This window comes from Cyprinus carpio, chromosome B11, assembly GCF_018340385.1.
Source record: "Cyprinus carpio isolate SPL01 chromosome B11, ASM1834038v1, whole genome shotgun sequence".
Classification (NCBI taxonomy): Eukaryota; Metazoa; Chordata; class Actinopteri; order Cypriniformes; family Cyprinidae; genus Cyprinus; species Cyprinus carpio.
This window is the reverse complement of record NC_056607.1, coordinates 7,813,161-7,875,632: the sequence shown is the minus strand read 5'-3', so window position 1 is coordinate 7,875,632 and position 62,472 is coordinate 7,813,161. Positions and strand designations below refer to the sequence as shown.

General features: G+C 35.5%; 2 protein-coding genes and 1 long non-coding RNA gene across 7 annotated transcripts in view; 1 reads left to right on the top strand and 2 right to left on the bottom strand.

Moving 5' to 3' along the window:
* Window positions 1-1,755: 1,755 nt before the first annotated feature.
* LOC109063788 (E3 ubiquitin-protein ligase TRIM62-like) lies at window positions 1,756-47,788 on the bottom strand. 2 transcript variants are annotated; one of them, XM_042733725.1, is made up of 7 exons: window positions 47,620-47,788; window positions 45,971-46,490; window positions 18,073-18,168; window positions 12,015-12,271; window positions 11,847-11,891; window positions 9,860-9,975; window positions 1,756-2,722 (listed from the first exon to the last, which is right to left on the bottom strand). In XM_042733725.1, exons 2-7 carry the CDS (start codon window positions 46,376-46,378, stop codon window positions 2,172-2,174), a joined length of 1,473 nt encoding a protein of 490 aa, XP_042589659.1. In that variant the 5' UTR covers window positions 46,379-46,490; window positions 47,620-47,788; the 3' UTR covers window positions 1,756-2,171. The 2 variants fall into 2 exon arrangements, with proteins under 2 accessions (XP_042589659.1, XP_042589660.1); XM_042733726.1 differs by lacking the exon at window positions 11,847-11,891 and having other exon boundaries at window positions 47,620-47,786.
* Window positions 47,789-50,134: 2,346 nt separating this feature from the next.
* LOC122138873 lies at window positions 50,135-54,242 on the top strand. Its single transcript, XR_006155853.1, has 3 exons — window positions 50,135-50,148; window positions 51,525-51,529; window positions 54,109-54,242. It is a non-coding gene; the product is annotated as an uncharacterized LOC122138873 (long non-coding RNA).
* An 806-nt stretch (window positions 54,243-55,048) lies between these two features.
* Window positions 55,049-62,472, bottom strand: part of LOC109063790 (tumor necrosis factor receptor superfamily member 1B-like) — a 16,001-nt gene continuing 8,577 nt past the window's right edge. Inside the window, exons 4-9 of one of the 4 annotated variants that reach the window (XM_042733723.1) lie at window positions 59,732-59,890; window positions 59,349-59,439; window positions 58,962-59,266; window positions 57,536-57,616; window positions 57,327-57,361; window positions 55,049-55,530 (exon numbers count right to left, since the gene is read on the bottom strand). In XM_042733723.1, coding sequence (XP_042589657.1) covers window positions 55,129-55,530; window positions 57,327-57,361; window positions 57,536-57,616; window positions 58,962-59,266; window positions 59,349-59,439; window positions 59,732-59,890 — 1,073 coding nt within the window. In that variant the 3' untranslated portion in view covers window positions 55,049-55,128. Of the gene's footprint in view, window positions 55,534-57,326; window positions 57,365-57,535; window positions 57,617-58,961; window positions 59,267-59,348; window positions 59,440-59,731; window positions 59,891-62,472 lie in introns of all 4 variants that reach the window. The other 3 variants (XM_042733722.1, XM_042733721.1, XM_042733720.1) reach the window with 3 other exon arrangements.

The following is a 62,472-nucleotide window of genomic DNA, read 5'->3' as shown; positions in this document are numbered from 1 at the left end:
ATAACTCAATGTGCAAAAATTCATGGAGAACTATCAACGCACCACAACAATAATTACAAACACAACAAACACAACATACAAAACATACAACTAAAACACCAACGCAAGAACATCAACGCACCAAACTGAAACAACCCAGCCAAATCAAAGAAAATTTAAGAGGAAAATTAATCAGTGAATCAAGAGTAAAAAAAAACAAAAAAAAAAACAAATTATATATATAAAAATGAAGCGGCAAACAATATAGTTATATAAAATCTGAATATATAAATGTAAATTGTGAATATATAGAAGTAAATCAGAATATATATTTATAAACTTTGTGAATTGGAATACTATAGGGAATTAACATAAGGAATATATATTTATAAATCTGAATATATAAATGTTCTTCAGAATATATAGTCATAAGTCTGAATATATAGATACAAATCTGCATATAATGCAAATCAGAATGTAAAGTTATAAATCTGAATATATACACATGTAAATTGTGATCATGTAGTTACAATTCTGAATATATAAATATTAATTGTAATAGATGTAAATCAGAATATGAATGTACATTTTTTATATACGTAAATGTAAATCATGAATATATAGTTATAATTCTGAAAATCTAATTTTAAATCAAAATATATATTTATAAATCCTGAACATATACTGTAATTTGGAATATATATTGTCTACATCTCTATATGAAAATATCTTTATTATCAGGCATGTCAACTATATATTCAGATTATATTCAGATTCTATACATATATTCATGATTTGTATTTATATATTCAGTTTTTATCCATATATATATATATATATATATATATATATATATATATATATATATATTATATATATCTATATATATAGATATATATATATATATTATATATATTTAGACTTATCTATATATTGGCTACTTTATGTATTCATTTACTCATAATTCGAGTTCATAATATGCATTTTATTTTATAGTATATATAATTATGTAACTGCATAAAGGTTTATTTATTTATTAAATAATTAACTCATAATTCGCGCTTTATAATACACACACACACATACATATTATATATATATATATATATATTTTTTTTTTACGTCACTGAAATTGCATCGGGTCCTTATTTACAAGGGTAATTAATTTTGATTTATAACAACACCAAAAAACCCCCCTGCTATTTCAACACTTGTAAAGAGCAGTGGATGTAGTCTCTCTGAAATGGAAATGTCTTTCACCATCTTATGACCTGATTAGATGCGCTGAAGCAGAAAGATGACCCAGCGTCCTCTTTAACACTTGAACCCTCTTAACGAGACGTCCCAGGACCCTAAACACTGGAATGTTCTAGAAAGTAAGCACAAGATGAATAAATAAAAGCTATATCGATAAAAAAAAAAAAAAAATACACGGATACACACTTTTTTTTTTTACCAAAAAAACAACAACAACCATCCTTCAATAAATACAAACAAACAAGCAAAGTCATGGCCCCTTTTTCATAATAGCAGCAGATGCGTTAGCGGCGTTCGAGTCCTGAATCTCGACAAGAAGGGGATAAAACATGTACACAATCATTCACGCATACAGGGCGCCTGGGGGCCTGATTACTGCAGTCAGACTCTATCAGCATGACCTGAGGGACACAATATTCCACTCACCGATCATGCAGTTATTGAGAAAAAAGAAAGCAAAAAGTTCGTATAGCACTAGTTCAGTGTCTCCACAAACATACCCAAACCAATTGCACAAACTAAACAGACAACACATTTTTATTTCTGTCTGCACAACAGATAAGCTCTTTTTCCCAGGATTGAGCCATGAAAGGAGCATTTGGAGCCTGCAGGGGCTGAAGGGACAGAAAGTCGGGGTTTTGTGTACAAGCAGCTGGAAATCTTGGGCAAGCAGGCAGGCCACGGCAAGATTACAAATGACCGGCGACAATAAAATGTACAAAACGCCCAGAGGCAGCTCTCAGAAAAGTGCTAGGCTCTACATTTTATTTACCAACTCCAGGCGTCTACAGAGCCTTACGTCACAATCCATCAGTCAGATCGCTTCATTCAGTAACGTGTCGTGACCCACCGAGCACCCTACGGTAAGCTGAAAGAAACTTTATTATACAACCTAGATTTCAGTTTCTTTTTCAACTTCTCTGCTGACTCGGCTCCTATAAACGCACGGTGTTAATCCGCAAGGGCTGCACGTTTTTTCCATTGGCGTGACTTTGACCGGGGCTGAAGTATGGATAAAGTTTAGCTAGAAACTTTTCTCGGTAGGTGTAGAGCCAGGACATGTCGTCAGCGTTGTAGAAGACCAGCAAACCTTTGGGGTAGTCCAAGTAGACGCCCACTTTCTCGAGTTTGCTCTTTACGTTGAGGCGCGTCCAGGGCTCGGTGCAAGCGCTGTATTGGTTACCGTCGTGCATGACGATGCAGTAGAAGCCTCTGCTGGGCTGGATCTGAATGCTGCCCTTGCGGTTGACCGTCTCGTTGGCCACGCCGATCATCCACTGGGTTTTCTCGGACACCATCACCTCCCAGTAGTGGACGCCCGCAGAGAAGCCCTCAGCTCCCAGCACTGACACCTCAACGTCGAAGCGGCGCGGTGAATCCTGCAGGGGCTGTGGATGCAGGTTCCCGTACGCAACGATGGTGCAATCGTCTGACAATATGAGCCGCTGGTGAGCAGTGATGGGGTCCATGGTTAAAGCAGCAGGCACTATGAACATAAGGATAGAGGAAATGAAAATCAGTGCATTTAGAATCAGTCCAAAATAAGCTTGCTATCACCTGTTATATTACAGCAGGTAAACGTACATAAAAATAAACTAAAAATAATAATAATAACAAATAAAATATAAAATATGTATAAAAATATGAAAAAACATTAACATAACAAATACAAATATAACCATACATAAAAATAAACAAAATATCTAAAAAATAAAAAAGTATAAAAAAGAATTTTGCGCATATATATGAAAAACAAATCAGTAAATATGAAATTAAATTAAATTTTAAAAATAAGAATTAACAGAAAAAAACTACAAATATAAAGTAAAAAAAATATATAAATAAAAATGAATAAATAGAAACTAAAAATAAACATTTCTAAAAACTATTTTTATTTTTTAATATATTTAAAAATAAAATAATCAAATAATTATAAAAATGAAGATCAATAAATTAAAAATATTATATATATATATATATATATATATATATATATATATATATGTGTGTGTGTTTGATATATATAGTGTATATAAATTATGTGTGTGTGTGAGAGTGAAAAATACATTTAAAAATCAATAAATATAAAAATTAAATGAATAAATTTAAAAATAAGAATGAATAGAAAAACAATAATTAAAAATAAAAATAGAAATAAAATATCTAAAAAAAATACAAATAAATAAATACATTTCTAAAATACAACTATTTTGAAAATATATTTAATTAATTAAATCATTATAAAATTAAAAATGAATAACAAATAAGTAGACCTTTTATATTAATTGACAATTAAATGATAATATAATTTTCTATGACTTTAATACCTCCAGAAAGCGTTTACCCCACAATCATAGCCAGATTACCACCTTGGGTGTGAATAAAATTTACAATAATTCAACTATTGTCATCAAATCATTTACTGTTCCTTAACAAATCAAATTGCTCTTTTGTTACTGGTCTTATGTATTGATCTAATCAATTCCCTAAAGGGTAGTTTAGAAAGATATGGTTTGCCTTTGGGTGTCTATATGTGGACATCCATAGAAGACAAAAAGGTCACAGTGGTCTAGCGGTTTGTGCATGTGCTTTGTGGGTTTTTACCTAAATATCCCATTCCACCTCTTCACCACTTCCTTTTTACTCTCTCTTCTATACTTATCAAAGAGAAAAGCGGCACAAAGACTAAATGAGCAGCCAGAATGGGTGTTTGGGGAGGTCAATCTTGTCAATCAAAAGCGCTGACACAATTATTACCTGAGATGGTGAAATAACACACCTCTGAAACCCATCAACACACTCCCTCTAATTCATTATCGGTCAGGTCGCTTAAAGCTTACAATCCTTTGTGTTCAAACACTTTAAGATCCATCCAGCAATCAGAATACAAGAACAGGCCAGGAGCAAAAGTGTCTAAAGTTTGCAGCACTGGCCACAGTTTTAGCGCTGCTGCCAGGCATTGAGTACTTTGTTGAAGAAGGCAAAATAAACTCCACCCATCAGCAGCTGCCTGGCTGGTAATGCCTGCAGCCGATAGTCTGCAATGCCCATTATGGTGCCAGCCTGCTGTGGGTTCAGTGGTGGGCAAGTGTGCCAAAGAAATGGACTGAGAGAAGCGCAAACCCTGGACAGAGAACAAGTTTCCTGCATACAGACAAAAACAATAAACACAAGCCACTAGCTTGGACATGAAAAAGAGACGCGAGCCAAGCAGTTGCAACATTACGATATGCAGGACGCCAAGATATAATTCTGGAAAACTGAGCTATGATCTAAGATTAAGAAAGATGATGAGGAAATATGGGGAGAAAAAGAAGAACGCTTATCTAGAGCAATCACTTATCAGGCATGTTATGCATTCTTTTGCATTGCACATACCACTAGTGTTTTTTTTACAAGTGAATTTTTAGGGTTTGTATGAAATTAGGCTGGAACATTCACTGTGCAACAATGCTGGCTAGTTTGCCTGCGGTCCAAAGATGGGCATGTCTGCCAGAGACCAGAGACGAAGAGGGAAATTTGCAAAATATTTTTGTCTTGGCTATTTAAAACCTTCATAACAAATGGCAGCACCAGAAGCCGGTCCGGAGGATAGGATGTCAACATTTTCACTCTTTGACATTGGCAGTTTGCGCTTCAGGTAACCTATAAATAATTTAACCTCTGTCGCCTTGCTTTCGATCTATCTCTTCCTGTCCTCGCTCTTTCAGAGTCACACAAAACAAAACAAGCACCAGTAACCGGCTTTGGATTCAGAAAGTGCCGAAAAATATCAATGTTCAGGTTGGGAGGGGAAAATAAATAAATAAATAAATGATGGAAGGGAAAAAAGGATATAAATATATATATAGGGCTGGGTATCGATTCGAAAGCATTCGGAACAGTCTGCTCTCTATAGCTCTCGTGGTACTGTAATACACAGATCAGTCTGCACAGTCGGTCCGTATCAAGCCGAACACACCTACTAGTTTACACCGCTTACACTCAGAAATGTGGCGCACACGTGAGGCTGTAGTGTGAATGTGTCCCAGCCCCCTTAGAGTTAAAGGCTAAATTAACACTGGTGCGTTTTTGTTTCAAAATGAAAACGATTCTCGTCATACAGGCGTTTCCACTGCTTTTCAAGACGGCTTTCCACTATCTTCAACAAACGACAAGCGACAGACCAGAAGTCATTTATTTCCAAAGGAGAGTAGTGCGGGAGCTGCGTGGAGTTCTGATCATATGCAGATGTCCGTTCATACTACACGACCTAAAGAGCCTGTCATGTGACCATTCATGCACACTGTAGCATCATGCTACGTAGGACAATAAATAAGATTTATATTCCAATTTTACTCAAAACTCACTTTAAACCACCACTGAGTGTTTGTAGTAACTTCTGATTGCTCTTGTGTGAGTTTTGGCCATGTAATGTTCCTGAGATATGTTATTACCTCGGAGTCAGAGCAGCGATCATTGAAGAGAGAACACAGGCAGACGTCGCTGGAAGCTGCTAACGCTCATCAGTAAATCAGTGGAAAATGAATAGAATTGATTATTCTACCTGAGCTATGCATTTTAAAACGAACACTCACTCGTGTAAAGCCTAACAGATGTGTAAGCTTAAGACTATTTGAGCTTTATTAAAACTATCTGCATTGATTTATTGTGTTGGTTACATTGTGTGTGTGTGTGTGTGTGTGTGTGTTTGTGTGTGTGTGTGTGTGTGTATGTATGTATGTATGTGTGTATGTATGTATGTATGTATGTATGTGTATATATATATATATAAACTAAAAAGTAAATAAATATAAACGAATTATTAACAAATAATAATATCAATATTATTTACAATAAATAAATCTAAAAAATAAATACATAAATTATGTTTATTAAATATTTTTAAACACATTTTTACACTTTTTTTATAAATTACGATAATATAATTTTATAGGACTGTGTATAAAACTTTCAATATTTGTATGCTCAGTAACTGGCTTTGGATTCAGAAAGTGGCACACATATTTCTGTTTAGGTTGACAGGCAAAAAAAAAAAAAGATATTGGAAATGTCTATATGGAAATTCAAAAAACTCAATGCCAGTACAGAAAAAAAGCGGCGAGTGCAGCAGTATGGAAGGAAGGATTTGAACTGGATTTGTTTCATGTGACAGGCTGAGCGTCGCCCCTTGCCCATTTCTGTCGGTATAAAGGACGCTGATAAATTGGAGAAGTGATTGAGAGAGTGAGATATTCCCTGCTGTGTTATTTTAAATAATGCTCTGCCTCAGGTGGCTACCGAGGGAGAATACAGATGGAGGAGGCCTGCAGCGCTTCTCACCGCAGCTATTAAAACAGCCCACTTGTGTGGAGCTCAATCAGACAGGTATTATCTCATTCACAGAGCTGTAAACACACAGGTTGTGTTTGTGCTGATTAGATCATTTCTAATTGGATGCACTAATACATACACAATGATTAGTATTAGATATTTGGACATGATTAATAGATTATTAATGTGCAACAGATGAACAAATAACAACAGGCTATTCAATGAGAAGTCATTTCTTTGTGAACAAAATGTAGTAATGCTTAATACTCGCTGATATGATGCTAGGTTGATGCTGTTCAGTTGCTAAGGTCTCCTGAATAGTTGCTATGGTGTTCTGGGTAGGTGGTTATGATATTCTGGTCTCTAATTGTTTTTTTTTTTTTTTTGTCCTTTGTTTCTTTTGCCCTGTTTATGTGGCCACCAAGTAAAAACAGTCATCTGATCAAGGGTTATTACTGTTAACTAATACTATTTAAAAACAAATAATAAATAATAATAATAATAATAATAATAATAATAAAAGGTACATGGGGAAATAAAACTGAAATAGCTGAAATTAAATAAAATAAAAAATTAAACAAAGATTAGAAACTTTGCTTTGGCAAATAACTGAAATAGGTTACTTAATAACTAACTGGAAACAAATAAAACATAAAACTGAATTATAACAAAATAATTTAAACTTAAATATTTGTAAAAATATGTAAAAAAAAGAAAAAAAAAAAGAACAACTAATAAAAATGCCCAAAACACTAAATTATTTAAAAAAATAAAAATAAACAACATATATAAATATTTAAAAAAATTGAAAGCAATTTAAGATAATATTTTTATGTTAAAGGGTTAGTTCACCCAAATATTAAAATTATGTCATTAATCACTCACCCTCATGTCGTTCCAAACCCGTAAGACCTCCGTTCATCTTCGGAACACAGTTTAAGATATTTTAGATTTAGTCCGAGAGCTTTCTGTCCCTCCATTGAGAATGTATTGTATGGTATACTGTCCACGTCCAGAAAGGTAATAAAAACATCTTCAAAGTATAGTGAATCAGAGGTGACATCAGAGGGTCCCCCACGTTAGAATTTTTTGAAGCATCGATAAATACATTTTGGTCCAAAAAATATCAAAAACTACGACTTTATTCAGCAATTGACTTCTTCTCCCGGGTCTGTTATAGGATGAGCGCGTTCACACTCACATCCGGTTCGCGCAACGAAATCACTCGAGTAACCGGATCTTCTTGAACCAGTTCACCAAATCGAACTGAATCGTTTGAAACGGCTCGCGTCAACAATAAGCATTAATCCACAAATGACTTAAGCTGTTAACTTTTTTAACATGGCTGACACTCCCTCTGAGTTCAAATAAATCAAAATCCGGAGTAATTCATTTACTCAAACAGTACACTGACTGAACCGAGCCAGGATAACGAACGAAACATTGACTCGTTCTCGAGTCAAGAACCGTTTCCATCGGTTTTTTTGGATCACCCGGTAGTGATGGGAAGTTTGCTGTTCTTTCTCTCCGCGAACCGGTTTCTTTCGGACAGTTTGATTCAATAAAACCGGTTGCCGAAAACGGTTCACCAGTTCTTTGACGCGCTCGACAGTAACACGCTGACTTCATTGGCGATGATTGCCCTTGATTCAAGCCTTCGGTTTACCCGCGCCTCATAACATTAGCACAGAATCAGTTCAGAATCAATCACCAAAAGAACCAGTTTCAGTTCAGACGCGCTGTGTGTCAGTCTGGCTTCCACGCATGCGCAGTATCATCAGCTCCTCGGTTCTCTCGAACTCCGGACGCGCGTCCGACAGAAACTGGTTCTTGACTCGAGAACGAGTCAATGTTTCGTTCGTTATCTGGCTCTGTTCATTCTGTCAGTGTGCGGTTTGAGTAAATGAATTACTCCGGGATATTGGTTTATTTGAACTCAGAGGGAGTGTCAGCCATGTTAAAAACAAGTTTAACAGCTTAAGTCATTTGTGGATTAATGCTTTCTTGTTGACGCGTAACCGTTTTCAAAACGATTTGGTATCATTGTTCGATTTTGGACGATGAACTGGTTTCACGAAGATCCGGTTACATCGAGTGATTCGTTCACAAGAAACCGGGTAATCTTCGATCGCGAACGAATCGGATTTGAGACGTGATGAACGCGCTCCATAACGCCCTTGATTCCCGGGGAGAAGAAGTCAATGCTGAATAAAGGTAGTAGTTTTTGATATTCTTGGACCCAAAATGTATTTTCGAATGCTTCAAAAAATTCTAACGGACCCTCTGATGTCACATGGACTACTTGAAGATGTTTTTTATACCTTTCTGGACGTGGACAGTATACCATACATACATTCTCAATGGAGGGACAGAAAGCTCTCGGACATAAATCTAAAAATATCTTATACTGGTGTTCCGAAGAGGAACGGAGGTCTTAACGGGTTTGGAACGACATGAGGGTGAGTCATTAATGACATAATTTTAATATTTGGGTGAACTAACCCTTTAATATAAACAAAATACATTATAAACTATAATAATACTAATAATAATGATAATAATAATAATAATAATAATAATAATAATAATACTAAAACAACACTGGTCTGATTTCTGATTTCACACGTTCCCTCAATAAACCAAAAAACCAGAGGTATTATTCATATTTATTATCAAAAATTATAGCACAAAGTATTTAAAATTCTAAAACCCTCTCAATCCAACTGCTAACTACATGACAGAAGCTAATGGCTCTATGCAAATTAAAAGTTTCTTGTATGAAACCAAGCCACCATAATCTTGACCCACCTAGTCTATAATTAATAAAGTAAATGAGCTCCAACATGACAGCAAACAAGATTGAAATTAGTGTCTGCACCCAATAGAAAGGGCAACGGGCTTTAGTCCTGCAGTGTGCGCTTGGCTGAATACATTGCAAAATGGATTTTTCACTGTTCTGAATGATTATGCCTGGAATATAAGCACATGATAATGCTGAGAGGCTGGAAAGCATTTGCTCAAAACAAACAAACATACTAGTTCAAAGTTTTCCAAACAGGATTCACATGGGAATCTCACAAACCCCTCGCAGTTCCTTCATAAACCCTGTTTGGGAAGGCTAGATCTAGTATATTCGTGCAGATTACTGAATGCTAACATTATCATGAGCTTAATTTCCAGGCTTAAGCATTCAGAACATTGATCAACTCAATCTGTAGTGAATTTTTTTGCTTCCGGGAGGGATGTAGCTGTTTTCCCAATGACACATAGCTACTATTAAAAATGCAATTCTATTGTTCTGGCGCATTACCTGGCGATATATCCAGAAAAAGAGACTTCCAGATTGTATACTGTAGTGGCCCCATGTATTTGGATGTTGGGAAGTCTTCATAGGTGAGGTTGGTTTCGTGGATCTTTCCCTTTATTCTGCAGAGACAGAGGACAACAACTGCATTATTCAAATTCAACACTGGCAACCCACCAAACCCCAAGCCGATTCTTCCTCAAAGGCTTCCAAACACTCGTTTTTGAATCGTACTGTGTTTTCTACATAGCTGTGCTGCCCCTGCAAAGTCAAACAGCTCAGATTCGCCGTTGGGAGTGAGGTCAATGTGGGCAACACTGCAGACCACTTTCATTAATTGCAAGCAACATTATCATCTTATTCATTCCCATATGGCTAACCCATCCCCTCCATCATTCCCAAAATAAAAAGACTGTTTACACACCCCATTCAGAAATGCAGTTCTCAAAATACAGTCTTAAACTTTAAATATTTTTGCTGTATAATAGGGCTAGATATGTGGAATCATAGCAACACCTGTCATCTAATAAATCACAAAACCCTTTGTTCTTCTTGATATCAAGTCGTCTGCAGCTTTCAAATTTTTATTATGAAATTCAAACAAAACAAACACTGCTTTGATGCACTTTGTGAAGTGACCAGATCGCTGTAGACGTATTTCTCTTGGCTGCACCGATACTAGTAATAGCACAAAATAAACATGAATGAACATCAGATAGAATGTCGACTTAATGAAACCTAGTCGTGCGTACTCGTTTTTGAATCGTACTGTGTTTTCTACATAGCTGTGCTGCCCCTGCAAAGTCAAACAGCTCAGATTCGCCGTTGGGAGTGAGGTCAATGTGGGCAACACTGCAGACCACTTTCATTAATTCAAGCAACATTAATCATCTTATTCCATTCCCATATGGGTAACCCATTCCCCTCCCATCATTCCCAAATAAAAAGACTGTTACACACCCATTCAGAAATGCAGTTCTCAAAATACAGTCTTAAACTTTAAATATTTTTGCTGTATAATAGGGCTAAGATATGTGGAATCATAGCACACCTGTCATCTAATAAATCACAACCAGCTTTGTTCTTCTTGATATCAAAGTCTCAGCTTTCAAATTTTTATTATGAAATTCAAACAACAAACACTGCTTTGATGCACTTTGTGAAGTGACAGATCGCTGTAGACGTATTTCTCTTTACTACTAGTAATAGCACAAAATAAACATGAATGAACATCAGATAGAATGTTAAATGAAACCGTACAACTTATCAAAATATATCTTGTCTCATGTAATCGCTCAGTGTTTCAACCGCAGAAAGGCGTCAATAAAACAGTTTGTAAACAATGTTATGTAACGTTACATTTACATTAAAAAGCCATAATTACATTAATGACCATAGCTAGACCGTTATCTAGAAAAACAAACTCTAGAGAGGAGCAGTTTGCTAAAAATATGTACTGTCTTATCCATTCATGATTTTTTAACCTATATATTATTTCCCTAACCTGTTCTTCAATGTTTGTTTGAATAAATTTGTCATGAAAACAAGTTACGACAGCCACCGTTTGAATATTTATATAAAAAAAACCTGAAGAAGCATGAATTTATAATTAATACATTTTTATTATATCATTAAAACATTATCAATGATATTATTGTAAATAAAAAATGATGTTCAATTTAATTCAATAAAGTTCGAAAATTTTTGGAAAATTTTAACCCTCTGCAACCCTAGAAAGAATAGAATAGAGTAGAGTAGAATAGAATATCAAATTTGACAGAATTAAGCTCAAAATGGAATCAAATTGCAAGCTTGTGAATTTAAATCAAATCGAATTTTTTTTGTCAACATCCAGCCCTACTGATTAGGCTTCAATAATCTTTCTACTTCCTAACTAACCTTAACCTAGCCTGTTCCTCAGTGATCTCGCTTCTGTCTGTGACATACGGCAAAGGGCAATGGTCACATACATAAGTCAAATAACCTGACTTGCCTTGGTAGCTTCCACCAGCAATACCCTCCACGAATCACTTGCTCCCTGACCAGCGGTTACAAGAAAAAAGACAAAACGTTTTAGACCAGAGAATCTCAAACTACCATACAAAACACCCTCAACACACGCTCACCCACTCCTCTCTGATTCACACGCCCTCCTCAGTACCTGTCTGACGTCAGGGCTATCCCTTCCAAGAACTCGTGACGGCTGGTCTCACTGAGTCGCTCCTGAAGGATCTGGATCCCTTCCTTGACATCACGGAGCTGCTGGCTGTAGCGCTGGATCTTGTGTTCGATATCAGACAGCGTGCGCGCCGTATCCGCCTCCAGCTCCTCCAGCATGCTCTTCTGTCGTTCTCGCAGGAAGCGGTGAAGTCGCTCGAATGCTTCGCCGATTGTAGCACGAAGGCTCTTCGCTGATGACTATGAAGTAGAGAAGAGAAATTTAAGACTAGACTAAGAGCCTAGAATTAAAATAGTACACAGTCACAAATAACAACCCTTCACCACCCACTGTGCACACACTAACTGAGATGTCAATCAAGCATGTTTGTTTTAGACCAAGTCTTTACTCTAGGGCAAATGGGGAGCATATTATTATTATTATTATTTTTTTATGAAATTGATATTCTGCAAGGATGCATGATATTGACCAGAAGTAATATATATATATATATATATATATATATATATATATATATATATATATATATAATGTATGTATGTATATATATATATAATATATATATATATATGTATGTATGTATGTATGTATGTATATATATATATATATATATATATATGTGTGTATATATGTATATATATATATATATATATATATATATATATATATATATATATATATATATATATATATATATATATATATATATATATATATATATATATATATATATATATATATATATATATATATATTAATATATATTAAAGTTTCCACTAAAATATTAAGCAACACGTTTCCAACATGATGATTATGATAAATATTTCTTGAGCAGCAAATCATTGTATTAGAATGAGTGACACTTAAGACTGGAGTAATGATGCTGAAAATTCAGTTTTACATCACAGGAATAAACAGAAAACTGATTTTAAATCATAATAGTATTCCACAAAAAAAAAAAAAAAAAAAAAAAAAAAAAAAAAAAAAAAAAAAAAACTAAATAATAAAATTGAATAAAATTAAATAAAATATAAAATAAAAATCTACTGACCACAAAAATACTGAAATTTTACAAAATTACTCTGCTGTAGCCATCTCATGATTATAAACACTTCTGTCAAACAATCCATTTAAATAATTGGAACAAGCTGACAGTTCTTTTGCCTACAATAGTGTTCACTAATTCAATATTTTTTCCACCAGAATTGTAAATTATAAAGAAATAACTTCCCATTTTTAGGCAACGTTCTGCAACAATCAAAGGATAAAACAGGCCTAACTAAAAGATTCATGCTTTTATTATGTGTCTACCTGATACAAAATGAATGCATCAAGTTAAATTTGATTATCAAATCTACAATACTGATTCCCATGTATTGGTGAGATAGTGTGCTTGACAATTGTCAAAGATAATGCTGTGCACAGTTAGAGAAGTCTAAGACTAGTGTTTCAAGTAAATGACAACCTACACAGGGACAACATGATCAAGAGACCTGTCCTAACCAGGTATAACATGACAAGTTTCCACCATCAAGTAATTTGTGAGTCCTAAATAAAATACAGCTTGAGGTGACAAAACCACAGACATATCTGATATTTAAAATACAATTGGAGTGTAGAGCGTGGAGTTACCCGTGACGAAGAAAATGAGAATTCAGCATATAATGTCTTACTGTGGATTCAAATTGTTAAAAGATAAATTAAGAGAGAAAATGATCTGGTTAGGACACAGCAAAAAGCATTTAATTTTAAAACCACGGTACTTATATTTAAATGTTTCTGTATTCCTATTAAATGATCATATAAATTATTATATATATTTTTAATTTTTATGTATAGTTACTGTTTTAATACTGTTTTAAATTTTGGCAGTCTCTCAGTGTATTGTAGTGGGCTGTCAAGCAAGTGCAAAGTGCCGCATCATTAGAGACGGGGTCTAATAGTCAGAGGAATTGGCATTAGGTTGCTCCTCCTCCAATCTACTGGGTTATCGTAGGACAGCCTCCATGGGAAGGACATGATTACACATGCAGACGGGCAGATGAGCATGGAGATAAAAGCAGCAGGGGTCGATGCGGAACGTAAAAGAGAATTGTGAAACTAGCCAACAAACTCAGCATTGACCGAAACAGAGGAAAACAAGTCGAAGAGAGATAAAACGAGACGTTTCTGAGGAAGCCGATCATCTCCATTAAAGTGTAAAGAACATCAGCTACAGTCGACGGATCAAAGATCTGAAATCTCAAGGTCGAATCGATGCATGACCGAAACCGTTCCACCGATGGCCATCCATACAAACAAGGCAAGCCGCAGATTTTCATTTATTTCTTCCCTATAATAAGAGCTGGATAAAACCACAGACTTCACCGATGACTAGATTACTCCTACTAACAAATGAAATAAAAGACTTGTTCCACTTCTGTCTTTCCAATGGGAAATGTGATTTCCTTGCCACCAGGAAGATGAAATCCTATTAAGATCACGTCTCTCTGTGGCGTCGTTTGCATCGGCTGAGTCAGCCCACCTGGTGTCGCCTGATGGATGATTGGGTGGTGCTGGTCTCCCCGTGGGCCACGCTGTCTCGAATGGGCTCTATTTAAAGCCAGTAAACACGTGCCATGAGCCTACCGCTACTCGGCCTCCCAGCAGTCTGCTTGCGACGACATCTGCTAATCAGACACATCTTTCCTTGGGGTCTTCCATTCAGATATGACATCAGCACTTCAGACGAGAGGGTCTGTCAGCAAGCATGCCACTGAGCTAAATCTGGAGCACGCTAGCGGGGAGGTGGCAACAAGTTAAAAAGGAGCTAACATAAACTAGAGGTATTTTTGACACGAGCTACATGCTAGAGAAGCAAAACTGTTTTCAACATTGATAATAATAATAAAAGTTTCTTGATCATTAAATCAGCATGTGACACTGAAGACTGGAGTAATGATACTACACACTGTACATTAACATTTAATTCATTAGTTAAACTGCCAATGAAAAATTCTTCTAAAGCATTTATTAATCTTATTAATCAAACTGAATAATAATAATAGTATGAACAACTAATAATAATATTGATGTTTGCCTCAGAACCACTAACAATATCACAAAGTAACTTCACATGATCTTTAGTCTAACACAGCACTGAATTAGCTACTTTATTATCATTTAGAAACAACAAGCCCACTTAATTACTGCATTCAGTTTCCTCAATAAATCTCCTTCTCAAAAGGTTGTGCTGTGACAGCTCTTATCTCTACAGGAGAGTCTGGGCTGCATTTTGCCTTGATGGTTCTGAATGTCAATGTCAAGCGTCGGGCTCTTCGTAAGCATCTTAAGGCACCGCATCAATAAATTCAGACAGGATACGACTGGCTGGTCAATGCGAACATCTACATTTTCAGCAGACAGCCTGGGAAAGAACTGAAAGATACTTAGGTTTAATCAGCTTTCAAGATAAATATGCAATCTGTGAGATCAATGAAACGAAAACACGGTCTGCTTCCACAAAATGCAATCACTGAGATACAAGTCGAGTTTAAATCGACTTAAGAGACTACAAGGAATTTGTTCTTCGAAAATTCATGACATGTAATATTCAACGTGGCCTACCATCCATTTTACTTCTGCAATATGAGACTGTACAACAGGAAACTTTTTTTTTGTAAAAATAAACATTTTTGTGAAATGTGAAAATGAATTGGATTGTCAGCAGTGGGTCTACATGACCAGTCAGAGAGGACAGGTTGGAAAAGAAAAAAAAAGGGCTTGGTGACATCGGTCCTTATAGACATGAAGCAATTTATTATATTTTAATGAAAGATTATGAAGACAAACTTTTTTTTCTCTCTGGAATAACATGTACTGATGAATCACTCACAATATAACCAGGAACTTGTAGTATGAAATGGTAAAAAAAATGTAATTACTTCTGGTCTAACCAGCACAACTGGTACTACCCGTGACATAAGTATACATTGATTGGCCAAACGCGTACAAAAACGCCCTCACCCGCCATAATTTAAAATGCTGTGTAAACATACTGTAAACATTGTGTCAACTTATTTTGCAAGTTTGGAGAACAGCGACAGATGGACGGACGCAAAAAAAAAAGTTAGCAAATGTAGCACTGCCAGTTGTCGTTGGAGATTCTCAGTCCTCCTTCTCGTTCTTTCAATTGCTTTACGTATATGTCGACATTCCATGTCTATTATTGTGAAACCTGCAAGACACAACAAAATCACAGCTCCAATCACAGTCGTCCATGCACCTGTTGTTAACGTTGTTCTTCTTTCTTTTTATCGTTGAACGCCGTGCACAAATGACGTTGCTGTCGACCGGCTTACGTCAATTACTAGTATACACTGTCGGTGCGAATGCAACCCCTTTAATGGTACTGGGAAATAGTTCACGCAAAATCGTCCCAGTACTTTAGTACCGTACATTTAGTTCTGGAACTAAAGCGTTGCGAAAGTCCAGTGTGAAGTTTCCCAAGTCAGTGATGATTTTGGGTGCCGTGACATCTGCTGGTGTTGGGTCCAAAAGTCAAGTCAAGTCCAAAGTCAATGCTGATTTCCTTTTCCAGCAGGACTTTAGCACCTGCCCACAGTGCCAAAACCACTTCTAACTGGTTTGCTGACCATGATATTACTGTGTTTGATTGGCCAGCCAACACGCCAGACCTGAACCCCATATGGAATCTATGGGATATTTTCAACAGAAAGATAAGTAACAGTCGATCCAACAATACAGACGAGCTGAAGGTTCACAGTGCCTCAGCAGTGCCACAGGCTGATCGCTTCCATGCCACACCTCACTGATGCTGGAATTTGTGCTAAAGGAGCCCCGACCAATTACTGAGTGCATAAATGAACTTACATTAAAGAACTTGAACTTTTCTGTTTTGCAAATCCTTTTTTTTAATTGATCTTAGGAAATATTCAAATATTTTGAGATACTGGATTTTTTGATTATCATGCTGTAAGCTCTAATCATCAAAATTAAAACAAAAAGAACTTTTGAAATGTTTTACTTTACATTTAATGAATCTAGAATATATGAAAGTTTCACTTTTTGAAACAAGTTTCCAAAAAAAATAAAAAAAAATTTTTCACATTATTCTAATTTTTAAAGGGATTGCACCTGTATATATTTAAAATTTATATATATAGTTGTATAACGCTCTAAAAATATACTCCTAAAAATAAATGGCTATATAAAAATACAAATATGTCTGTGTTATTAGTCAACTAATGAGTCCACAAACAAACATACCAGTAGGACTGCGGACAGTGTTGTACAAAATAAGACCAAATAAGACCAACACCAGAGGTCCACAGTGTCAGGAAGCTCTTCCTCCACAATAATCTCCAATTCCAAACGGCGAGATAATTAAAAAAGGGGTGAAGAAAACAGGGAGAGAGACAATGTTGCAGTATTGACTGTGGTGTCTCTTTTCACTGATTAAAACAAGGTGTCAAGATTAAAGACCTGCTCAATAAACCGGTTTGCTTGTTGGAAATTCAATGTCAACAGAGAAAGAGAGAGGAGAGATAGAGAGAGAGAAAAATGAGCAAGGGACAGAGTGAGAGACCTGCCATGAATCTGTAATGGCTGCAGTGAGCAGAATAAACTGTTTGTCAGCTGCATTTCGATTTCCACAAGACCTGATTCCAGATGTGCTTTCAGAGATTAAACTGGAGACGTGCTTTCAATATCAAGTCATAGTAATTTGAATAAAGGTGCTGAATTTGTGGATGACTGGTCAATAAATCACAGTTGGTCCAGCAAACTAGAATTGACCCTCTGGCATAAAACACTCAGCAATAAAGACTACTATACCTATTACATATCATAATATGATTCTGATTACAAGGGAGTGGAGCATTATTTAAAATGACAGCAGCAAACAGCACTCACTTCAATCGTTATATGGCTAGGGTCGGAACCTTAATGGAAGCCCACGGGAAAATTGTGCGTTTTATGGAGCACCAGGTTAAATTGGTGATTTTTCTCTTCAGAATAACATGCACTGACAGGAGTGTACCTTGGTTTCGGTGAGCTGTCTCTGCAGTAGCTGCAAAGCCTCCGTATGACCCTTCTCACTGTCCTGTAGAGTCGTCAGCTGCTCCTTCATCTCCCTCTGTAAGAAAACCACAGCACAACAGATCATGTCATTTATTGCAAATTAATCTGGCAACCTCTGATCCAAAGTAATTAGTCTGAACTGCTTCCAAAGCCTTCCTAACATAGATACCATACTCTGACAGCAATAAATGTGATGTTACTGAAGCTGCACACAACCCTTCATTGCATGACCGTCTAAAATAAAAATCACTGAGCTTGATGTTATTAGGAAAGCACACTTTTCTGGCACTTGGATCCTTATCTTTAGTATATAGGACCTAAACGGTGTGTCAGACTGGAAGTAAGCTCCATTAATGGCTTAACAATGAGAATGATTTCAATTTGCTTCAAGTCTGATTTAATGCCCTTGGTCTTAACGTCCCGAGTGCTGATATCTGATAAACCTTTTATGACTGAAATAGGCTATATTGCTATAATTCGGTCCTTTCATGAATGGTTTTTATCTAGACTGGAAGTTTCAAATTTTAAAAAGGTACAGAGAAAGGTGGCTTTATTGTTGCAGGCAAAAAATAGAGAAGAGAGAAAAAGCAGAAATTAATAAATAAACAGCGAGTCTCCAGAGAGCTCTGTGTCAGGGAAGTGGGTCTGTGCTGCAGTGGACGTGGCAGAATCGGGACGACGGGCCATGTTTGCTCGCCTAGAGGCAGAATAGGAACAGGCAAAAAGCACCAGCCCCATTACAATACACCAGAGCCAGAGCTCATCTGTGTAACACACACATATTAATATATATTAGAGCTGTGCAAGTTTGGCTATAAAAAAAAAAAATCACGATTTTGGTTATATTTAGGTTATACCTCAATTAATTGTGCATATCTACATTCTTCATGTGTTCAATACTTTTTCCCTGGGTCATTCTACTTTATTACACAGAACTTAATTGTATTGTTTTCTTTGTATGTATGGATTACTTGGGCTGTTACCGACATCTGGTGAAAATTTCATGTCAACAGCACCTTTAGAAATATATTTACTGAGAAAAATGGTGATGTGTTCAATACTTATTTTACCCGCTGTATATAAAACATTAAGGCATCATAAATGAACAAATCCTAAAGATTTTTTTGCCACACAAGTAAAACTGTAAATAACCGCTCACCTCTCGCAACAATAATCAGCATAATATTAAGCAGTAATCATGGCTGTAGCCTTAGCAAATGTGAGGGACGAGTTACAAAACAAAGCTTAATGCTTAAGGTTAGGGATTTAAACAAACCTCTAATGCTATAGTGTGCGTAATACTTGATGCTTGCCTTGAGAAACACCACTAACTGATGCTCTCATTGTTCCAGCTGGAAATGAACACCAATGAGGCCAGGTCACATATTTTAAAAACTAGATTATCCTGAAAAACAAATTCATCCAACATTCCAGTGTGATGTTGTTTTAATAAAGGTGATTCATTAAAAATGAACGAGATTACAATGAAATGCTTTTGGGATCAGTGCTGTTAACTGAAACTGAAACTATTAAAAATCGGTTTTGGTCATTTAAACAAAGCTGAAATAAATTAGAATATATTTATTAAAGGAAAAACTCATTTTAATTTAAGATTTTTTTCTTAAAAATACCAAATCTGAAATAAAATAAATTAAAGCTAAATAGAAATATTTAACAAAAACAGCTAATTAAAATGGCAAAAGCATAATAATAATAATAATAAAATAAAATCTGAAAATATAAAAAAGCTAATTATTATTTATTTTTAATTATTTATTTTTCCAAATAACTGTAATATAATTATATACTATAATACCATAGTATTTTTAATCCATACTACGTCGGTCAGTGTCTACCATTTATTTGGTTCCCAACATTATTCAAAATATCTGATTTTGTGTTCAACAGAAGAAACTTGAGGGTGAGTAAATGACAGAATTTTTATTTCTGGGTGATCTATCCCTTTAAAAAAAGTTAACCACAATCTGTCCGGCAGTATTATCTGACTGCAATGAGACTCAAATACAAGTGAACATTAAAACAGTTCTCAATTGTATCCTTTACAGGACAAAGAGCAGAAAAAAAAACTATTCCTTTCTTTATAAAGCTCATTACTTCAGGGAAATGCTGTTTGTACTCGACAAGTACCTAAATGCCCTTCCCAGCATCCAAATCGCTAAGTTTCAGTGTGCATACCTGACAGATGACAGCCGTCTCTAATGCATCAAGTAAAAGCAACATAACCAGCTAGTGCACTTAGGGAGAAAAACGAAATGGTTATTGGGTCATTAGACCATAAATTTTTTATGTGCCATTTACCTCCACCTTTAAAAAGTGTATCTAGAGAACTAACAACTTCTTGAAACAAAAATCTATCTATGAACTTGTGGCACAGAGTCAGCAAATGAATCATTTTTCCAGCGAATCGAGTTAGCATGCTCAAAATGTCTGAACAAAGGACTGAGTGTGCTGGTTTTAGCTGCATGGAGAGCACAGAGCACTTGAGGTCAGAGGCGGCCCACGTTTATATCAATCTGATCAGGCGAGAGGAACCTCTGACATGACATTTCCCCAGGATCCCCCACGGCAGGGGAAGGAGGTCACTGAAGGCCGATTGCAAGAATAAAACTTACTTCACTCTGGCTTAACTCATCTTTGCATTTGAGCAACATATTCAAATCAGATTTTGGTAAAAGCTCAACAGTGAATATCCACTTTTGCACTGACCAAGGTTTCAAAGATATGTTTAGAATATTTATGAAAGATACATACCACACTATACTATACTACACTGTATTATAATTAGGGTTGCAAAGGGGTGAAATATTTCCAGTAAATTTCAGAGTTCAGAAACTTTTCGCCCCTCTACAACCCTAATTATAATATATAAATATTATGAGAAAAAATAAATAAATGTTTAATCAATGAATACATTCAATTTAATAATTGAAATATATATAAATTAGGGCTGCACAAAATATTGTTTCTGCATCGATATCACGATATGCGCATCCACGATAGTCATATCGCAGGATGTGCGATGTTTAGTATACTGATTGTTACATTTATACTGATCGTAGACACTGTGTCTACACAGGACACAATTGCAGTACAGTAGGGGTGTAACAATTCACTCATTTTATTTTATTCTTGAAACATGATTTTTGAATCGCAAATCGCCGATTTCAGACAGTAATCGTTTAAAACGCTAAGAATCGAATGAGTTGCGATTTCTATAGCGATTCAATGCTTTCAAAATATATACACATTAAATTACTACAAGCACAAATTAATGACTACCTTGAACAGTGCTCGTGCCTCGCATCTCTCCCTCTTGTGCTCCACTATTTAGCACCTGTGTCTGGCACAGGATTGCGCTCACGGTCAGTTCGTCTCACCGACACATTGTTTGAGCAGCTGATGTGTGATCTCTCCTTAATACTCATGGCCAGTAATGCTATAGTCAAGTAGTTTTACTTTTCTGTAGTTTTTTAATGGCTCTCTGCATCTTACCGATGACGTTACCTGAGCAGTCGAAAGCTGTGTATTTATTGCATGGATGGAGCAAAAATGTAAGTGTCGGAAGCAAATGCACAGTTCCATTGAATGATAAATGTGTTTTAACAATGTTGTTGAACTGAACGTACGAAGGAAACTGTTAAAATAACCACAGCCTTAACAACAACCTTGAAATAAGAGCGCAAGGTTTATCTGATAATCAGATGCATGAAAGTAGCATTTGTTGCTTTAGCAACCAGACACTGGAAGCATTTTCTTTCAGAATCATCATTCACAGATGGAGAAGAAAAGTTAAATACTATAGCATTTTATTTTATGAAAATGCGATAAAGAAGTTTTCGCTCTGAAACAGAAGTGATGTCGAGCTCATAGAACTGAAGACGTGCCAGGCTATATCTGCAGCTAAGCTGAATAAAAAGCAGAATGAACTGATGAAACGTTAAGACAAAAAACTAAATAAATAAAATTTATGAATGATGCAGTGCTAATTGACATATCATTTATTACAGTACAGAAACTATAAAGTATATTTTCTACCTTATTCTGTGCCGAAAATTGAAAAAAAAACAACAACTGTTTGTAGTATATATAACAATCATAAAATTTCCATTAGGAAAAGATTACAGATTACAAATGATTGATTATTGTCCAGCAGTGTATTTGATTTCTTAAAGCAAATTCAAAGTAATAGATAAGAAGATAATTCCTTGTAAATAATAATAATAATAATAATAATAATAATAATAATATTTTATAATAATACATACATAAAATTATTGTATTTGACATTTCTGTCACTTCTGAGATGATGGCTACGCCCCTGGTGTAACAAAATGTTAGCCTATGCATAATACTTTTAAAGCTCTTTTTTAAAATCTTGTCTTACATACTGATTTTTAAATAAATTTGGTAGAAGAGCTACTGCAAGTGATTTTCTGTGCTGGAAATCTATTTATCCTTTGTTGAAACTTCCGTGTCTTCGTGGAGAGCGCAGGTCAAGGTTGCTTAGCAACGACAAAAGTCACAAAAGCGCGAGAAAGTGGCACGGCTGGCTTTTTCGAGATGGTCCTCACTGCAGAACACAAGATCCAGGGGGCGTGGTTGGATCCAGTTCCAACTCCTCCCACCTTACATATACCTAAACCTACCCGTCTCCACCTCCTGATCCCTAAACCCACCCTTCTCCACCCCTAAACCTAACAATCTCCACCCCCTAGATGGGGATCCAACCACGCCCCCTGGATCTTGTGTTCTGCAGTGAGGGGCTAATGGCTTTTTCCTATGTTTTTAGATGCGACATTTGAATGGCCCTGAAGTCTATCTATACTGAACACGACAAAGTGTCCTTTGCAAATCATTTGAACTTTGCATCAGTTCGCGTAATTTACAGCCGATTGTGTCCGGTGGAGCCACACAGATGTATGTGAACACTGAATTCAGTTCACGTTCGTGTCTATTTGTGCCAGAAATGACACATATTCACGAAATTGTCAAAATGTCTCTAAGCATTATTGTAAACACAGTTGCTTATGGCTTTGGTGAAGGTAAACAACTGAGAAAGAAATTGGATGTGTAACAGTATATTCACAGCAGTTTAATGCTCCTGTTGCTTTCTGTGTCATGAATGTTAACCAAACAACAAAACAGAGAAAAAATAACTTTTGTAGCTTTAACACAGATTTATTAGATTTAATTTATACAGTAAAGACTATGCAGTGTCTTATGCATTTAATTATTCAACTGAATACTATTAGACTTGCCTGAAAAATATAAAGCACTGTTTATTTCATTTGTATCTTTGTTCTATAACATTTATTTATGCTTGTAATTTATTTCCTATGCTGAATCCCCCAACCATAGATTCTTTTTTCCAAATAGAGCTTTTTTTTTTTCATATCGCAATATACTGTATATCACAGAAAAACGAATTATCTCAATGTTTATTGCAGAGTTTTTTTTTTCCAATATCGTGCACCCCTAATATAAATATTCTTAAAAATAAATCAACATTTATTAAATAATTTCATTTACTTTTCTTCATGGACATTTCTGAAAAAGACCAAACCAACAACTTTGAATAAACACTTAAAAATTAGAAAACAGACAAAACGTTCAAGACTATGAAACCCAAAAATGATCATTTACTTCATCTCATTTCATTTCAGACCCTTATGACTTGGATGACACTTCTTTTTTCCCCCCATGTAATGAATAGTGACCACGGCTGTCCTTGGATATATCCACTTTCACTGTATGCTTTTTGGGGGATTCTGTCCCTTTAAGAAAAAAAAAAAAAAAAAAAAAAAGAACGCATATTGAAAAATGGACAGCGTCTTTTGTGACTGGTGGCTTTTGTGTCATGATTATGGGTAGTGTATTTCTTTAGACTTCTGTGTAAGTATATAACATTAGTCTTGAAAAGTTTCACTTGTTATTGCTAGGAAACTTCAGCAATTGTGATTCTGAATTGCCATTTCTACTTCCCTACTGTTGAGCTTGATTCAGCAGCATTGCATGTTCTATGAACCTCCTCAAAGATTCATTAAACAACCAGCTGCCTAGAACTCTAACTGCTGGCACTGATGAGAGTGAAGGAGATAATCAAGGGTGCATAAATAATCAAACGCACCAGGCGTACTCAAGATACTTTGCGCACCCCTTCAACCCCTGAGATCAAATGTATTCTAAGTGAAGCAGTTTGACGTCACTGATGAACCTCGAGTCGAAACTGGGAAACTTCAAAATCATCAGACAGCGAACATGTTTTCATTCCTGGAAAACATCCCCATCACTCAGATGACACAAAATGGAACGGAAATAGTTTTCCAAATAATTCAGCTACACAGTTCTCATCAGGCCAAAGGGTACACAATCAAGGACACTTTGGCATAACCTTGTACGCACCGGTGTCATAATTCTGCAAGGCAGCAGGATCTGAAGTAATAAACAGCCTGGGTGCGCAAGGCCACTTCTGCCGTCCCTATTTATGACTTGTGTGTAAATCACATCTGAAGAGGACAGCAAATGTGTCATCTGCACTCCTTCCTTAACAGGGCCCGATCAAACCAACTCGACCACATATAACAAACATGAATCATAAGGGTAGTGGCCACGTGTGAGTCATTTGGTCATCGCCATGCATCACTTGTCAGGACAAGACATGTCTGTTTGCTAGACATCACTGCAAGTTGTTTCTGCTGTCAAGATTAAAAAACAAGTACAGAAAAAACTAACCAATTCTTCCCAAGTATTTAAGTTAACACAAATAAATGTAGTATATCCCCATGAAGTCTTGTATTACCGAGAAGGGTGTTCTTACACAACAGATGTATGTGTTAGATTATTGCTGGATTGTGTGTAACGTAAGAATAAAATGTAACAAATATATTGTGATTTATGCACAGTTCGGCAACACAACTGTCTCAAACCAGTCACAGACATACTGTTGTTTATCAGTAGGAAATTGTGTGCTTCTAATTTATGAAATAAAATTAAGAAAAAAAAACAGACTGAATGTTTCACAGAAGTCATTTGCAATTTTCAAAAGAAAGCTATATTTAATCACTGCATGCAAAATGTGCAAATGCAAATACAAACAGCTCCATGTTCAATGTTCTAGAGTCCGTTGTTTGTGTCAGTCAAAAGCCTTTAAACGAATAGTTCACCAAAAAATTAAAATGAAAAGCTTCATAAAATTAAGGTTGAACCACTGATGGACTATTTTAATTGATGTCCTTGCTACCTTTCTGGGCCTTGAACATGTCAGCTGTGTTGCTGTCTATGCAGGGTCAGAAAGATTTCATTTAAAAATACCTTAATTTGTGTTCCAAAGATGAACAAAGGTCTTATGGGTTTGTAACGGTATGAGGGTCATTAATGACAGAATTAACATTTTTGGGTGAACTATCTCTTTAAATTCCTTAATGAAGGATTTGTTTATTACAGTTTTTCGCTTCACAAGACATTTAATTAATGGACTGGAGTCGTATGAATTACTTTCATGGATTATTTTTATGTTTTTAACAGCTGTTTGGACTCTCATTCTGACGGCACCCATTCACTGCAGAGAATCTATTGGTTAGCAAGTGATGTAATGCTACATTTCTCTAAATCTGTTCTGGTGAAAAACTTACTCATCTACATCTTGGATATCCTGTAAAGTACATTTTCAGCTTCTATAGTGGTGAGCTAAATCTACAACAAATATAATTGTGTGTTCCCACTTGATTCAACAGCAAAAGATAAAATCCATGACAGCATTACTAAGACTTTGAAAAGAGAAAAAATATTGGGAGCTTGAATACGGTGGTTAGAAGAGAGAAAGACACTCCCTCAACAGCAGTTTTCTGAAACGTAATGGCAAGATAATATAACAAAATTTTATACATTTTATTAATTTTATACATTTTGGAGTATTCTGACGATGAGTATTTATATATTTTGGAGTATTCTGACGACCACTTTCTTACCTTTTATGGACCTTGACACTGTTATTTATTTGGCAGTCTATGGGACAGTCTCAAGCCTCCAGGTTTTCATCCAAAATATCTTAAATTGTGTTCCGAAGACAAAGTGAGCTTTTACAGGTTTGGAACGACATGGGGGTTATTGATTAATGACAAAATTTTCATTTTGTGGTGGAGTATCCCTTTAAAGTAAAAATATAAAAAAAATGCTAGACATACAACATTAGTGACTGTGGAAAGGCATCGTCACAGTCTGTGAAAAGGGCCAATACTGAATTACTCTTACTGATGCATTTGAGAGAACTCTGACTCACAACTTACTTGAATAGGCACTTAATTAAATTATTCTGTTGTTTGTAAAACTATTGTAGCATAGTATATAATTCTGCAGACTTAGTTGCTTTTATTATGCAGTCAGTGGGTGATTCAGCTGCACTTTCCCTCTATGCTGTCCATTACTGCGGTAATGATGACATCTCAGGGAAGATCATCCCGGGGGAATAAATCCACCTGGGGAATAAAACCTGAATACCCTTGTATATTATTCATTAAACACATCCTACATAAAAACGGAAGGAAATATGAGGGGAAAAAGCACATAAATGCCAAGTCAGGTTGGAGATCTTGCAGCTTTTCATCCTCTTTTCTACATATGAAAACGTGCTCAAACTGCGCCACCAATGCTTATGGCTGCCTTTCCCCGGTTTCAGCAGAGACTACAGCCTGCGTGAGGGGAGGGAGGGCCTGCACCCTGCAGTCTAAGCACGTCATCTTTGCCACAGAACACTGACACAGCTTGCAGCAGTATGATAATGCAGACAATTTATAGTGCATGCATCGCAGCTTTCATTCAGCAAACAGGGTGAAGATTCAGGTCTGGATGGCAACAAATGAGTCTGCATGATTTGCATACATTCAACTGGTTTCTCAAAACAGTGCTGAATGCACCAACTGCGAGCACAGGCTGTGTAGTTGCACCTGGTGATGACATGAAGAGAACTGACCCAAATGTTTTTGTGCTATGTAATTAATAATTAAAATATATGTAGATGCCATAATAAGTAATAAATAATAAAATAAAGATAATAAAATATATCATGTTATGTATTTTTATTTACAATCTAAAATATATTACATATAATAAATAAAATATATAAAGAATGTAATATGTATACAGATGGTGGTATGCAATAAATACCTTTTAAAATTACATTTTACAAAATTGTATTATATATAAAATGTTTTATATATAACATCGGTAACCAAAACTCACTTGTGTGATATTGCTCTCACTGCTTGTGTGATGTGTGTTATAAACATGAGACAGAAACTCATACAGGAGCATATTTGCCCCAATATCTAGAATTTTGGGGCATAATTGCATAAATATCAATTAATCGCAACAGGAAAATTTGATACCGGCATATCCCTAGTCTCAACCAATGAAAGCATTTGGGGTGGGCCTAAGATTGCAGCAGCGCTCACATGAACGCTCCCGATTAAATTATTTAGGTTAAGAATCAACATTCACACTGTTCACTGTTATTTTTAACAGAAAAGAATGCAACATGCTCGTAATCATGACTTCATAAGAGGGAAATAGGAAGTTTCTGATAGCATGTGAAAACAGCAGAGAAGCGCTCTCGCTCAGTCAGCACAGTGGAATGCATCATTTTGTTCACTTTGTGGTTTATTATTTTGAGTCGTTTGGGACACGGTAACACACGGCCCTCTCACAATATATTGCTTTACAGATCTATCACTCAATGTTCATGCAATCATGCTGCAGGTATTAGAAATTTGGCACTCCGGTGCGGTTAGTGCTCATTCTGCATTCGTACCGCGCCCGAGCCCAACTGAAACGCGCTCTGGCCCACCTCTTCCAACCGAGCCAGTGAAGGCTAAATGAACCGGAGTGATCACACTAGTCAAATGAACCTTGCTTTGGGGGTCAAATGCACTCGGGCAACTTGTTTTTCAACAAACTATAAAATATTTTCTATAAATACGTTCATGCACTGGCAGTGGCAAATAGCTTTGGCTTTGGCTTTATATTTAATTTGACTACATTAATGTTTAAGTTGAGATTTACACTAAATATTTTAACTGCTGAATACTGCTGTAAACAAAGCACCTTTTTGCACTTTTGTTCATATAGCAGTACTTTTAAATGAAAAAAAAGTGTGCAATACACTACTTTTGAATTCATTATTGAATTTTGTGCATAACAATGTGATTAATCGCAGAAAAACCATGCAATTAATCGAGATTAAAATTTTTAGTCGTTTCCCAGCACTAATATATATATATATCTCATTGATTATGTAAATAGTGGATAGTCAGTACATATACTCATATATATTTAAAATTTAAAAATAAATTTATAAATCAATAAATTAAAAAAAGTAGATTATATAAAATAAAATTTAAATTAAAATATTAATTATAATAAATGAATCAAATTAAATATATACATTATAAATTAAAATATTACTATTTTTATGTTAAAAAATGAATACATTATATTATATTATAGGGATGGGAGGGTTCGCGAAAATTTTTTTGCGGTTTAACTTAAATCTGACAACGCATCTGTAATATGGTTTCTTATAAATAACACGTAAAAAAAACAGGGTTTGGCTAATGTATGTTTCAGTTGATGGATGCGCATTCTGGCTTCCCAGTACATTACAACAACAGCGATGAGGAAAAAAAAAATAAAAATAAAAAATTTAAAAACCTTGACAAACCATTCTCTCTTGTTCAATGCGAATGCTGTATGCTGGAGCAGTCATTTATTTTCTTTATCACCCGGGCGCACAGGAGAGCAGCACACGTAGATTTCTGTTTTAAAACAAAACTCATTTAAGTTTTGCCAGTTTAAACATTTAAGAGCCAGAGGACGCGAGCTTGCGCGAGCAGTGAGAAGATTTGTGCATGCGCTCATCCAAAGCGCGCAAACCCACGTCCCGGAACACGCGCAAATATAAAGCTCTTTCTGATGTATTGCCGGCATCTCAGAACACAAGCAAATATTAAGCTCTCTCTTAAGTATTGTGTTTGAATGGACAAATTCACAGAAACATTGTGTCAAAATGTCCATCTTGGTAAGTATCCTATAGCAGACAAAGCCGGCTGAACGTAATGTATTGGTGCGCTGGATCAGTGCATTCTCTTAAAGTGACAGTCTTAATATTAATTGAACAGCAACAACAAATAAATCATTTACTGCTTTTGACTGGATAGCTTTTGTGACTTGGATAAAGATTAATCTTTATTTATACAGTCAAATATGCAATGCTGTATTACATTTGACTACTTCATTCAATTTATGTACCTAAAAACTAATGCTAGACCCACCCCCTCAAAAAATATTTTTTTGTATTTATTTGCGCTTTTGCTTGTAGTTAGACAGAATATTCTTATTTACTTTATTTTTATTTCGAAAGTATAGTTTTTCCATAAACACAGCACATACCGATACAAACCGAACCGTAAAAAATTAACCGTTCCCCGCCAATATATTATATATGAGATTAAATATCCTGCAAAAAAACAAATTCTGGTCTAGACAGCAATTAATGTGTCTGCATGATTTACATACATTCAACTGGTTTCTCATTGCAAGCACAGGTTGTGTGGTTGCACCTGGTGCTGCCATGAAAAGACTTGCCTCAAATGCTTTTGTGTTACAGGTCTGCCATGTGCAAAAAAAAAAAAAAAGTCAACGCAAAAGCAACAACAAAAACAGTGAAGCACAGAGGCCAACTTTGTTTACAACCAATTGACAGTAGGGTTGTCTATCACTGTCAAGGTTCATAAAACACGTTAGATGCCAATAACAAACAAAGCTACAGCTCACAACTAACAAATCTGACCTTTTTTATCCTGCTGTTCCAGCCCTCCCACTCCCAGTCCAATGCAAGATGATGAATGCTGCAGGTTTCTAACTGATGGATGTTGTTTGTGTGGACACCAGGAAAAGCTGGCAGCACAAAGTTTACCACTCCTCAGTCCTAACAAGATTACCATTCCTCAATGGCTGTGACTCTCAAAAACCATGCAGAAATGCTTTGCAATATGCAATAATTTAAATAAATCAGTTGAACTGTGACTAAAACGTAATCATAAAGGAAGCCAGGCAGTGCAGAAGCAATCAGCATGCTGTCACTGTCACCGCGATGGAGGCTGCCTCGTCAAAAGCGTTCTGTGCTGTTTTACATATATACACTATAAATTTCCCTCACGGGTAAATGAGTGACTCAGAGTTGAGTAAACCGTGGGCTTGTTTTCCCCCTATTTTCCTGTCATGATAGTTAAGAATGAACAGCGCTGAGGAAACCAGCTTCGACTCTTCAGCAAAATGTGACGCAAGGTAAATGCAAATGAGGGAAGTGGGTTGTATTGAGCAGTGTTTCCTCTAGAGGTTAGGATGTAGGGCAAGTCATGTAAATGATGAATGCAGCAACCCCCCCCCCATCTTTATCAGGACACAGAGTTTAAACATGGTACATACAAACTCTCTTCAACCAGTTACTATACACTCCAGCCCTTCATCTGCATCGTGACAAAGTGGATATGCAAAATCATCCTAGTATCAGGAATGGCAGCTCTTCAGAGAGTTGCCCTTGCAGGATTTAGGCTACACCTGAATTTAGACTTGCCGATATGATGGCATACCAAAGAGATTTTTTTAAATTTGACACCAAGCAAAAAAAAAAAACTATATGTAAACTTCCACCAATTCTTCTTGATGCCAGATTTTTTTTTTTTTAAATCGCGATGCTGCATGTTCCAAAACTGTGTAGAGGGTCAATGTTTAATAATATATATTTGGTATTCGGTAATGCATTCAGATTTTTGTATTTGCAGTGGAGTTCATCACAGTCAAAATTACTAAAATAAATAATCTTAATACGCAATAAAACATCAAACTTGTTTTTACATTTTAATCTGGACTACAGCATACCCTAGATATTGTTTGAAAATTCTTCTTTATTGTTTGGTCACACTTACATTAAGGCTCAATTAATTAACATATCTTTTAATAACGTTGTTAAAATCATAAGTTGCAACTGTGTTATTTAATGGACTGACAATTGTTTTTTTTTTAACAAAGATTAATAACTTCCGTAGCAAATGTAGCTATTGCTAATTATAAAAGTCAATGCATTAACTAAGGTGAACTAATGCGATCTTATTGTAAAGTGTTACTTATTGGTCTGTATATTTTTTTGCACTTTAATCTGTGTGACATTTTTTACTTTATACATATTTTGTGCATTACTTTATTGTAGCTATGTAAATAATCAGTTCTTTTTGTTATAAGAAAAAAGTTATTAAACCTGTTATATTTTTGACAACAATTTTTTTGCAACTAAATTTCAATAGCGTGATAATACTGTATACCGTGATAAAAGCATTAGCAATTAATCGCAACATGAAAATTTGATACCGTCAAATGCTATTTCTACACCATTTTATAAAATTACATAATTTTATTGCTAAAACATAATTACGATTTAAAAATGTAGATGCCGATGTATAAATAATACAATTTATAAAAATTATAAATTATAAACAATTATTTTTTAATAAAATTGATTATTTGACAATTATTAATAATGTTAATGAGTAGACAGCCAACGTATAATAAAGGTTTTTAAAAATAAATAATATAAATAAATAATATAAACTGTAGACGGACAGTGTTTAATAAATTAAAAAAAAAAACATTTTAGATTTTAGAAAGTGTAAACTGGCAAATGTAAAGAAATATATATCATTCAAAATTAATTACAAATATGATTTGTATTACATAGTATAATTAATATTATATAGTATAATATTAATTTAAACTTTTTATAAGTGTTAAATAAGAAATAAAATCATATTTTATATAATAAATGCATATAATTCAAAATAAATGTAAAATATTAATATTATATAATAATAATAATAATAATAATAATAATATGTAAGTAGTATTAAATAAGTATAAAATCACTACATTACTATGCAATATATAAGACATATTGAGGTTTAATTTCCTGCAAAAAATAACTATATCATGATATACAGTTACCATGAAAAAAATACTCATACCAGCCACTCCTGCCTGCATTTATCCATCAATAAAAAAACAGCACTGAATATGGTCTTGAGGGGAGTCTTGTTGATTTGCCACATTAGGCAGAACCCTGGGTTTTGGCAGGCACTGTGTGTATTGCCTGCTGCTTCTGCTGAAAGCTGCCAAAAGGACTTGTTGAAATCATGAAGGCCATTTATGAGCGAGAAAAAGACAAAGAGCTTCAAGCAGTTTGAACTTTTTGTGCAGGGAACAAGGAATAAAACAGAAAATTAGTCAGAACTGACCCAATAGTTAAGGACTTAATTTAAAAGCATTGGGGGTCTAAATAAACCCGCATGTTGACATGTTCCATCCTAAAGCAACACTGCATGATGTACTGTCAAACAGTATCTAGCCATCTACATTAGATGCCATCTATATTAGATCATCTAGAGCAGTTTGCTCAAACATGCCCACCCTTCAACACACGCATCCCAGCACTCCACAGGGACGGGGAGAGGCTTACTTCACAATCCCATTGGCAGGAAGTGCAAGGACTGGGGGGAGGTCACCTCCAGCGAGGCTGATGAGATGCAGTGGACTGGAAAACACTGGCTGAGGAGGATGTAATGTCCATGAGACATTACTTAGTAACATTACTGTAAATAAAGACATTTCTCGTTTACTCATGTTGGTTCAGACTGATGGTAGTTCAGCCAAAATACATGTTTTTTCACCCCAGTTGTTTCTTTAGTAAGCGTGAAAGGAGAATCTTCTTTAAAGCAACAAAAGCCGGCATGAAACTGAAACTAAAAATATCCTTTACTGGGGAGATTAAAGCAAAACCCAATATATAACCATGTCATCTTAAAAAAGTGCCTTAGGATTAAATAAAACCTCTGATACTTTTTGCATGTTTAAAAAGAAGCAATACAATTGTATGTATATACAAAATCGCCTATTACACATCTGAAATGACTTAAAGAAACATTACCCCATGGATGCTATTATCAACTACACTCACCAGACAACGAAGCACACATAAACCCTGGAAAAGGAAGGGCAATCCACATGTTGCACACTGATCAAGTTTAAGTTTATGAGCTTTTAACTGCAGCAAATACAAATACTATTATAAGTTATAAGCATTTTGTTTAATGTTTATGCTGTTCTGATTCACTGCTCGTATGTCACTCACACATTCATAACCTGCCCTGTTTCTTCTGATGCCGAGCTTCCCCTACACTTCCACACTCTGTCCTGTCCACAACAAATCCAGAGAAACGTTTCTACTCACATGAAGATAATAAACACATGATTATGATAGTATATAATTTGTGTGAGATTTTCATGAGATTTGGGGTATTCTCATAACAATAAATTACTTTTACAAGAAAAATGCTAAGCATGTGCAGTGAAAGCCTGCTTATAATAGGCTATAAATAGCATGTTTCAAACACACAATGAAAAATTAAAGTAAAAACATGTTAATCTCAGTTATGTAGCTTGATGCTAATGTTAGTCTGAGAACAGTTCCAGCTAAAATCTTCTTTACTGTTTAACTCAAGAAAAAAACAAGTCACTTGCTTTTTGGATGGGCAGAGGTTGAGGAAATTAAATTGAGGAAATTGTTTCGCATTTCTGAAAAGTAAAATTAACATTAAAAACAAATACATTAAAAAAATAGTAATGGAGAATATAAGTGGGAGTTTTTCTTTCAGAACTAGGGCTGGGCGATATATCTAACGATATGATCATGCGCATCTAGTCAGTAAATCTGGTTCCCTGATTAGCGCTAAATCACCATCACCTGCTTTCAAATGGAGCGGCATTTAATAGACAGAGCCGTAGTTCACTGACAAGGTACACAATATCGCGTTGATTATCTAAGGCGATTCATCTGCGATAATGAACGCGATATTGCGTAGCTTGTCAGAGTAAGTTGTTATTCAGAACTTTAATATAACTCAACAAATATTTTATTTAACCACCTCAATCAACTTTTTGCCTTAAGAAAGCTTTAACACATAGCCACAAGTAGAACCCATTTCTAAAGAACCCAATCTTGACTCAACAATCTTAAGCGGCCTCCATTTCCAAGTGTCCTCTTCCAATTCCCAACGGAGACATCTCATTCTGGTCCTACAGCGGACAAAGCCACAACTGTTTGACAATAAATGGTTTTAGGCAGTCGGTGTCAAAGGTGGCTGAACAAAGCTGAACACAGCACTCAAACAGAGACATCAAAATGGACGAGCAGCTTCCATTAACTGAGCCACTGAAAGAGTCCAATGTCCCGAATGACCCTTGCAGTGGTTGCTAACAGCTCCATCTGAGACTGGCTGCAGGATGAAAAAAAACCCTAAATTAGTTCCTCATGGTGAACCATGTCATTTCTGTAGCAGCGGAACCAAACCAAATGGCATCCTTCACCCTTAAGGACAGTTGGTTAAAACATCATACATCACGTAGTATTAAAACCACATGGTATTGAAATCAAAACAGCCTCTGGAACGTTTCAGCTGCGATTCCATTTCTCAGCAACATTGCAAAAACAACTGAGCAGCTTTGGAGTGCAACGGGTTTTATCCGGCCCACATCAGGTGTTGCCAAAAAAACATGCTAAATGTTTTCCTTGCATTTGCATGCCACAACAGATCAGATATCAATAAACCACATTAAACATACTTCAGTACAATTACAAATACAGGAATAAAGAGACAGAGTCTTAATTATGAAAGTAAACCAAAACAGAAGCAAAAATAAAGTTAAGAATATTTTGTAGTTCCAAAATTATTTTAAAGAATGTTTTTAAAAACGTTGAAATCCTGAGAAGAATGTTCTTTTAAAAATCATTGTGTCTGCGCTGATAGCCTTGTGGGCACCGTGCCGATATACAGGAACATTCATACAAACGTCTTGTTTAAAACATTTCTTAACTTCTTTCTTCAGAAGATTTTAATGAATCTGACCCTTGAACACAAGCATGAAATATCTCAGATTAGTGTTCGACAATACCAGCTTGTCAAATGCAAAAAGGTTCTCAAATGCTGTAAACGTGCAAAAAGCGCAAGGTTTGATTCAGCCTTTTTTCTTCCTACTAGGGTCAAGCTTATTGAATGGTGGGACATATTTCTCTAGAGTCACAGAGCTTGACTTTCAGCTATTGAACAGGCCACCTCAATCTGAAGTTGAAAATAGGATCAGGATCCTCACAGACCAACTGGATGCCAAAGCACAGTGCGGAGCGATGAAGGGGGCAGCTGGGGCATCGATGAAACACACAAACGTTGGCCAGAGCCTGAAGCTCGCCGCAGGCGGTCTGGCATGATTTCCCTGTGGCCTGGAACATTTCACCGAACCCAAACAGCAAAGTAAGAGGTCCTTTATTGAGGGCGACACACATTGCTTTATTCCAGCATCCATTGGCCTGGTAAAGATGTGTAGCAAACATATGGCTACACCGAGATGCTCTGATGTACAGCGCTAATACGCGTCCATCAGCAGGCTGTCTAATTGAGTAATTTGGAGCTAATCAGGGGCAGGAATTAGAGGAGATTACATACTAGTCTAGCGCCGGCCTCAGAACAATGGTCAGTAATCTGTGCTGATTCCCAAACCTAATCAGGGGCACGGAGCTCTAGAGATCCGGGTTTAGTAGGGGGCCTCCGTCTGTCTGTCATCAACAACAGGCAAAGCTTGAAAAAGTGGAAGAAACATAAATATAGAGCCACAGAAGACATTTTAGCTTTGGGGGTAAGTGAAAGTGTTTACAGGGCAAGTAAACCTGAACTACTGACCAGACTAACTAATTAAATAAAGACAAATTAAAGATGAAAATGAATATAAATAAAAACAAACATTCTGCAGAAGCATCAGACAGTACTGTAGTTCAAAAGAAAATCTCCAATTTGCAGCTACAAATGTTATTCAGTACTTCATTTTTTTTTTTTTTTTTTTTTTTTGCTTTAAGAGATAACATTAATTCTGATAAGCTTACAAGAAGCTTCATATGGGACAAGTGTGACAATCTACAGGCCTTATCTCAGCTGAACCAGTGACAGGTTGTAATCGTTTTCCTAAGCACCTGCCCTCATGAACCAATCCCATATCTGAGGATCAGCATAAGAACGTGTTTAAAGACTTCAAAAGGTTTAAAGGTTTAGTGGACTACTACTTTCACTTCCACTTCTCTCTGTTGACAAAAATCCACTGCTTTCAGGAAATGCTGGAAGGGAATCTCCAGACAATCCAATTCCATTGCAAACAGAAATTTCCTGAGTTGCCAAACCATGTGACCATTACATTGGACAAGCTCATGTTTCTGAAAAGTGAGCTGTGCTCTGATTGGCCAGCTATCCAGTGCATTGTGATTGGGCGAATACCTCAAGCGTTTGACAGAAATGTTACACCCCTTATCATATTTGGAAACACACAGCGTCTCCACGACATGGTGGCAGCAGCAACATTATTACAGCAAGATTAAAAGTTACACCTTCCTTCTTTGTGTAAACATTTGGGTAGTGTTATGCAAATCTTCCAACACAGTGATGTAGATTTGTGGGGGTGTGTTTAAATGAGGCATTTAAGGAAGGTGTGGACGAATTTTAACTTTTATAAAGAATCTCTCTTTGGGTTTGAGACTTTAGTCTTTGCAACTTTACTGATCTTATATATGAACTAACAGCTTGTAAGACTCCAAAGAGTAAGGAAAACTTGAAATTGCATCATATGACCCCTTTAAAGGTACAGCAGTATGGGACAATCATTAGAAAAATAAACGTTGACACCATTGATAAAACACATAAGAAGCTTTCAATATATCCTTAAATTAAACAGACAAGTAACTCACAGGCCAGGCTGAAAGTAAATTATTAGCTCATGGGACATTTCACCCATTCTAATGTCTTTACATTAGTTGAGCAAATGGCATAATTTCCTTTATAGCTTCTTCAATACAGGCAAAGATGTAACTAATCCCAGCTTGTTCTGGGTTCAAGGTTGCACCAGGTCACAATCTTTCCTACTGCCTCAGTGCATGAGAGAATGTTAGCTGTATGCTTTGTCACTGTGTATTAGGCCTTCCGCCAAGCATGTAAAGCCTGTAATGTGTCTAATGCAACATGACCGTTCTGCCGTTCCCTATGGCTGTGATTCTGCGTGAACGTGACAACTCCTCACCGACCACCCATTTGTTAGAATACCTGAGGGAAAATAAATCACTTGGTAACAATCTCAGAAGCCCCTAAAAGTCCCTTACCAACTAAAAAAGCTGGCATTTCTCAAAAGGAAGTTTTGTGGGGGGTGAAGAAAAGATCAAACGGTGATGAAACAGCTCAAAGAGAAGGTATGGAGCAGATCACAGGTGATCCTGAAGCTGCATGACAGCACGGACAGAAAAAAAAGATCAAAACTTAGAGCGGAGCAAGATAAATAAAATTATATTTAAACTTTGTCTTTAAATGCCTATATAGTGCAAAACTTACAGACCATATACTGCCCACAAAATCACTGAGTATGTTACATATATCGCCCAGTCCTTAATAACTCTTTTTGAAACAGGGGCATGAAAGGAACATACATTGTAGCTCAAATTCCTGTACTTAGTGTCTGTCGAAAGCATATAGTTCTGATCTAACTGCCTTGAGATAATGTTTCCAACTGATATCCATAAGATGACTCACTATTACTCATTTTAGACTCATTCGCCCGCTAGCACCATGCACACACCTACAAACACACATTGTATCAAGTAAAACGGGCCTCAGGGTTGTAGGAGACAAAGAGCATCATTCATCTCAAATTAACCCACCCCAAAACAACAGACTCTCTAGGGTTCACTTATTAGGGCTTCAGCAACAAGTACAACCCATTGTAAGACAGTCAGCTCCCTTACAAAGTCTTCAACCCACACATCTTCAAAGCAATCACAAATAAGACTAGATCCTCCATTATGGGAAAAATTTTTATGAAAAGTGGCGCACATAGCAAATTAACTATTAAGATTTAAACATAAATTTAAAAACCAAAAATGTACTTAAATACCACTTTTTTTTATTTTTTACCTGTCAATAAAAAAAATTTCAAAAAACATTGGTAGCGTTGGCACAGATAGCCTCAGAGACAGTGCACCGATATAGCGATGTTGTGCTTTGGCCGTTCCGAGTTTGAGTCCCAGCTCGCAGGCCTTTAATGATTCCATTCCTCTCTCTATGAACTACCACATTCAAGGTCCAGAAACATAGTAAGGACATTGATAAAATAGTCCATGTGTCATCAGTGGTTCAACCGTAATGTTATGAAGCTACAAGAATAGGCCTACTTTTTGTGTGCAAAGAAAACAAAAAAAAAATGTATTCTCTTCCGGGTCAGTCCACTGCCATTCATGAGAGTACCATGCATTCCTCTGCTTGTGAACAACATTAAAACATTTCAGTTGCCTTGCTGTCCATGCAGGGTCAGAAAGCTCTCAGATTTCATACACATGGGGGTGAGTAATTCATGACATAATTTTAATTTTTGGATGAACTATGCAACTCTGCAGAATTGTAATATAAATAATGTTACTTAAACATTGACAAAGATTAGTAAATACTGTAACAATGTATTGCTCATTGTTAGTTAACATTAGTTAAGGCATTAAATATAGTTAACAAACGAAACCTTATTAAAAAGTTACTCGACCAGCTATAAAACTGAAATCGGTTATTTCCACATGCATGAGGATAACAGGAAGAGACATGCAGTAGTTATGTCGAATAAGATCGCTTTCCACAGAATTCCGTTTTTTAGAACAGCAGTGCAGGAAACACACCCACAGAGTGCATCAGAAATCCAGTCACTAGTAGCCTCAACCTCAAACAGATTATTTAGAAGACTTTAGAACTAAAATAACCATTATTTTGTACTGAAGTATTAAGGCTATGCAATTTAGAATACATGCCAGTTACCTTGATAGGTATTTTTGCATGATCACTAAAATGTACCATTACCAACTCAATATACACTACCATTCAAAGTTTGGGGTCAGTAAATATTTATTATTATTAATTATTAATATTATTCATTTTTACTTGAAACTAGTGCTGTCAAACAATTAATCACAATCACATCCAAAATAAAAGTTTTTGTTTACATAATATGTGTGTGTGTACTACTGTGTATATTTATTACGTATATAAATACACACACATGCATGTATATATTTCAGAAAAATATGTTATGTTTATATTAAACATTTATATATTATATAAATTATATGACTCTAAATATATACATGTAAATATTTTCAAAATATATACTGTATGTGTATTCATATACATAATAAATATACACAGTACACACATATTATGTAAATAAAAACTAAATTAATCGTTTGACAGCACTAATTAAAACTAATACTTTTATTCAGCAAGATGTATTCAATGACTCAAAATTGACAGTAAAAACATTAATAATGTCACAGAAGACCTTTATTTTAAATAAACACAGTTCTTTGAAACTTTCTGTAAAAAAAAATAAGAAAAAGAAAATCATGACTTTCACAAAAAATAAGCAGTACAACTATTTTCAATATTGACAACAACAAATGTTTCTTGCGCAGCAAATCAGCATATTAGAATAATTTCTGAAGGATCATGTGACGTGCTGCTGAAAATTCAGCTTTGCAACACAGAATAAAATTATATTTTCAAATAGAAACCATTATTTTAAATTGTGATAATATTTTACAATTTTACTTTTTTATCAAATAAATGCTCAGTTGCAAAAACTTCTGAATGGTAGCACACTTCTAATATTGCCTTAAAAAAAAGGTTGATCTGCCTCCATCAAAACATTTGCAAAGGTCAAAACTCATGTATAATAATCTGCTTACAAAGAAACAGGAAATGGCACAAAACTGACGAGAGAGTGAAAGTGCTGGCGATTGTTGATGGCCCAAATCAGGGACATTAAGAAAAGCCTTGTCCCCTCAGGGCTAAGAATGCATTAGTTGGCAATGAAATCCCTCTTTCCCCTGAAGCAAACACTAGAGCTCTAAACAGATCCATTGCTATCCCCTATAGCATCTACACACAGAGCATGTTGAAGAGGGTACGGATGTTCAAGTGCATTAGGAATGTAACATAAGCACCTGAGATGGAGAAGAAATGACGGAGACGAGTGCATGAGCAAACGTCTGTCAGCAGATGCTGCTGTCGCTTCCCACAAGTCTGACAGGTCAAAGGGGTGAGGCATGTGAAGTTAAGGAGATTACAAAAAAGGCAAGCATATACTGCAACAGGAAAAATCCAAATCTCATAGCGTTGTGTGGCCCAGCAGAGAGAGCTGACATATGTTCATCGCTCGACACGAGCGTGCCGGGCAGCTGAAACCTGCTCCAATTAGACCTGCCTGCATCAGAATCCTTGATTATGTACTGCACAAAAACATCACGTAAGCAGCACTAATAAGTCTGCTGAGATGGCACAGACTACAAATGAGAGGAGAACAAGGATGGGAATCAAACAATTTAGCAGTGGTTCCAGTTATTTCATAATTCCACTCTTGTAGTACTTTAGTATTTTTTTTTTTAAATACAATAAATAATACTATTTATGATGACAAAATCTGAATCTTTATCTGTGTCATGTATGAACTATTAAAAAAAAAATAAAAAAAATATATATAATTACACGTTACAAGCAGTTCAGTTTTCATTTCATTTTGAGTTTGATATGATGAAATCAATGAATGGTTCAGCGAATATCTCTCAGACTGATTAAAACTAATGAGCTTGACACGGATTTTGGGATCCTTTGTGATAGATTCATTAAAAAAGAAACTGATGCAGCAACAAGTGAGCACACTGCAATAGGTAATTTTTTTATTTATAGTCTTTTTCAGCTCAATCTTTCTCATCTTCACTTACAAATTAGCTAAAACTTATACTCTGTAGATTCAGTAACCACAAAACAACAGTATTTTAGGTTCAGTGTTTAAGAGCCATTAAAAGAAGGTTTATAGTAGTCAAACCTAAAGAACAGACTTTTTTTATTCCAGTAACACTTTACATTAAGGTTTCATTTGAACTAACTTTAAACAATACTTTACAAATACTGCAGCATTTAGAAATCTTAATGTTAATCTCAATATTTACATTTTTAATCTCTTTTTTTAAATGACTACCATATTCGCAAGTATTTTTCAAGCTAATTAAGTGCACATTTTTATCATGTGTAAAATGACTGATTAACATGCCAGATAAAAGCAGTTCGGTTTTTATTTTTTACACTAACAATATACTATAGGCGTACTACTAACAGAACTCAGGTTATTTTTCAAACTTGATGTGCTGTTGTGGTAGGCCAGTTTCAAATTGCATATTTGGCACACTGCCTTGCTTGTCCTAACTCAATTTAAAATGCTCCCACACAGCTGAGGTCTTCGGCATTTTTGTCTTCTCTTCCAGATGAAATGAATCATGACGTTCACTCATGGACGATTCATATTCAAGGGGCGAATGAAAACCATTTTGCGGGGGATGCCAGGTGTTTGAAATTTCTTTTTTTTTTGAATCTCAAAATTTAAAATCGAATGCCAACCCACCAAACTAATATTTAAATAATAAAATATTCTGGTCCAACCCTAGTGAGGAGGACAACAGAGAATGGACCTTTTCACTGGAGGAACCATTATTATGGATTATGGACTCATATTTTGGCCAGGATTACATGTGGAATATTGTGACGTTTTTATCAGCTGTTTGGACTCTCATTCTGACGGCACCCATTCACTGCAGAGGATCCATTGCTGAGCAAGTGATGTAGCACAAAATTTTTCCAGATCTGTTCTGACAAAGAAGCAAACTCATCTACATCTCGGATTTTTTCAGCAAATTTTCATGTTTGGGTGAACGACTAATTTAATTATTAACAAAAGAGACCTTATTGTAAAGTGCTATGATTATTTATTTGGTAAAACAGAGTTTTCTTATTTATTTGCAACAAGAAGCATTTGTGTGCGTCAACACAAAATTCCATCACGTAAAACAAAAAAACAGTAAACATACGCAGTCATACACCTAAATAACGCTCCATATCTGGCACGGGTCTGCAGCGCTGATGGAACACCCACACAGAATTTTTATTTCCCTTTCCAGCAGCCTATTTCCCTCAGCCTCTACTCAATCACTGGCTGAAACAGAGGTGTCTGAACTCTAAAGGTGTCATTACAACACGAGAGATGGGGCATGAACAAGAAAATCGAAAAAAAAAAAAAAATTGGTGAGAAAGATAGACAGAGACTACGAGAGCGGGAGACTGATGAAGAGTGAGAAAAGAGACTGTGTAAAAAACAAAAAACAAAACCTACAGACACAATTGAAGAGACAAGAGGATGAGAGCAAGAATATTGAAGAAGAGCAGGTTGGCCAATGGCCAATATGATACTAATATACACATTTCACTATATAATATAGTAATGATGCAAGTAATCAGCTAAAGTGGTTAGCCAATGGTAATTCTTCATACTGAAAGATAGAGACTATACAATATCATCAAAGATTCTGTCCTGCGAGTGCTGACATCTGCAGACAGTTGACCATCTTTTAAATCTAATAAAAGCATTGAACAGTGGCACTTCAAATAAAAAAATGACTGCTTAAGTCTGTTTCATTACAGACAATGAGCCTTCTATTCTCACTGAAACACAGGCTCAGTCTAAGTAGAGTGATCTATTGTCGACTTGGCAAGTCATTTGTTGATGGAGGTTCAGATCTGTGCTGCCTGTGTATGATCTTCTTAAAAAAATAAATCTAATTCACTAGTAAGTTCACTGAAATTAGTGTCATATAAAACCAGAGACATCTGGAAGCCGGAAACAGACTACAAACAACAACAACAAAAAAGCTATATGAGCTTAAAAAGCATAATATTTTCACAGAAGCCCAAAAGAGCAAAAAAAAAAAAAAAAATCTACATTAAGTACAATAAGTTCTTCATTTTCAAAATATAAAAAATACAATGGCAGAAAATAATATAAACGCAAGTTCAGTCAATTTCCAAAACCAGTGACTAATGTGCACAATCAGTACTAGTCAATGTAAGTCAGTAAAGTATGTATCTGGAAAAACAGAAAATAAACTTCAGCCACTGCTTATGATGAATAAATTAATTCAAAATGCATAATTCTGCATAATTTATCACAAAATAAAAGTTAGTGTAACTGCAGATGTTTTTCCTCAAAAAGAAATAAGCTCCTCAGCTACACTTTTCTCATGTTAGTGCTAAGATAATAAACCTTACAAGGGCTTTATTCATTCCCATGTAATGCCACATCTTATGAAACCCATCCAACACATTACCTCATTTAGCCAAAGGGCTTTGTTGAGGATAAACAGTTTCATTTGCACCCAAGAGCTGCCCAGGAATTCCCTAGCAATTTGCTCTTTGTGATGTTGGAGTAAACTGCAGAAAAACGTGTATATAAAGTGCACACTTGGCATTAGCGAGTATGCGGTTTCTCATGGGGAGTATTTGTCAGAGGCTTTCAATGTGCATCTTAAAAATGCCTCCCTCGATGTGTGCATCTCAAAAGATGTGGAACGGAATAAAGTCTGTCCCTGGAGAGTGTCTCTAAGGAGGCCGCTGCTAATTGTCTGACAACTGCTGCATGTAGCTCCTATTAATTCCCCAACAAGAGTTTAGAAGTGTTTAACCCTTCTGCTGTGCTGACTACAAAAAGTGAAGGTCTCTGAAGAACTCAATCTGACCAAAAATGATGGTTATGATTAAAACATGCATGGAAATAATTAAAACAGCAGGAACAGTTTGTCCAAAAATGAATCAACCTCAGGCCATACAAGATACAGGTTTGTTACTTCATGGGAACTGACATGGAGAAATGTAGCATTACATCATCTGCTCAGCAATGGACACTCTACAGTGAATGGGTGCCGTCAGAATGAGAGTCCAAACATCTGATAAAAACATCATAATAATCCACATCGCTCCAGTCATCTGATTAATGTCTTAAGCGATGAGAATCAAATCAAGATGCTTTTAACCTCAAACATTATGATGTCATCTCATGTTCATGTTCTAAAGTTCAAGTCAGGTTGTGTATAAAGCAGTTCCACTGAAACACTTAACTTAGGCTTGATTGTCTTAATTGCATCCATGTCAATGCTGTTTCTTATCTGTTTCTCAAGTACTTATTCACTTCCAGACAATAAAACAGTCCTACAGATAAAGCCAAGCCACACTAAACACAAGTGTCACTTTTAGCCACCTCTGATGTCTTATCAGACCTCAGACGGACGTGTTGAATGGCCAATATGCCAAACTATAGAGTCCATTATGATAAAAGGCAGGTCTATTTATGGCAACAGCCACAAAATTAACTTGGTATTGCGATTCCATTTATTACATTGCGTCCATTATTTAATGTACTAACACAGAAAATGTCTGTAGAGCCTCACATCAACGTCACTATGAATGTAAAAACTTAATTAAACGCTTAGTTGTACAAGTTGTTGTGTTTTAGAACTAAATTAAAATATCACTCAATACAGCAAAAAATAAACATGCATCTCTACCGACACGTCATATGAACTTTAAGTACTTAAATTATTCCTGCTTCGAGTTACACACGACAGCAAATTATGACTTGCATTCAGAAAATAACAATATTATATACATATATACTCTCAAGTTGAAAAGGGTTATGCACTGAACAGATAAAGGGGGTATAAGCTTGTGATGCTTGTGTAATATTTGTGAAATGCAAATGTCCAGCTTTGTACATGTCCACTGGTCGTATACTTTAATCAAAACACTAGTGTTCAAAAAAACATGAATAAACAAAAATGGACATCCTTTAACAAGTATGATGAATTAAGCTTCAAAGAGCTTGCATTTGCGCACACCAGATAAACCGTAAAATGTAAAAAGAAGTTGACCTATTCTTGCAATCTACAACTGACGGTTTTCAAAGGCATGGCTTTTAAATAACAGTATTTACAGACCGGCGATGACTGGTTGTAAAGACCAGGAAGTACTGTGAATAAAGAGAACCTAACAAAGAGGCCTGCCTCGACTAAGTAAGTTACATGAAAAGCATTTGAGGCAAACAACATAAAGCCCTGAATGCACTCGAACAACCTAAATGCAAAACTGAATCATTATAAAAGTAGTACAGTGAGGGGGAAAAGTACATTTTCAACACCATTTCCAAGCTCGTAAAGTAAATAACTGGGATGCGCTTCATTAATCTCTCTCCAGAACAGCTGTTTGGATTAAACAAACACAGATATTATTACAGGCTTATGCCAATAATAAAAGTAAAACCCAAACAGGTCTAGAATGAACTCATGAATTAAGCATATTTCTGCATTGATTTTCCCATGCATCTCCAAGCAGACATGAAGAAAGAGACACTATATGCTCATCTACCGTACCAGATAAACTGAACAGAAAAACAAACAGTGTTAACCGCTGGCATACTGAGGTTTATGAAAATGAGACTCATGAACAAAAGACTGACCTACGTCAATTGTAAATAAATGCAATGTGGGTCTGGACACTAAATCCACAGCTCATTCTTGATCGTGGTAATCAGAAACCCTCCCAATGACAACTGCAAATATTCAGATTCTTAATAATTCAAATTATGTCACCCTTAAGTTATTGTAATTGCTGCTAAGAACTGACCTTCCTTGAGCCCTGGAACACAACCCGTAAAATAAAACTGTAAAACATGAGATTATCATCACATAATGTTTCACTGGAAACAGTAAGAGCTTTTATGACAAACAAACAGACCTGTATTTCCTCATAAGCCTCGTCGACGGTGGTGACTTGGTGCTGTTCGTGTAAGGCAGGCTCATCACAGAAGAAGCACACCAAGCTCTTGTCACTTAAGCAGAAGAGCTTGACCTTTTCATGGTCCTTGCATGGGTACGAGTTCCTCTGGGCATTCAGAATGGCGTCCAGAGGGAAAGCGGCATACCTCTCCACGATGTTGGAGAGCTTTAGGCTCGGGGACAGAAGGGGATCCGTGAAGGTCCTCCTGCACTCCGGGCAGTCTCGCGTCCCGTGGTGCTCCTGTCTGCTCCAGTGCTCAGTGATGCACTTACGGCAGAAGTAGTGCTCGCAGCCGAAACTGACAGGGTCTTGATAAATGCTCAGACAAATGGAACACAAGAGCTCGTCCTTCAAACAGCAAGCCATTTGAATCTACGGAGGGGTCGGTCATGCACTGTGCAGGCAGCAGGACGCACGAACCCGGAGTCTCTGAATCAGCTGGGCTCTTAGAGGCTTGAAAATGTTCCTCGACTGATTCCTGAAAAAGAGCGCAGGTAAGTAAGACCCTGTAAAGATGGCTCTGCAACAGGCATACTTTGATAAGTTTGATATTAGACTCTCGGATGATCAGGTATAAAGACATGGACTTTGTCCTAAATTATCATGAATTGATGAGCAAATGCAGATAAATCTGATTGAAAGTAGACAAGAAAATGTCGATACTCCTTAATTAAAAAGAGCAATGTCTGGAATCTGATTATTCACTGGACTCATTCTGCAAGATTCAATAGTACCTTATCGAGCCAATTAAAAAAAAATAATTACATTTTCATTTAAGAATGTGAAAGGATACTCCCTGGCTAATTAAAGACATTCATTTCTAAAAGAATTTTATACAGATGTCATGCAGTCACAACCGACTTAACTAAGAATCAAATGAATCTTGTATGGAGACCCAACCTTGCTTTGAATAAATAAATGACTAAATGTCTTTATACAAATCATTTTTAATGCATCTATTTTGCGATACCTTTTCCATGTACTATTTTCTGTATTTATATTTTCCTATTAATAAATGTATTTGTTTATTTTATTTTATTTTTTTATGTATTTTCTCATAGGTTTGGGCCTCCATAATCGTGTAAAAACATTTTTAAAAAATAACTTGATGCATTTAAAAATCAGAAATCATTCAACATTATATTCCCTCATCATTACTTACTAATTAAAAACTATATAAAATCGTTCAATTTATACACGCTGCAACTCAGTCACCATAGGCTTCCACTGAATTCAATATAACAAATCTGAAATGATCAAAATAAATTTTGAATTGCTAATGAAACACGTTGACTCTAAATTAGGTTATAAATACTGTCACCATAGACTTCCACTTAAGTTAACTGGATCTTAGTCCATTTAAATCAGCGGTTAAGACATCAGAAAGCTCCTGTACACCGTGGCAATTGCAGAAAAGTTATACATATCACTACTTTGTTTAAAAAAAACTGCTTTTCAAATAATTTCTCTTCCCTTTTCAATTGTTTTCTTTTTACTGTTTATTCAAGCCGGCTGCTAAATAATTAGCCAGCTAGCAGGATGTGTAAACAGATTTCCTATCTTTTCGGTCCTCTCCAAAAACGGACATTCTCACTTCTTTCACTTACCCTTAGCGGTCTAGACGTGTTGTACAGTGGAAACAGCCGACTGTCACATAGTTGAAAGAGCAGGTCGTGGTTTTAATTGAACATTTTCATCAGGTCAGATTGTTGAAAGCTGAAGAGCGACCGCACGCGCAGCTCCTCTCTATCGCACTGCTCTACTCTCGATCAAGAGGCGCACAGCAACGGAGCGAACCAACTCCACAGGGGACACACACACACACAACAGATGGCAAAATAAGGCAGCTCGCTCGGGACTTTGATTCGTACTGTAAGGAAATTCAGTTATGTACACCCCTTTTATTTGCGTTTGTCATCTGGGCTGGATTTGTGAAGGATATGAGACATTTTTGCACGGGTGAAGGTGAACCCCTCCCGCTGCTGTGATGGTACAGCCCTGGCTTCCTCATCATGGGCACAAATGAGCGTATGATAATTTCAGAGTGATTGCTCGCACTCTGCTGGCGTGTGTTTGTAGGTCGTCGCGAAATTTGATTTTATACGGTGAGTTAAATATACTAGTAAATTGTTTAAATTAAAGAAAACGTCTGAAAATAATTATAACATTTAAAGTTTTTCATTTATAATAATTATAAAGTATAGACAAACCAATGATCAGAAAGAATCACATCATGTTTTATTTTAGTTTACTGTTCTTAATCTGCAATGCATATTGTCAGCTTTTGTTCAGGTGTATAGACGTCAATGGAATTATATTATAAAAATTATATTAATAAATTATAACACACACACAAACACACTAACTGTATATTATTACAGTTATTAGATTATTATAGTAAATAATAATTATTAACTATATAACTATATATGTTAACTATATATATTTTTATTTATTTTTCACTTTTTGATTTGGTTTATTAAATAGTATAATATTTATTTAAAAAATAATACATAATTATTAATGAAGAAAATAATAATGAACTATTAAATAAACATAATATTATAGAATATATCATATAATAGAAATATTCTAAAATAAATTATAAACATTTTCATAAGGGGAAGATAAAAAAATTAATTAAAAGATGATAATGCAAATGCATTTATACTGTACATCATGGTAGTATTTGTACTGGTAAACTAAAGAAAACATCTAAAAATAATTATAACATTTTAAGTATTTCATTTAACATAATTATAAAGTATAAACAAACCAATGATCAGAAAGAATCACAGCATGTTTTATTTTAGTTGGTTTCCTTAATCTGCAATGCATATTGTCAGCTTTTGTTCAGGTGTATAAACTTCATAGGAATTACATATAAATACAAACATATGTATGGATGGCCAAATGACTCAAAATTAAATCATTAAAACATATTGAAATATATAAATAAGTATCATATCATTAAATGCATAAATAAATGCATAAGTAAATGCATAAATGAATGAATGAATGAATGAATGAATGAATGAATATTTCTTTTTATGCATTTCATTGTTTAATTATGTATTTAATGATTTATTTATATATTTGAACATTTATTTAATTATTTATTTTTGAGTAATCTGGCCCTGCATACATAATAATTATCTATTAAATAGATATATAATATCATATGATAGCAATATTCTAAAATAAAAATAAACATAAGGGGGAGAAAATATTATATTAAATGATGATTACTGCAATTAATGCTAATGTATTTATACATCATGGTAGAATTTGTACTGGTTTAATTTTTTTGTTTGTTTGTTTGTTTGTTTTTTGTTTTTTACATTATATTGATAAAGATCACGATGCAAAAAAAAAGCCCTAAACTAGACTTCATAAAATTTTTTTTTTTTTTTTTACTTTTCTAACTTTCGTATTCTTCCTACATATGAAAGCCGCAGGTTAGCAGAACAAGTTTTACTCAAAACCATTGTGGTGCATCACTGGTCAGCTGCATGACTCAATTACTGTCCTTATTATTGTCAAAGTTCTTTCAAAAAAATGCATTGCTTTACTCATGCACCCACATTTCCCGACACTGCCTCACGTCTCACTTTAGAAGCTGACCTTTGACCACCAAACCTTTTGCTGAGTTATTCTGGTGCTCATGGTTTGACTTGTGCCAAAACTCATTTAACAAAGCCAAAAGAAATAAAGGCGTCTCCTACACCTGTCCCCATGCACTTTACAAGAAGAACTGCTGATTCATAAATTTCCTGCAGTTGTCAGACACATTCATCAACGCTAGGCCTTGTTTATTTGTGTAGTTTCGGTGTGTGAAAAATCTGAGGTTCTGTGGTTCACGCTCATTGTTTGCATCTCACAGTTGCAGAGCAATCAATTTGTGCAACACACCATGCGTTCATTATGAAACCGTGCAACAAAGATACTATCAGAATTCATTCATAGCTTGCATACATTGCATTGGAGAAGCAGTGTGCTTTAATGGTAGACCTTTGGTTTGCTTCCCTACCTCAACCTGATGTCAGGATTTCCTGTCACAGAGTGCAGCGCAAACAGCCATTTCCCACAAACAGAATGCTATCTCTGCTGTTTGCTTACTCATAATCATAACACTTGTGCTTTTAACACATTGCTGTGCTTTCACAACAGGGATGGATTCGAATGGAGAACGCACCTTACTAAAATGACTCACTGACATGCTCATATGGGGTTTCGATATGCATTGATGGCTCTGTGGGCTCTGTTAGAAAATTTAATTTCACATGTGTGCTAGTTTATTTAAGCTGTCCACTCACAATGTCCAACAGCGGAATTTTTTTCTGAAACCATCCCAAGTCATTTTTAATGTCACATCACAATTTGTCATTTATTCTGTGATGGAAATGAATCACTAAACTGAAGAAAACTGTGTAAAAATGGATTTACACAAACACGCAAAATATAATTTCATTAAATTATAATTTATTTTTATATATCTTCCTTATATTGTAATTTGAATTAATAAAACATGCATGTTTATCTACAGTGCCCTCCATAAGTATTGGAACAGTAAAGACAAAATTGTTCTGTTTGCTGTGGAGTCAAGAAATCTGTAAATATGATTAAAAGATGAATATGAGACAAAACTACAGAATGTCACATGTTATTATTGGGTGACTCAACACAAAGATGTTTTACCAGCTAAGAAGATCAGCACTTTTAGAGTTTCATCTCTCTATTTGATGTGAGCATAAGTATTGGAACAGTTGCGTCACAGGTCTTTCTAAGTGTTCAGTGTTCATCTGTGTCCTGTTGCATTAATTCTTCAGATATTAAAAGCAGGGAATGAGCATCACAACTTATATCAACTTCATCAAAAACATAAATCTTTCAAACTATGAAAAAAAACAAAAACCAGGATGAAGACAAGGAAGCCAACTCTGAAAGAAAAGCAAGCAATTTGGATGCTAAAAGAAAAGAGGAAGTTAATTAGAGCTATAGCAAAAACAAAGGGCATGGAGAAATCAAGAGTTTGGAAACCACCGGCGACATCAGCAACCAACAACAACCTGATCGGCTGAGAAAAACAACAGCAGTTGATGACAGACAAATCATAAAAGCTGTGAAAATGAACCCTAAAATACATGTCTGTAAAATCACCAACAACCTCCAGAAAGCTGGGGTGATGCTCTGTCAATCTACAGTCCGCAGGAGAATTTGACACAAAATTACAGAAGCTACATAGCAAGATGCAAACCTCTGATCAGCACCAAAAATAGAAAGGCAAGATTCTTCACAAATGTGAGCCAGTAGAGTTTTGGAACTGAGTTGATGGACCAGTGAGACAAAGATTAACTTTTATCTAAGTGATTGGAAAGCAAAAGTGTGGAGAAAAAAGGGAACTGCAAATGATCCTAACCATACAACCTCATCTGTAAAGATTGGTGGAGGTGGTCCCTTACCAAAAAGTAGTATACTTCAAGTTTATTTAATTAAGTATACTTAAGTAAAGTTCAAGTATATTTTGAGTTTTTGTAAGTATAAGTCAAGTATACTTAATTGTCATTATAAGTATATATCTTAGAAGTACATAAAGCCCATTTCTGAGTAGTACATAAAAAGTAAACTTAAAGTATACTTTCCTATTTTTTAGTTTAAAATAAGTATACTAATAGCATACTTGAATAAACCTCTTTCTACTAAACAAATTCATGGCATGTGCATGCATGGCTGTCTCTAGAACAGGTCCTCTTAACTTTAATGATGACTTAATGTATGATGGCAGTAGCAGAATGAATTTGGAAGGGAACAAAATCATCTTAGCTACCAATATAAAAAAAAAAAAAAATGCCACCAAACTCATTAAAAAGCACTTCATATTGCAGGACAGTGACCCAAAACACCCTGCCAGTTCAGTCAAGGGCTTTATCAGGGCAAAGAAATGTAAAGTCTTAGATTGCCCAAATCAATCTCCAGATTTAAATCCGATTGAACATTAATTTCACCAGCTGAAGAGGAGACTAAAGACAGAAACTCCCCGAAACAAGCAACAGTTGGAACTGGCCGCATTAAAGGCTGGAGAAAAGCATTTCAAAGCATAAGACCAAGAGTCTGGTGATGTCTATGGGTTGCAGACTCACTGCTCTGCATGCAAGGGATCTGCAACTAAATATTAGCTTTTAATCTTTTACATCTGTCTTAAATTCAACTGTTCCAATACTTATGCTCACATCAAACAGTGGGATGAACTCTAAAAGTGCTGTCCTTTTTATTTGGTAAAACATGTATGTGTCGATAGACCTAATAATAAAATGTGACATTCTGTAGTTTTGTCGCATATTTATCTTTTAATCATATTTGCAAATGTATTGACTCCACAGCAGAGAAAGCAATTTTGTCTTTACTGTTACAATACTTATGGAGGGCACTGTATATATACATAATAAATATACAAAGTACACAGACACACATATATTTTGTAAAGAAAAACTTTTATTTTGGATGCGATTAATCACAAATAATTGTTTGACACACACATACACACACACACACACACACACACACACACACACACATATAATTTATATATCTATTATTATTTTTTATTATATACTTTCAAACTGGAGGACTAAAAAAACTTTTAACTTAAATTATGTCCAATCTGGATTTACACAAATTTCAAAATTACTCATAGACATGATAGTAATTTTAATTATTTAATTTATTAAATATGTGTATATTTTCATTTTCATATTCTTCTGAAACTCTGGGTCTGGGACAATGGCAAAACAGTAAAATGTATACATAAAAAAAGACACTGAAAATAAAATGAAAATTCATTCAAAAGAAAATAAATGGAGAAAGATAATCAATATAAAACTAATATATATATATATATGTGTGTGTGTGTGTGTGCGCGTATGTACGTGTGTGTGTATTAAATGGACCTAATTGTCCCTATAAGTGGACATCATAAAAGTGTTATTGTGTCCAAAAAAAAAGTGCTTCATACTTCTGCAGATCTGAATAAATCAAGTAATTACTCAATAAGATACAAATGAAAACCAGGTTTCCTGAACCAATCCCACAACAAACAGACTGTGGCTTACTGAAGACTTTGTTCCACGCTCAGAAAAAGAAAGCAGCACACTCCACAACTCAAGTGAGCAGTGCAATATCAACGTGGGAGTACAGCAGCCTTCACAACAGCCAGAGAGGGCATGATCAATATTTAATCAGCTCCTAAAGAGATACTTCTCTCTGATTCCTTAAGTCGGTTAACACCTGTATTGATCCACCGCTGGAGGCTTTCCTGCGGCCTCATATTAAAGATTCTTTAATCTTAAACTGCTTTTTGTGCTGGTGGTCTACCAACAGCGTCTAAATAATGGATGTTCTGGCAAGCAGTTGCACAGTTTTCAGTGTATGAGATTTCTGTAAATGGAAAAACATAAATCAAAGCAATACGTAGCAAAAAAAGAATCTCAGTTTGACGGCACCCATTCACTGCAGAGGATCCATTGGTGAGCAAGTGATGTAATGCTAAATAATAGCTATAATAAAAAAAGTAATATAGACAATTGTGAATAGAACTGTGCTTTATAAAAGTGCATATACAATTTTTTTTTACAAAAGCCATTCATTTACAAGTTGAAAAACATAAAAAAAAATAAGTATATACATATTCTGCCATAAAATTTGACAATATACTTGGCAATGCAATATATACCACACATGTTGATTCTCCATTGTAATATCTTCAGATATAATATATAAGAAATATATATATATATTTTTTTGATATATAACATCTAAAAGTGCTGGACAACTTGTGCAGTAATAGAAGGCTTTACTCATTTTTCATTCATCTCACATAATCCCACAAAACACATTCAGTGAGTTTATAAATGATACTGTATAACACAAAAGATAAACAGTATGACAGTAGAACACATTCGAACCCAGTTAACAACCACTGGGTGGCGTTAGCTTCATATATCTATAAACAGTATATAGAAATATCATTGATTTAGTCTCAGCAGGGAGGTGTAAAAACGTTGTCCTTATCAAACGTCAATGACAGTTACTGAAGAGAGAAAAAAAAATTGCACTAGTGGTCTACCCATATCTCAACATGGCCAATATTTATCAGTATTGTCAGTTTAACCTACTTGGTGAGTTTTGTGCAATAGACTTTTGGCATAAAATCGAATGCAAATTATTACTTTTTAGGGTGCTAGCAGTTATGTGCAAGTGCAATTAACTCGAAACAAAACTAACCACCCTGCTCTTCATATACAAGCATCGAATGGAGAAAAACACCAAATAGCGCTTCAGTAATATGTGAACTTACATATCAATCTATTTTACATGTCGGACTTACATATTAAAGGAATAGTTCACCCAAAAATGAAAATTTGCTGAAAATGAATTCATCCTCAGGCCATTAAAGATACAGATGAGTTTGTTTTTCATTGGGCTACATTTGAAAAAAAAAAAATTATCATGACATCACTTGCTCACCAATGGATCCTCTGCATTCACATCTGGCCAAAATATTAGTCCATAATTCATAATAACACTTCCTCCAGTGAAAAAGTCCATCTCCTGTTGTCCTCTCACATTAAAATCCACTAACATATTTGTTCAGAATTGTTTTTGCTTGTAAACGGTGCTCGATCAGTGCATACTTCTCTCCTGATTCAGACGAGGCAGCATTTTCACTGGAGAAAGCAGAGTATTATGAATAGAGGACTCATAGTTTAGCTGGAAGTAACAGTTTGAAGTTAAAGACGTCTTAATGATGGGTTTGTTTCACAGCTTTTCACTTCACAAGATGTTCACTGTTGGAATGAAGTCGTGTGGATTACTGTGTTTTTCTCAGCTGTCTGGACTCTCAATCTGACGGCACCCATTCACTGCAGAGGATCCATTGCTGAGCAAGTGATGCAATGCTACATTTCAAACGAACTCATCTACATCTTGGATGGCCCGAGAGCCAGCGATTTTTAATTTTAGGTGATTTAATTGTTTTTGAATTAATGCAATACATGTCTTTTTTTATCTGTTTAACATTACATTGCATTTCTCGAAACGTATACATTTGATCAGTCCAATCAGAAGACACACGGGTCGCTCTCCTGCACTGACTGCACAGCTTCTTTGCCGTCCTCTTGCTGGCAGGATATACAGACCTCTTCTTGAGAAAGCGGCACCGGAGTTTCAACATGGGGTGTCCGTGCGGATGTGCTGAGAGGGATGGAGCAGGACGGTGTCATCGGGTTCAGCTGGCAGTTGATGGTGGCCGTGATGCTGAGATTGACCATGGGGCTGGAGACGGATGGCTGCTCCGGTATGGACTCCTCTTGACTGGTGCGCTCCAGCCAGTCAGTGCTGCTGTGACTTGAGTCTGGCTGACTCTGGCTGTCCGATGAAGTCATGGACGGCTCCTTCTGGCACCTGTCGACGGGTAACAGGTGCTGACAATCAGGTGTGCCGCTCGCTGAGGCTTCCTGCTCCTGCTGAAGACAACAAGCGATGGGAATACTGCATCATTTTTATTAGAGAAGACAGATTTTGAATGGCAGGCTAGCATACTACTGTACCTTTTCTGAAATAGTAAGAGTAGTATGCTAGTATACTATTCCTTTAAATGGATGAAAATAAGAATTACACTTTTAATATATCTTTATAGTAGGAATAGTATGCTATTTCTGTCTATGAATATATGCATCTATATTTAGCAGAAATAGTAAGAGTAGTATGTTAGTATGCTGTGCATGCATAATTATTAGGCAAATTGATCATATTTTCTATCAATACTAAACCACATCTTTTAATTTTGCTGAAAGATGCCTTATATTCACATGGGCCAAAAAGAGATTTAACACACTAAAAAGTCCCAAATTAAGGTGAAGAATTAGGTATTAAACCGAGAATTAAACATCAGGAACCCTTTAGTCTCCAGTGCCACTGCAATTTCCAGAACTGCACAGTCTATAAGGAGTCTCTATAAGTACACAGAGTCAGATTCTAAGAGACTTTGCTAAAGAAATCCTAAAACATGAGCCTCACTTCATAAGAATCACAAGATGAAGTGTTGAGAAGTACATGAAGAGGTTGAGAGGGACTCATGGGGGACCAGCACCACTTCCTCTTATATCAGAAGAATTTATCTTCCAGTATTTTTCAGCAAGTTTTGGGAGTTCATTTTGAGTCCATCCCCTAACCTGAAGGTGCATCATGCTCATTGTTAGTAGCAGATCACACCATGACTCCCTCGCCACCGCCTCTGTTGTCTGACTCTCAACCTCAATCTGTCCTTCCTTAAAAATCAGTCTTCAAGTACTTCAAGACACTTCAGCTTACTTCAGGAGACTCCAGATCATCCGCAGTTCTGGAAAACGGTGCTACTGGAGATTAAAAGGTTCCTAATTGTTTAATTCTTCACCTTACTTCTTTAAATCTTTAGTAGTTAATATCTTTTTTTGTGACCCTGCTGCCCCAAGGAGCAATTTCTTGTCCAACATTCAAACCTTAATTTTGCACACTTTAGTATAGGTTCCAATTCTCACTATTAACTAGTTGCTTATTAGCATGCTTTGTATTAACATATTGGCTGTTTATTAGTGCTTAAAAAGCACATATTCTGCATGACCATATTCTACATCCATAATCCTACCCAGTACCTCAACTTAACATCTACCTTACTAACTATTAATAAGCAGCAAACAAGGAGTTTATTGAGGCAAGGGTCATAGTAAATAGTTAGTTTGTTAATAGCGGGAATTGAACCTTAAAATAAGGTGTGAGCGCAATTTCTTGTGACTTTTCTGTGTTTTGAATCTCTCTTTTTTAGCAACTTGCTCAATAATTATGCACACCTGAATATAAGGCATTTTTCACTATATATCACTTACAAATGATTAGATACAAAATAAATAGTAGTTATTAAGATTGATGTGGTTTGGAATTGGTAAAAAGTACTTGGAAAAAAAAAATAGTAAGAATATCAGCTTGCCTAACAATTATGCATCCAGCCATGCACTGTATATTTTTGTATGGCAGAAATAAAAGTGGTAGTATGCTATTTCTTTAAATGGAAGAAAATGAGACGTTTTCTTGCTATATCTTTATATGGCAGAAATAGTAAGAGCAGTATGCTACACTGAATTAAATTAACATTAAAAATCACCTTCTTTAATAGTGGCTTGCTTTTTCCATGGAACATGTTTGATAGTAAAGCAGCACCAAAATAATTGCTATTTTTCATTGTATGCAGTACATAATATGCCATACCAACTTGAAAGCATACCTTTTTGGCATCTGCGATCTGAACCCTTTGTAAACCTGCTGAAGGAACAAAGTGAAAAGACGTCACCTAAGCTGATCATTTCACATAATTGATGCTGATTACAAGAGAAGCTAATCTGAATCTAAAATCCTGATAACATTTAACTCAGCAACCAAAATCATTTTACTAATCTCAGTCTGTTAAATTAGAAATGAAAATGCCCACAGTACCTTTTCTCTTTTGAAACTTGCAAGCGATAATCCCCAGCACTGCCAACCCCGTCAGCAAAACCAGCACGCAAGCAACAATGACTGGAGAGCATGGAGAAAAAGACAGAATCAGAGAAGAAAACCCAGTTGTAGAACAATGAAAGGTCAACCGTGATAGCAAGGGAGGAAGGAAATGTGAAACAATGAACAAGCAAAGCATCACAAAGTCACTTGTTGGCAGATATATGAATAACAAACTCATAACATTGATAAATGGTTCACTTACAAAAGTACTATGTTTTATGAATATGGTACTATTATACTATTCTTTAAAGCACCTCCATGAAGTACAATTTAAATACTATCACTCACAGAATGCAATAGTCTGTTTCTGGAAATAAAACAAAAGTCCCATTTTTTTTCCAGAAGGGAAATGCTTTTTTAATGATAACTCCCAAATCTTGAAAAAAAGACCTGCTGTGAGCTACAATGGTATATGCTGTTGTTGAAGCCATCATCCTGCGTTATCCTACATGTTTCCAGATGAAAAACTACATTATCCATGATTGTGCAGAGAAATTTCCAGTAATTGGGGAACTGCAAATTGCGTTAAAAAAACTACTCTTTGCCAATGCTATAAATCCAGCTAACAAAAATATGTTCTAAGAACATTCTGCTAACATTCCCAGTGAGTTATGAAAATTTTATTTCTGAATGTTCTCTAAAAAGTCACAACTTCAGCTTTTTAAAATGTTTTAAAAATGTCATATATGAACTTTAAGGGAACATTCCACTTTATCATTTTGCAAATATTATGGAAATGTTACTTTTGAATGTTTTCTGAACGTTCTGAACGAACATTCTATTAATGTTACTAGATGAACTTCAAGAGAACCTTGCCAGAATCTTCTGAGAATGTTAGCTGGTGGAGAGTCGATCTTTGTACCACCAATTAGCCATCCATTTTAATGACATTATGTAAATCACAATCCTTCATTGGATTGTATTTATTTTTTTCCCCTCATTAAAAAAAATAAAGTACATAGTCTTTGTCTTTTGCTTAATTTTTGAATACTTTTTTGTTTCAAATCAAAGTTTTTAATGTGATTCACTTCAAAGCTTATTGGTTTGGTTCATGGCTTAAAACAGTTTAACAGACTTTTTAAAAATCCTTTTGAAAAAAAAAAAAGACAAGAAAAAGTACTTACGGAACCAAAGCTGCTGAAAAAGTGGGTGGGCACTGTTGAACTATATTAAACGCCACTTTGAAATACTTGATTCTGATAGGCTGATCACAGCATTCAATCATTTTTGCAACTCTTTAACTGACCTTTGTATAAAGTGATGTATTTCCTCCATAGCAAATGTTATTCTGATAGCATGGTAACGCTGTAGTACTTTTATATGGGTTGTAAACTAAATTCTAGTGACATGGCCTCATATTTACCAGTGTAGTAGATCATGTCTTTTGAGTCAGGAGACCGACTTTCCCGAAGTGTTTTTGATGTGCTTGGTGTCGCGCTGCTTGATGGAGGCAGAGATTTGGTGGTTATGTTCATGTGCTGGGTTTCCTCCTTTTGGCTCCAAAATGTACTCAGATGTTTTTGCAGAGTATGCTTTGGTGAACTCGGAAGAGGAGTCGTTGTTGTTGTTGTTGTTGTTGTGGTTGTTGTTGTTGGTGGTGGTGGCATCATCTCACACAATGTGTCAGTTGTAGGGTTGCCAAGTCTTAAAACTGACCTGTCTTCACATCTAACAGAGAAAAAGACAAATAAGTCATATGCATGTGTGTGCATTTGTAAGTAGTGAGTCTTTCTTTCCATTTGCATCTTACTGTGTGTGTGGTTTACACTCCTCAGCATTACTGTGGTTTGAAAACGTTCCAGACGGACACGATGCACACTTGACATCAGATTTAGGTAAGCCTGCATTCACAAACACAGCAAAATGATGATAACACATGGCATTAGCCTATTAAACAAATGTTCATATAATGCATCAAATGACTTTATGTATTTGACTGGATAAATTAACTTATTTCCAATGAAAATGCAAGTTTAAATAGCCAATAACTGGAAATCAATTTCTACTTGTGGTTTTAGTGGGTGTAGATATTGAGGGGAAGGGCATTTGAAAACTAGAGCATTTTATTGGGCAAAAATCAATAGAAGAGATATTTAGATGTGAATGTGTTAAAAGTGAATTTAGTTAACTTACCTGGTTTGGTGACATATTGACCAGGTTTGCAGGATTTATACGTTTTACATTCCACACATGCTTCATTGGAATTTTGTTTAGAACAGAACATCCCAGGCTTGCAAATGCAGACAGCGTTGGTATCAGCAGAGCAGTTTATTCTATAAATCAGTCCTTTCTCTAACCAGAAGAAATTAACAGCAAGTCTGTTAGATATTTAATGGGGAAAAAATGGAATATTATACAGTGGCGGCTCGTGGCTTTTAAAATAGGGGAGGCACACTAATTTTATTGGTCTGGGGATCCCTGCTGATTATTATTATTATTATTTATCCACTTTAAAATGGCTTTTTGGTTGCTTTTAGTCAGAAAACGTAAAGAAAAAGACACACATACAGCAAGATAATATAATTTCACTTACCTGGCCTATCACTTCAAGCAAACATCCATCACTTCTTAAAAGTCTGTGTTAGAAGAGCTGACTGCTGTAACGTCATCCAGCTTATTTTTAATTTGAAAAACATACTGTTTGAATGACAGCTTGGTAAATTTGTTGCAGATCAAATATTCAATATCACTACTCATAAGTACTTGGTACATTATCAGCGCAGCGGGAGACGTTCAAACTAATATCATGTAATTTACGGCTCTATGATGATTGGTTGATATACTAGCAGGGAGGCTAGCCTCCTCTACGAGGTTTCTTTTCTCAACACTCCTCAGCGATGGATTTCTCAACACTCGATGCTGATTGGCTAATTTTTTTTTTACCAGCGGAGGCACGAGAGCTCAGCTCTCCCTGGCCTCCCCCTCCCCTTCTCTATCACCTAGTGGTTGTAATTACATCAGCAGATTCGGCACATTCGCGATAGAAAAACGGTAACATGTTATGGTATTACAGCTGTGAAATTACAAACAAAAAATACACATTCTGAGAATTTTATTAACATTAAATCGTCCTCCTCCCATTTTGACCTCCAAATTTTGGGGAAGCTGTGCCTCCCCTCCCTCCCTCAACGAGCCGCCACTGATATTATAATAATACAAGAAAATTCTGTAACATTTTACTATAAGGTCCCATTTGTTAACATTGGTTAACTATATTAGGTAACATGAACTAAAAATGACAAATACTTCTGAAGCATTTATGAAAGTTCATATTAATTTCAACAAAATGCAATATTAAAGTCAATATTATTTAATAGACCTTATTTAAACTAAACTAACAATGAACAGTTGTATTTTTATAAGCTAACAAAGATTATTAAATACTGTAACAAATGTACTGCTCATCGTTAATGAATTAACTAACATTAACTAATGGGACCTTGTTGTAAACCGTTACTGTAAATTCATAAGTGATATAAAACTATATGGTAAACAGTCCTCAAATTAGTAAAGTTATGGAAATCAGCACACACATATATATTTTCATATATATATATATTTAATATTTTACTTAAAGAAATAGTTCATCCAAAAATGCAAATTCTGTCATCATTTACTCTTCAGTATATGGCAGCTTAATGTGAGGAATAGCCAAACATTTAAGTCATTTTTGTAGCTTGAAAGCCTCTGCTCACCATTCACGTTCATTGAGCAGAAAAGTGAAGTGTTCTCATTTTGTGGTTTACCAAAAAAGAAATTCATAAGGGTTTGGAAGGCCAGAAGGATTTTGGATGAGCTATTTCTTTTAGGGTGTTTTCAGACCTAGTTCATTTGAGCCCTCCAAACAGAGCTCAGTTCAGGTTTTAAATGTGAACCAACCAAACCAAGTGATTTCAGACCCCCTAAAGGACAAGAAAGCTAACCGTACTCACCCTCAAGCCATTGTATATGACTTTCTTCTTTCAGACAAATGCAATCAGAGCTACATTAAAAAATGTCCTGGCTCTTCCAAGCTTTATAATGGCAGTGAATGGGTGTTGAGATTTTGAAGTCCAATAAAGTGCATCCATCCATCATAAAAAGTGCTCCACGGGGGTTATAATAAAGGCCTCCTGAACTGAACTAATGCATTTGTGTAAGAAAAATATTGTTATTATTAATATTAATATTATATTTAAAACTTTACAAACCGTAATTTCTAGCTTCTGCTAACTGTCGCATTCACGAGAGAGTGGCGTTCCAGCGGATAATGTAGGGTGTAGTCGTAGCGTAAGCTCCAGTGAGAATATGCTAGTCTCGCGAGAGCCACGTTTTGTTTACAGCAAAGGAAAACCAGTTTCCTCTTGGCTTTTAGTCCTCTGTCATTTTTCTTTACAAATCCTCATTTTGTACTTCTAATTTGTGACTTTGTTTTGCTCTCTCCTCCGTGCTTCCATGTTCATCACTTCCGCATTTGTCACCGTGTTCCCCTACGTTATCCATCACTCTCTTGTGAATGCACGTATGACAGTTAGTAGAAACTAGGGATTATGGTTTATAAAGTTTTAAATATAGATATTTTTTTTACACAAATTCATTGTTTCATTTCAGGAGGCCTTTCTTAACCCCCCGGTACCGTGTGGAACACTTTTTATGATGGATGGATTCACTTTATTTGACTTTTATTGTACAAACCTGATTCCAAAAAAGTTGGGACACTGTACAAATTGTGAATAAAAACAGAATGCAATGATGTGGAAGTTTCAAATTTCAATATTTTATTCAGAATACAACATAGATGACATATCAAATGTTTAAACTGAGAAAATGTATCATTTTAAGGGAAAAATAAGTTGATTTTAAATTTCATGGCATCAACACATCTCAAAAAAGTT

Excerpts from the sequence above, each read along its gene's own strand:
- LOC109063788 (XM_042733725.1), bottom strand. The coding sequence starts at position 46,378 with ATGGCTTGCTGTTTGAAGGACGAGCTCTTGTGTTCCATTTGTCTGAGC. Across the intron at positions 18,169-45,970 it reads AGGCTTATGAGGAAATACAG|AGGGAGATGAAGGAGCAGCT; the intron begins GTCTGTTTGTTT and ends GTTTTCTTACAG. Across the intron at positions 9,976-11,846 it reads TGCTGGTGGAAGCTACCAAG|AATAAAGGGAAAGATCCACG; the intron begins GCAAGTCAGGTT and ends CTGTCTCTGCAG.